This window comes from Ixodes scapularis, unplaced genomic scaffold (genome assembly GCF_016920785.2).
Source record: "Ixodes scapularis isolate PalLabHiFi unplaced genomic scaffold, ASM1692078v2 PGA_scaffold4__175_contigs__length_147842914, whole genome shotgun sequence".
Classification (NCBI taxonomy): domain Eukaryota; kingdom Metazoa; phylum Arthropoda; class Arachnida; order Ixodida; family Ixodidae; genus Ixodes; species Ixodes scapularis.
Genome location: NW_024609879.1, coordinates 73,441,116 through 73,512,033, shown reverse-complemented (window position 1 = coordinate 73,512,033; position 70,918 = coordinate 73,441,116). Strand labels below are relative to the sequence as shown.

Sequence of the window (70,918 nt, the reverse complement as noted above, 5' to 3'; positions counted from 1 at the left end):
CTCGCATGCTATGAATTTTCCTTGTGTCGAAGCGATACAAGGAAAATTGATAGCATGCGAGTAGGATTTCGTGCCACCGACTGACGTAAAGCCACCGACTGACGTAGATGTGGTTTATGTTCAGATTTATGTAAATTCATTTCAATTCAGCTTCTAGCGGTGTAACATTTACAGAACACCTTTTCTGTCAAAGTCGCCCATGTCATCTGAAATCGTTTATGTCACGGCCGTTATTTAGCCAGGATGTTTTTCCTCATTAAGAGAATAACGATGTATACCTCACCATAGGCAGCAGTAACGAAAAAAACCTGCGACTTTTCCACAAATAAAAGCGTCCAAGCAATGTTTGTTAAACACAATAACCAGGGTTCTCTGTTTTCGTAGTTAACATTGCTTAAAAATCAAGGTTTCTTTTTTTTAAGGGGGGGGGGGGGGTATTTTTTTATAGATGCGGCGTTTGTCGATGTCAGTTCTTGTTAACGCACAAAAAAAATTGGTGTTTGGTGGGACATACAATTTAATAAATCTGGGCAAGGGCTTCTATGTTAGATAAAACGACAATTATAGCACACATTGCCGCCCTCTCACCTAAACTATTGCCTAGTGATCTGGGGTGCAACAATGACAACGAATCTTAAGAGACTACTTATCCTACAAAAGAAAGCGATCCGATGCATAGACAACTTAGATTTTTGCGCTCGCACCGCTCTTTCTTTTCCTAAACACAAAATCCTTAATATTCAGGAACATTATAAATTTAAATTAGCCTTATTAATTTACACAAAGATGAAAACCAGCGCTCAAATATACCCAAGGAAAAATACCACGTATAATTTTCCGCATGAGACATACATTAAGGAGAGCATTCGCACCAATTACGGGTCACGGAAGATGAGCTTTTTGATTGCGGAATTTTTAAAGAAGTTATCAGAAGTTTCACGTTATATAAACTGGTATACTTCTTAGCAGAGTTTTAGAAAGAAAATGAGAAAGTACAATTGAATGCTCGAAGGTTAAATATTTAGGCCACCATTCATTCTTGGCAGACTCTCGGTGATTGACATTTTATGCACCTATTAATCTATGGCGAATCATCCCACTTTATGTTTCATTTCGGCCTAATCTGACTTTATAAAAATATTTCCAACTTGAGTAAAAAAAAGAAAAATCTTGTGTATTCAGGTGCATGATGTATGTACGTTTTGATCTATGTATGATTTCAATACTGCTACTGTGACTGCTGTTAGGCTGTTAAGGGGACTGGAGCCTCGTCAGGTAGCTTCGGCAACCTTTTACTCTTTCCTCCCCGACATTTTTGTATGCCAAATCAACTTCATTCATTTATTCGTTCTTTATTCCTAACATTAAATGCCTGCAAGCAGCCAGAAAGGAGAAAACTCTTTCATAACTCCCCCTTTCCATACGTGAAAGAAGCCGGCTGGTCGACACTCCTCCTCCTTGTAGAGGAGAGTAGCTCAGAGAGCCGCTCAGCCGCTCCTGTGTGAAGAGGAGGAGAGAAGAGTGCAAGGGGGAATGGAGAGAAGGAAACATGGAACCGGTTTTCTGCCCGACAGAAGACGATTTTGTAGGTCGGCCTTAAAGGGAGCCGGCTGTGATCTAATTACTTGGAAAACTTTCTCGTACCGATAAGAGAGGGAAACATGGTAACAGATATGATTCTAGAAGAAAGAAGCAGTCTTCGGGATAGCTCTGTGCGGGCTGTGTGCCAGGTCAGCAATAAATAAAAGCTGTTGATAAATTTCTTATCAACAGCTATTGGGGTTTTGCGGTTTACCTGGTTTTGATAACACCAGCTCGGAGGGGATTTTTCAGGGTTTATCGGTATATAACGATAACATGAAACGGTGATAATCTGGTGTTACGCTTAAAATTACTCAAGACTGTGGTAAAAAATGAAAACATTCATACTTAGTTCCCATCTTTTACCCCAATCTCCGGAAAATTTCGACATAATCAACATCTACCAGTTTTCCTGCACACGCGCTGTAATTTTTTAATAACGTATATTTTAAAATGTCGCACATGAATGACAGAACTACATGCTTTTATACAAATAAACGTGCCAAAGCAATTGCATCTACAAAAAGAAAACGAGCATATGATATATATAACACGAATTGTCGAGTGGTTCAGTAAGCTGCACACTCACCAACCTATTTTTGCAGGTTCGTACACAGTAAGAAACTCTTCAGTTTTGTCGTGGTGGTCAGACGAAGCTGCCGAAGCCTACGACGCCGCCGCTCAGTGCAGCCTCAAAAACAAAATGGACATATTTCTGGATCCTTACAATTTCTCTGTAAGTTTCGCCGGTGTGCTTTCTTCTCTTCAACGCAAACTGACTGCGCTTCGCCACTGAAAGTACAAATATTTCGTCAGCTGTTTCAACGATTTCACTTGAGCCACCAAATAAATATCGGCACCGCGTTTTCTGATTCTCCTGTGGGCGCCGCCATTTTAGTGATTAGGGCAAAGAGCGGGCGCAAGTTGCGATCGTTAATTTTCTGAAAATGCTACTTTTAGGGCTTTAGATACGCTATCAACAAGCTCGGACAATATCGTCCTGATTTGTCGCGGTCTGCTTTCAAATTGCTGGAATACGGTAAGGCTTTTTTTCGATTTCAGTTAAAGCTTTAGATAACTCGCAACAATGATTTTAAGCACAAAGATGACCAAAGTTTCACTACTCTGCTACGTTAGCGTATATAGTCTTCTGAAACATCGCATTAGAGTATTGTTTTTTTTTATCGTTGGATAATGTTTTTCATCTTTGGCGCTTCGAAATCTACCCGCGTTCAGCTTTGCCCGTGTGTTCTACTTGACATAGACAAGCAGAATAAATCCAATTTTTTCCGGGTGACGTTTAAATGTAGCCAAGTATAAAGCAGGTATAATGGCTTAGCGGAGCCTGAGAACGAAAGGATGCTATGCAAGCCTCTTCCAAACACAGAACAATTTCGCACGAAATTGTTCGAATTACTTCAAAACACTTATCGCTGAAATCTAGCTAAGAGAAAACACGCGTTCAGGCATTTGACACTCAAGTAGCTGAACAATGTTTGTTGTACTACACTCATAACGAGCTTGTTGCTATTCTTCGATGACGATCCGTGATCACTGCACACGTGCAGGGCATTCAAAAATATTTACATGTTTTGTTTGTTTTTCACAGCAAAAATAAACTATGCATCGCCGAATGCTCATTCCCAACCCGAATGTAGCGCTCGAGGTCACAACCAGGTGCCAAAGTTTCAGCCCAATCCGATACCTTATTCAAAAGTTACAAGTTATTTTCTGAAAATTTTAATGGAAAAATTGAAGGCTAACTCAGGCTCTCGAATACATGGAGCTCTATGGTGCCAGAAACAGAAAACGGGCAGAAACGGGCCACATTTTTTATTAAACATTTCAGAACATCATTCATAATTTTTTAATAAGATATTGGTTCGGGTTGATACTTTTTCATCTGGTTCAGACATCTAGCGCTAACGTTGGATGGAGAATGAGCGTTCGGTGACGCGTAGCTTATTTTGTGCGGTGGAAAAAAACCCTGTACTTTTTTTCGTCGTGGGGGGGGGGGGGGGGGGGGGGGAGACATTTTGTATTAAGGGTAAAGCGTTACACATTTAGGTACCATACATTCCGCGGCACTGTTAGCGTGGACAAGTCATCGCCGATTTTCTCTGCCTTTCTTTCAGTATCGAAGGACTGCCAAGCTATTATATTGGCGGAAAGTCTTTAGTTGAAGTACTAACCTGTGTGGCAAACTTCAATGCCCGCCACCACCTTTCGAAGTGAAATCCGAAAAAGCACCGAAGTCGGGTTCGCGCTAACAGTGTCGCGTAGTGTAGTAACTCAATTATTCAAAATTTAAAAGTCTGACGTGTAGCAGAGCTGGGTAACCGGATTTGTGTAATGCTGCCGCTTACGTTATTTGTTGCTCACATTCTTATTATTATTAACTCAGTTGAGTTTATCAGTAGTGAAGTTTAAAGGCTGAATGTCGAAACCAACTTCTTAGTTTTACCACTAAGATTGCATGAACACAGAAGGTTCAGCATTGCTTGCCCACCTGATTATTGAAGATGGATACTGAGGCTGCACCTGAACCACTCAAGAAGTTTTCAGTGTTGTAGCTCGCTGACGTAAAAACGCGTAAACACTGTGCAAGGTCGAACCACTGAGTTTTCATATTTTCAAGAAAATTACGTTTTTTGAGACTATTTTTTTCTTCTACCACGTTGCTTTTTCCTTTGTCGACTATTTTTTGGCTTCGACCCTGCATGTGCTGTTAATTTAAACGATCATCTTCTGAATGCAGATGATCGAGGAAAATTTTTCATGGATTCTGACGGATGCCATGGCAAGTCGGTTGTCCTTGGACCTTTATGTACAGGTACTGTTATCTCAATTACGCTGATTTTAAGATGGATCAGTGCGTTTTTATGTGACATGCATATCTCTCCAGAACTCTAGTAACTTAAATTTCTGAGATCAAATGAAAAATAAAAATCAGCATTCACATTTAAAATTTCTTGCTGTAATAATTACTTAACTTGGCAGTCATTGGACATTTATGCAGGTTATTAAAAATTACACTGTACAAGGAAATTCGTAAATTACATGTAAAAGCAATGTCAATCCTGATAGGATGCAATAAGAACTATAATAAATGAAAAAATATACCTTGCTAGTTATCTACAATAACGTGTTTTTTTTTTCAGTCGGAAATTTGTGAATACGCGCGTTTACTAACATAAAAATACATCATCTCCAGATCTAGCTTCAAAATAAGAATGGAAAGCCGTTTGAAACTCAAATTGCTCACTATTTACACTAAATGTTAAAAGTCTCAAATTATTAAGAATAAATTAATTTCAGTTTTAGGCAAACATAAAAACCGAACACGCATTAAAAAATGTACAGTACTCACCATGACGTATGTACGCAGCCTTTGTCATTTACTGTAGGAGAGCTATCCTCTTTACAGCCCAGCAACGGTTTCGTGACGTAGCATTTAACAAACTCCCGAAGTGCTACGTCAAAGAGCCGCTGTTTACCTTCCTCTGGGATAGCTCTGCCATGACAAAACGCGAAGTTCCCATATTTTGTGCAAGTTTGGTGAGCAGTGCACATCTTTTCTGGTCTGGCCTTTATGTGCCCATCAACGCGAGATATAGTTTTTAATGCAGAATATTGTTTTTAATGCAGAAATGCATTCTTGGTGAAACTAACCCTGATGTAGCCTTTCTTAAAAGTGAAACGTGCTCCAATTGAAGAGAGTTGGCTGGCTGCGAAGCCCTTGCGCCGCGAGCATCGCCGGCCACACAGCTCCAATGAGAAAAAAAAATCATAAAACTGAAGAAACAGGAGAGAAGACTCCTGCCTCTTCAGAGATGCTTCGTGAGGACTTCGCCAGCGGCGAAAGCTTAACAAAGAAAATTTAAAAAAAGAAGCGGCGCAAAAGGTGGATTTCACGACGCCAGACACGGCATTGCGTGCCTGGAAGACTGAGACTGCCAGGACTGAACGTCTGCTGTTATCCTCATAAAACGTAATTCTGCATATGACAAATTGATCGGTATATCTAAACACAATTGCAATCTTTTTTTTGCTGTTTTTCATTTGACCAGCAAACACGATATCAATGTAGCGTCAGGAGTTCTACTGATTTGCCCGTTCTAGATGCCGTTTATTACCCCGACCACACGTTAAACAGAAGTGTTTAAGAGGCACAACTTAAAAATCAAGGGGTGTCTGGCCTCTATACCCTCTAAAAAGCCTACAAGTTCACTTTCCTCCTTAACACAAAGATAGACAATCACGGTGAGCAATACAAGAATCCTGGCGAATGCTAAAAATCAGATTACACCAAAAAAAACGCGATGTTCCCAGGTACAACGAGCTTTTTCATAGATCATGCGCCATGTCGCAGGGCACATCGCATACTTTTGGTTTAATCATTTCGAAGCAGTCAACCCCTGAAGAAGAAACCAAATAGGTTTTGAAACATCGGGACCCTGAATCGTTAGGGTGTGATTTGTGATTATACTTTTATTTTATGGCTTCAACCCAAGCAGGCGTACTTACGTCAAATATGTTTACGTGTCTATTCGTATTTTGATATCTTTGCCTTTCGCTGGGATCCTTCTTTTGTTCGCCGCCATTGGCTGTCTTTGTGTTTTTCGAAAAACTAAACTGGCAGACGTTTTTTAGAGTGTCTATATAATTGGACTGATTCCAGGGACAATATAAGTTTCGGTTTTAATTGACTCGAGAAAAAGGGAGGAGTACAAGTCTGGAGGAGTTGTTGGTGTGAAGTTCTCAAGGTCCTTGCAGCGGCGTACGTTTGTTTGTCTGTTTATGATCAAGGTTGTTTGTGCGGCGAAACAGCCCGGAATCTATTCAACGTCTGGGAGACTGGGAGCCTAGATTTGTTAAACACAGAATTGGGGCCGAAGTTTGCAAGTTGCTTTGAGTGGACTCTCGTGACAATGGCGCTGCGCTCTTGTCGGCGACGTTCAATCTGCGCGGTCCGCCAACTTTGGACTCTAATTGTACAGCACATTAGAAAATATGCGTGTCCTTGTGAGAGGGGTTGGTTGAATTACTTATACGTTCGGTCGAATTGATGATATACTTCAGCTGCGTTTAAGACGCCGCGTGTGTTTGTATCTTACTGCATGTGCTCTTTTGACTCAAAAGTGTACAATTATGAACCGTCACCAACTATCCTATTTTCTTTCAAAATCATCACAGGTATTAGGAAGTTTGTTACTTGTCTGGTACACCTTTATAACACGAATGAAGATCCTAATCTTGGATGCCATAAAAAATGCCCAGTTTTAGTGACTTTGCTGAAAACATATTTATTTCTAAATGCTTTAATGATATACGCAATTTTCGTTCATATAAAATTGTGTAAAAGGTTTCAGAACAGCTCTCAAGTTGGGTGCACCTTTTTATTTCGGGGCACGCTCCGCTTCTCGCCGTATCTCTAACCTATTTGGCGCTATCTTGTGGACGGTATTTATGGCTGCCGGCGTGTCTCTTGGATAAGCACTGATAGCTAGCAGTCAGACCAATAAACTGCACCTGAGGGCCTCTGCCCCCCCCCCCCCCCCCCCCACACACACATTCTGCCAAACATTCCAAGAAACAGCAAACTGGGTGAAGAAGGGTAATGTGAAGGCAAAAATGCAAGGTGTAATAGAATGATCAGTTGAGCAAGTTCGTATTGATTAAACATGGTTAAAGATGAGCACGTAAAGACAAGGACTGAAAAGAGAAACACATAGAAAAAAGACAACAAACAGTGTAACCTAAAGCTGATGAGAAAAAAATCGACGTCACGTGACCTACAAAACAATCCAGTTTCACCGCTAGATTCAGCGGGGAAATATATGTCACGTGACATACCAATTCTCTGACCCCCCCTCTCCTCCCTTCACCCTCCTTTCTTCTCCCCCTCCCCCCCCTAGCAATACCTCCTGATAACATTAGGTGATGTTGCTCGTAGGCTGTCCCCCCATCCCTCTCCCCCTCCCTCCCCATCTACTTACAATTCCTTACCTCTCCCTCCCTCCCCCTTCCCCTTATCCCTCTTCCCATCCCTACCCCATTCAGCTACGGAGACCCTCCTCCCTCCCCCTCTCCTTCATTATCATGTGACACACCAATTCAGTCCTTCCTTCCCCCAACGTAGAGGGGGAATACACCTCATATCCCTTAGCAAAAAGAGGCTGTACTTGAAACATAGCTGAAATATAGTAAATATGTGTATTAATTCTGTAATACTTGTCCGGGTTTGAAATACGCGCATAAGGTATTCAAAATATATAATAAATATTATTCAGGAAAGATTCTAGACATACCAGAAATATAATTCCTTCCCCCTCAAGATTCCATTTGTGTATTAAAAACCGGCTACACAATTTTTAATCTTTTTTTTTGAATTTTGTTAGTAAATGGTGTCCCATTTATATTTTAGTATTAATTTAAAAAAAAGAAGTGTATATTTTCAATATATTTTTTGTGTACTTACAATTATGAACTGTACTTGAAATACACTCAAATTAGAATGTGGTATATTTCAAACATCTTAGTTTTCGCTGAGACCGATATTCCTTCTCCCCACTACTCTCTCCTCCGATCTCTTTACCCCTGACTCAATCCCTCCCCTCACCCTCCTACAGTGTTCTTTCCCCTCCCATTCGCCTCCCTTCCCTTTCCACTATCCCACCTCCTTCCCTCTTCTCATTCCTTCCTTCTCCAACGGTGCTTTTCCTCGCCCTCCCTTCCCACTTGCCGTTCATCTGCTTCCACCCTCTCTGGTCACTTGGTGCACATATTCAGTTCCCTCAAGTTGATAAAAGTATGCGGCACGCAAGTCCGTCTGCTTCTTTTGTAGGGGTTGTGGTGACGTCATAACGCCGAGCTCTGATTGGTTTGAATGAAGGACAATGAGTAGATTTCGAGGCAGCTTGTTTCGAAGGTCTACCCACTATCCTTTAATAAGAGCCAATCAGAGCTTGGCGGCTTTCTGACGTCACCGTAACTCTTACGCAAGACCGTTCCATTAGGGTCATAGCAGAGAGGGTAAAAAGAGAAAAAATGCCCTCCCCCTCTCGCCCGCGTGTCGTCTGCTCCGCCGAGTGGGCATACCTAGCATCCGGCTGGCGTACAAACTCTGTTTAAAATCGCGTCATTTTGGAAATTTCAAACGCAGATGCGCAGATTTTGGTATGCCACTTATCGTGTAATGCTATGCTAGATAAAAAAGACTAACAGGGTCCAATTGCGCTGTCACCTGCGTGCAAATGAAAAAAAAATAGGGAAAACTGTGTCAAATTGGCCGGTCTCTTCGGCGAGAAGTAAATCCGATTGCTGCACCTTTTTTACCAAACAAAGTTTGTACTGGTGTAGGCCTTTAGCGACCATGAGTGGAAGTCTGAAATAATAAATAAAAACGTGCTCTCCTGCCGCAATACACGCAGTAGTTGAGGGTAGTACTGCCGGCTGACTCAACTGATATTTAAGTAACGGAAAAAAGATATGTCAGTTGATCATTCACCGAAGTAGAACAACAGAGAGCTCTAGGCTGATTTTGGAGTAGCCATAACCATTCTAAGAACGCGAACCACTTCACAACGGCAGTCCCGAGCGAGAGTTCGATGTTCTGTACAGCCCGCCGATACAGCCCAAAGATGGAGAATGGCAACCTCCCGTGTTGTCGTCTGCTAGCGGAGTCGGGCGCGTGCCCTCTCTCTCGTTTTACCCCCCTGAACCCGCTGAATTTCCCGGATATATGGAAAGGGCGCTGCTGTCGAACAAAATGGTGCCGCCCAGAAAGCGCTAAATGGAATGGTCTATAGTTCGTCACTACCGTAACGACTGCTTGATGTCCTACAAACAATTGAAACAATCCTACTTAAAGACTGCGTTTCATGCATTATATGCGCCCTTCAAGATACAAATCGCTGCCAATTTTTTTTTTGTTGCCTGCATCACGTGTTTTTTTTATTTTAGTAAGGTTTGCAGACCGGCAAAGTTATACCCTTTTACTCCAATAAAAACTTTCAAAAAACAACAGCCACGTTACTAGTAATCCCGTTACTGCTAACGTGTTATCGTCTATCAAATTACGTTACTTATAAATTTTCATTAATAATGTTGTTTTAGTACAAAAACAAATTAGCTCTCATTCTCTAAACTTAGCCTAAAAGGTGAAACACTCTATTTTTCTCTCCAATTCATAATTTCTTCGATCCTATTACGAAAAACTATATTCTGAAAACATTATTCAAAATGTAATACGCTCTATGAAATCACCCTGCAAAAATTTAATTGTCGTCGAGGTTTGTACACACAGCTTATCGCTGCCAAATAGTACTGGAATCCAAAGTAACGCAAAAGTAATGTTCGGTCGTTTTTGGAAGTAACGGTAACGGTATTTTGCCACAGTTCAGACGGTAACGAATCTCGAGCACTCTAATTTCTGACGAACTCACGAGTCACGCTATTTCTTCAGTTATTTTTGGTAACGGCCACAACACTGAAGGCAACTGTGGAAATTATTTTCTTTTTTACTAATTTTTTATGTAAAAAAAAGAGGTCGCCGCCCTTGTCATTGCATGAGATGGCGTCTTGCATTGCGCGAATTGCAATGAACGTAGGGAACTCAGTTTTTGGGTAAGAGTCATTGTTTGTGATATTGTTATTTCCTGCAGTTTTGGTGTTTTTAAAAGAAAAATTCGGCGGAAAACTGGAGTGTTCTGTGTTAAGGGGTGGGTCATCTTTCAGGATACTGTAAGTTATTATTCATGTTTAGACAGATTTCGCCGTTTAATAATGGAGTCGGGTAGCGCATGCAAACAACCTGTGGCTTTTGAGAACCTTTGGACCTTATATAGTTTCACGTCGGCACCCTTAGAAGACGGGACCGGAAATTTTTGAATCGTGTTTAAAAGGTTCACAACAAAAACTTTATGCATGGTATAGTTTTTAACGGTAACACTGCGCGCAAGAAGCAAACAATAAATAAAAGTATTTTCGAGTCAAAGCTACCAGTTTTTTGCGTACAAATTTAGACGGTCAGGACATAAGCGACATCTCTAGGCTTCCTCAATTTGAGTCTTTTGGATCACGTGACAAAACACCAAGAAACTCAATACAGTTTAAAGGTTATTAGGGCCGAGAAGGTTCGGTGGCACCCTCTTCTAGATCTTATACATAATATTACGACCAAGATTTGCCTCAACATAACGTCACGAGAGTGTGATTCTTGCCTGATATCATTAGTTGCGAACGGCAAGTTCGAAGGTGTGTGTAAAAGGTCGGTGGAAGCTTGGAATCATCGTTTCTGCCAACCAACACCGTCGAAGTTGGCAGCCCGACATTGCTTTTATTTCCATCGATGAAAGCAGAGCTAATAGACCTTTTGCTAAATTATCCACGCACCAAGGAGAATGCTGTGAGTGTAAAGCCCCTCTATCCGTGGAAGAGTGGCGCCATTCATTGTTGTGGAAATGCTCGAAATAAGTGCCGCGCGCAACTTCTGGAAAGAGCGCGGCGACTGAAATCTAGGTCAGTGCTGCGCTGTGCCGCCATGATCTTCCCAAGGGCTGCACGTTGCACGTGCCTCGTGCATCGACGCACATTGCGCTAGTTTTGAAACATAAAGGGGCTTTATGCGAGTGTAGTTATATGCGTTGCATGACTTGGTAGCAGGAGCAGAAAGCAAAATCCCCCCCCCCCCCCAAAAAAAAAAAAAAAAAAAAAATTGGATTTTGCACGCGCGTTTGTTGATGCTTTATTTTTGTTATTTACTTCGCATCTTTTAAACGGGTAAGGCAAGCGTGTGCGGGGCGTACAGAATTACATTCCCAGCATTTTCTTCGATGCTCGAGTAATTTAGCGAGAGGTCTATTGGGGGATCGCTGGTCGACTGTGTTAGCATCGTTGGTATTAGCGCACCGCAGCTCCGTGCACCTGGACCGAAAGCTCGTGCTGCAGATCCCAAGGATCCTGGGTTCAATCTCCACCGTTGCCGGCTTCGATCAGGGATCCTACTTTGGACACTTGGCGAAAAAAGTCAGTGAGAAGTCCGGCGGCTGCGATTGGCCGGCGCCAAGGTCGAGTGCGGCGTTGGCCGGTTACGGCCGACGGATTTCTTACCGACATTTTACAGAGGAGCTGTTAAGGGCTAGTTTCCCCAGTTTCGTGCCGGTCACCAAATAAATGTCGACACAAAACTCTGAACAGCTACCGCCATCTATGAGCGACGGCGGCAACCTTTCCAGCCTTTCCACTCTGGTTTACACCATTTTTAAAGGTTGACTTTCTCTAGGCGTCGTCCTAGAAGTCGCCCTTGAGGTCGTCCTAGATGCCGTCTTTGAGGTCGTCCGAGAGATTGTCCTCGAGGTCGTCCTAGAAGTCACCCTTGAGGTCGTCCTAGACGCCGTCTTTGAGGTCGTCCGAGATATTGTCCTCGAGGTCGTCCTAGAAGTCGCCCTTGAGGTCGTCCTAGACGCCGTCTTTGAGGTCGTCCGAGAGATTGTCCTCGAGGTCGTCCTAGAAGTCACCCTTGAGGTCGTCCTAGACGCCGTCTTTGAGGTCGTCCGAGAGATTGTCCTCGAGGTCGTCCTAGAAGTCACCCTTGAGGTCGTCCTAGACGCCGTTTTTGAGGTCGTCCGAGAGATTGTCCTCGAGGTCGTCCTAGAAGTCACCCTTGAGGTCGTCCTAGACGCCGTCTTTGAGGTCGTCCGAGATATTGTCCTCGAGGTCGTCCTAGAAGTCACCCTTGAGGTCGTCCTAGACGCCGTCTTTGAGGTCGTCCGAGAGATTGTCCTTGAGGTCGTCCTAGAAGTCGCCCTTGAGGTCGTCCTAGACGCCGTCTTTGAGGTCGTCCGAGAGATTGTCCTCGAGGTCGTCCTAGAAGTCACCCTTGAGGTCGTCCTAGACGCCGTCTTTGAGGTCGTCCGAGAGATTGTCCTCGAGGTCGTCCTAGAAGTCACCCTTGAGGTCGTCCTAGACGCCGTCTTTGAGGTCGTCCGAGAGATTGTCCTCGAGGTCGTCCTAGAAGTCACCCTTGAGGTCGTCCTAGACGCCGTCTTTGAGGTCGTCCGAGAGATTTCCTCGAGGTCGTCCTAGAAGTTACCCTTGAGGTCGTCCTAGACGCCGTCTTTGAGGTCGTCCGAGAGATTGTCCTCGAGGTCGTCCTAGAAGTCACCCTTGAGGTCGTCCTAGACGCCGTCTTTGAGGTCGTCCGAGAGATTGTCCTCGAAGTCGTCCTAGAAGTCGCCCTTGAGGTCGTCCTAGACGCCGTCTTCGAGGTCGTCCGAGAGATTGTCCTCGAGGTCGTCCTAGAAGTCACCCTTGAGGTCGTCCTAGACGCCGTCTTTGAGGTCGTCCGAGAGATTGTCCTCGAGGTCGTCCTAGAAGTCACCCTTGAGGTCGTCCTAGACGCCGTCTTTGAGGTCGTCCGAGAGATTGTCCTCGAGGTCGTCCTAGAAGTCACCCTTGAGGTCGTCCTAGACGCCGTCTTTGAGGTCGTCCGAGATATTGTCCTCGAGGTCGTCCTAGAAGTCGCCCTTGAGGTCGTCCTAGACGCCGTCTTTGAGGTCGTCCGAGACATTGTCCTCGAGGTCGTCCTAGAAGTCACCCTTGAGGTCATCCTAGACCTTGTCCTCGAGGTTGTTCTAGAAGTCGCCCATAATTGTGTCCTAGACATCGACCCTGAGGTCGTCCTAGGCATTATCCTCTAGGCGTCGTTCTCGAGGTTGTCCTAGAAGTCTTCCTTGAGGTCGTCCTAGACGTCGTTTTGGACGTCGTCCTCTAAGCGTCGTCCTTGAGGTCGTCCACGAAGTCGTCCTTGAGCTCGCCCCACCATCAAGCAGCTTCACTGGTCTTCCTTCTTCACCAGAGTGGAAAGGCTGAAAGTTTTTCGCCAAGTGTCCAGATAAGAGCCCCTGTGTGACCATCGTACCATCGTGCGATCGTGTGTCACTACTGCGTGGTGTACATTCAAGACCCCAGGCTGGCAGGGGTACTACGGAGTGGCTAAATTTCTCATCTACAGCTGAGACACCAAACGCCTGTTGGGGCTAACTTCCGGTTCTCTAAACATGCACACACCTTACCAAGACTTAATTCTACCACAGACGTCGTTCTGAGCGTTTGTCCAATCGTGGAAAGCTAGTGGCCGTGAGCCGTTCGAGACATTAATCCTTGCAATCCAATTTTATGATCACATCAAAACATCAAAATCACAGTAATAAAAAGTGACAAATTTTATAGCAACTGTCAGCTTACTAAGCGGAGGATGTGACGAGAAGGAGCACCTTTTCGTTTCGCAGCGAATTAGATTGTGATTGTGAAATTAGTCAATAGTCAAATTAGTCAAATTAGATTGTGATTGTGAGATTAGTCAATAACAATGAAAAGAAAAGTCACGATGCACGCAGTTTGATTAGAGAGTTTTAGTAGATCGTTCCCATGACTCCGATAACGATACCCGATACTCCGCCACCGCCTCCCTTGCGCATGCATAGTATCGTTATCGGGGCTATCGGAGGTATCGGAACGATCTACTAAAACTCTCTATTATGGCAAGTCGGGCTCTAAATGTTTTAAGCTATCACTGACTGTAGCTGAAGGCATTGTTGCGTGGAATGAAGTAACCTCAGTGACATTCGGAATCCTTTTTTTTTTTAATTTGACTCTGTTTTTCCTCGCAAAATACGGAATTCTGCGCCTAAATGTTCTGCATTTTAAGTAAAAAAAATATTTAGAGCGAAAGGAGGAGTGTTTTATATATATTTTTAATGAAATGATCTTTCTCCATATTTAACCAGATTCGGATTGCCTACCTCTGCATTTTCTTTTCAGTTGTACGATCGGCTCCGAAATCGCTGCAATCCGAACGATGCGGGCGTCTTCGAAAGAGGTTTCAGTCCATATGGGGCACAACAAATGGCCTATATATTTTTTGCGGAGGTAGGACATCTTGCTGTTGAAAAGCACCATTGCACGTTTCGAGATACCTGCTCAATATATGTATAGAGTTTGCGTTTAATAGCTTCAAGTTCATCGGGTCACCCTGTCATTGTCCTCGGTGATGCTTTAGTAATATAAGCACAAACAAATTTTTAGACCCTCGACGGCGTAGAAAGCTTCTTCTATAGACTTACGCCCATAGCAATAACCTTTCAGCACCTTCATTTTGAGTGATGCACCCATCTTCATAGTAATTTTGCTCTTGCTTAAAACACTTTTCCTATTTTTTCCGGTGCGGAAGTGTGCTACAGCAAAGTGAGGCGAACGCCCTTTTTGAAGCGTGCTCGCCCTTGAAAAGAGCTTCAGCAGGAGATGTTACTACGTCGATTAATTGTTGCTGGTTTGAATTATTTTTACTTGGAGATACAATTTTGAGAACTAGACATGTTAATCTTTACGTGAAATATTCCCGAGAACAAAGCACTATAGTTGTAATTGTGACTTTTGTAATTGCAAAGGTGATGACCTGCGATTAAGTGTCTGAATTATCGAGTATATATGATGGTGGAGTAGTCAACAGCGTCATGATTCCTCGCTTATGCGCAATTTACTGCGACTGTATTGGCCGGTTTTGGGCATGGGAGAACTGCAGATGGTGCTTGTTATATATATATATATATATATATATAGGGGGCTGCTAAGGTTGCCACTATTCTATTTCTTGTTGTTAACCAGTCATCTAAAAGTGTTCCTCTAACACCCTAAGGGTGTTTTCCATGGGGCAAGCTTATGTACACCCTTAAGTGTGTAAAGCATTTCGCGTGCGGCTCTGCTTCATAAACGGCGTGAGTTCTCACTTGTGTGGTGTCTGACTATTTGCGTCCTTCGATGCGGTTTAACCTGTCCCACTTTATTTTTTATTTAAATAACTTTTTTTTTTATATTTACATATATCTTCTAATGATACGGGGAACCGTGGCGATATTGACTAACTCATAACAATAATAGCCCAAACATACCCCCCCCCCCCCCAAGAGCCTTTACCTGAACACTTAACGAAAAAGTCTTGCAAAATATTCGGCGGCTATGATTGGCCGGCGCAAAGCTCAAGTGCGGCGTGGGCCAATCACTGCTGCCGGATTTCTCGTCCACCTTTTCGACAAGTGTATAGATTAGCGCTCCAACACTGCTCGCAACCACTCCAAGACCATCTTGTTAAGAATTGCCTTACACTTATGCGTCTCTAACAGTATCCAAAAGAACTTGTGGTCGGCAGTTCTAACTTCGCTCCGACGGCCTGCCGCTTCATCGGGGGAGTCTTAGCAAGCAACTTTTTTCTGTGTGGAATTTGTAGGCTCATCGTTAAGGGCGTAGTTCAGCGGCAACGAGAATCACGTGATAGCAGGTAACTCCCAACGGCTGCCTCATGTTCAGATACGTTTTAGGATGACAGCCACCGTTAGCCAATCTGTGGGATCGGCTTCACTCGAATTTGTCCAACCAAGACTAGCCGCTCTTAGATTGTGGTGACGGGTATCGTGATATTGCTGCAAACGGACATTTTTCTTGGTCCTTCATCGTCTTTACATTAACAAATTTCATTTTATAAAGGTTCCTCTAGAGGACCAGAGAGGTTATTTTCTTGAGTGTTCCGCAGAAACTATTTTTTTTCTGTTCGGTAAGGGTTTTATTGCGGTAATGTTACTGTCGTGAAGTCACGATCGAAGACACACTTTTGCGTTGCCCGTTACCCTCGCCGCTCTGGCTTGTTTTCCGCCAGTTTCCGTCCGCTATCCACCAAGCTCGGTATCACTTGTCGCGGCAGCTTTGAAAAATTTCGCTCTCACAAAGAAAAAAATTAATGCAACAAACCGTTTCAACAGTGCAAGCAAAAAATCTAATAATTCGGTTGTAGTTCAACAAGTGGCATTCTTCGGTTCACGCAAACATTTATTACGTTTTCGAGCAAAGCAGTTTCTTTTTTTCGTGCAGAGTCATTATACGCTTAAGTAACGCATGGAATGAAGAGTTCCAATCACCTTATTGGTCACTCTACAGCCAAAGAAAGTTGGGCGTTAGCTGATAAGAATTCCGGAGAACAAATCACCAAGCAACAGGTGTAAACCATAGAGTTATTATATTGTACGCTAGAGGTTCAACTGGCACTGGTGTGCTGTTGCAAATTGAAGCAGACAGCAAGCAGTCCGAAACTGACTTCCGGTAATGTATTTCTATGGAAAAAAGCGAGTGAATTTCCTCTCTGCGCTCGATTATAAGAGCAAATATCACGAACAATTCGTACCTATAGGCACATGAGAACATTTTCCAGTCACGCAGATAAAATAATTGGTCAGTTACGGCGTTTTATTTTAAAATCGTGGCATGAAAAACGGTGCTAAAACTGTTTGGTACATGTATTTATGTGCACTGTCGGACACTGTTAGCGCGAACACGGCGTCGGCGCTTTCCAGCATGCCAAATGAACGAAGGACATCTGGAAAACCAAGAGAGACGGCAAGAACTACGCAGTAACACTGGATAAGTAACTCCTTGTGCTTGCAGACGATAAAAATAAATTGAAAGTCACGTAATATAGTCCGATTTGCAATAAATAAATACTGCTTTATTCTTTCTGCTCATGAATATGTGCGAAGATGCTTGTTCTGTGCTCAAATCATTACCCACACGCTCCAAATCTTTGCAAGTAGGGGGAAGCCAGAGAACAGGTGCGCGATAAAAACTGCCCGACATAGAAAATAATAAGAAAACACACCTTTCGTAGCCCACGTACTTTGTTCTTTACGTTTCGAACGTTTTTTTAGCCACTCGTAAAGATGCACGGCGGGGTCATTTTCTTATAGTGAAAGGACAGGCATATTAGAAATATATAAGCACCAACGGAATGCTGGCGGACGTTTAACACACTCTACATTCCTTTCAATCGTTATTTTGCTTAGAATCGTCGGTCGTTTCTACATACCAGCCATGGAACGGAGCTTTGGGCCTAAAATATAGCGAAGTTTAACATCGTTCAGTGGTAAAAGAAAAATGCTGTAACTAAAGCAATTACACTTTCACAATAGTAATAAAGGTGCATACTATCCGGTACAACCGAAATAACAAGCGTTATTCATGTTATTTTCCGGCGACGAGGCAAAATTCACACGCGTTTCCCCATTGGAATACACAGGAAGACTGGAAAAGTAGACTGCATGCTGTCTGCTTCAATTTGCAACCGGAAGTTCCGTAGACACTAGCGCCAGCTGAGCCTCTGGCGTTTATTATAATAACTCTATGGTGTAAACAAAGAATCTACACATTGGCTTTCTTTAGTTCTCAAGGAGCAGAAAGGAATACACCCTGAAACAGAATATCTGCTGGAAAGGCAACAATAATATAAAAAAACATCAAAGCTCCGCTCGAAGTTCAATGCGTTAAGGCGCAGGGTGAATTAAGCGGGGCTGCACGTTCTATCAACTGCCCATCTTAGAATATGGTGGTCACGAATGCTCGTCCCTTTCCGGGACTTAAAAAAAAAAATGGTGCGTTCGTACTAAATGGTTTAGTAACACCACCTTTTCTTTAGAAGCCTGGGGAGAGGAGTCTTTCTCTTAACCTACTATAGAAGAGATCGTGAAAGGCATCCGCTGTTTTTAATTCTGTAGTTTCGTGTCTCACTAGAATGTACACCCCATGCAGGCATCCATAACGCTATTGCGTAATTATGTGTGCGTTCATGCGTCTTTCTGTGTGGTGGCGTGTGCCTTTCAGCGCGTGTATTTATATAGACGCTTTCAGCGCGCGCCAAATTGAGCCGCCATAGCCGACCTTCTCTTGTCTTACCGAGATGTCGAGCGACTGAAGCGGGCGTTGACGAGTCTCCACAAGGGCCTATGCTGGGGAGAAGGACACGGTAGAACCTGAAATGGCAATTACCTGTCCTGCTGTGGTAATAATGAAGTGAATCGAACGGAATAAGAGGAAACAAAAACTGAAGGTCGGTTATGGCGGCGCCCATGCACAGCTGCCTGAAAGCGTCTAAAGCTGTTTTTTGGGAACTCCTTTCGCGCGTGAATTTCCTCGCGCATTTCTTAATATATGTCTGTATGTGTACGCGCGCGCCCGTGTCTGTGCTTGTAGGTTTTTGGGGTTGTGTGTGCACGTTTGTGTGTTTGCAGGCAGGTGCTCGTGCGCCCGTGTACGTGAATCAAGCTCCGCGTGTGCGAGTTTTTGTTTTCAATGCACCTTCGCTTCCGTGCACGCGTGTGGGCCTGTATCACCTCGCGAACGCCCGTGTATTATGCAAAATGGACACGCGCCAGGGGTCCATGCCTCTTTTGAGCACAATGGAGCCAGTCCAATTGAAACATTTTTCGAGTGGCGACTCCCGGTTCTCTCTTCGAAAACCCTCTTTGCAGACCATGTGCGAAGCCCCGCAGCCGGACAACAGCACGTATCACTTCTTCACGCACGGCATATCTGCGGCCAATAGGTAACGCGCTCTCCCCGTTTTCATTCGCGGCGTCTCGGCTCTAAAGTGGCACATTTGAAGCTTGCGAACCAACGGCGCGCCAGATCTGCCAACACCACCTAGAATAATCGCGGCCTGCGAACGTCCTTTTCTTCCCTTATACAAGATGTCGTAAATAGCGGCCAGGCTCTTTAAATCAACCGCGAAAATCGTTTTTTTAGCCTTTCCCGCTATGATTTTATGCAGCTTTTCCCACAGGTGGTGCATTTTTTTTAAATATAAATTGCAAAGAGAGAATTTACCCGAGGAAAAAGTTAAGAAAGAAAAAGGCTTAACGCCTATGGAAACGCAGTGAAGCCACCGTCTTCAAACAATAGGGCGCCCTATGGTTTGAAGAACGGTGGCTTCGCTGAGTTTAGAGAGGAGTCAAGCCTTTTTCTTTTTTTTTAATTTTTCCTGAGGTAAATTCGCTCTTTGCTAAATTTGTAGAACGAAATGCACCGCATGTGGACAACGCTACACGAAATCGTAGCGCGATAGGTCGAGAAGCCGATTTTTAGCGTCAATTTAAGGAGCCTGGCAGCTATTCGAGACACCCTGTAGAACTGCATTACAGTCGGATGGCGTCAACTCAGCAATTGTACACGAGCCCAATGCCGAGCTTCCTTCGACGCGTTCACTGAACGGGAGGTCTGGCCGAACACTGACGCAGCATTCGTGTTCAATCTGTGTCTTCTCTCGATCTCACTGTGATAATGTCAAACTTCTAATGCGCAGGATTTAATCATTCTAGGTTGCGTCAGATCATAGCCCGGTTTCAGGACGATGAGTAGCCCGCTGCAAAGACAAGAACGTTGTTGATTTCTTTCATTGTTGGTTCTTGATAGAGCGAAACACCCCAGAATAGAGAGTTTTAGTAGATCGTTCCCATGACTCCGATAACGATACCCGATACTCCGCCACCGCCTCCCTTGCGCATGCATAGTATCGTTATCGGGGCTATCGGGGGTATCGGAACGATCTACTAAAACTCTCTCTTGTTTCGTATGGTTCCGATAAGTTCAGAACCTTTTTGCAACAAAACTTTGGCGCTTTCGCCGTTTTGGAAGGGATCGCCGTGACGTAACCCCGGCGTTTTTTGTTCTTACTCTGGCTGCAATGAACTTGCGTGATTGCGAGGCAAACATGATATTATCGAGGAATTGGAAGTTTTTTTTTTAATCGTAGCGCTACTAGAAAAACGCGCGTGGAGCTTCGAAACAGGAAATTGCGAGCGGGGTTTATATTCGTCCTGACGTCGAGTGTGGCTGATTGCATTCCCTATTATTGTTGTTGTGTAAGTGGCTACCAACACGTTGAACTCGCTTGTCTTCCTGCATCCAAGCGGGATGTATTTATGAAAATTAAACTCTCTATTCTTTCGTTTCTTCCTTTGGGAAACAAATTTGAAAAAACTTGAGGCGATTGATGCTTGTCTCCTCCATCGAAACGTTACGCTTTTGTTGTTGTGGGACAAGATATATAAAACTTTGCATAACATATTTTTAAGAACCTTCATAAAACATGGCAGAAAAAACGTCGTGGACCTTGCGCGCTGCATTTATTTAAAGGGGCCGTGCAATGAAATCGAATTTGCATGTTTCTAACTCTACACCACCTTAACGGGACTAGTTGGGACCCAAGTTTCTCCGCACACGACGCCACTAACCAAGAAGCTTCTGTGCTCCTTTGTAATCTCGAAGATGAAAGCAAATATTTTTCTTTAAATTTTTCCTTCGCAGAAGATGATGACGTAGCCATCGCAATTGTAGTTTTGGCGTAGTCATGGGGAGTCCCTGTAGTGACAATATCCAAATGCGGCTCTGTATTGGACCCGAGCACTGCGTGAGCACTCGACGTGGGTTCATGACAATCAGAGCCCTGACGAGCATTCGGGTATCGTGTCCAATCGCTGCGGTGACGGGAATAGCTAAACCCTGACAGTCTCTTGGGCTTAGTGCCTGCTCTCTGTTTTGCGAAGGTCACTGGATTCTGGTAAAGTACCGCCATTGCCTTCCCTGCCTTCTAGCTGGACATAAAGATATACAACTTACACACGACCCAGCCTTGCCAGGTTATTGGCGGATCGGTGTCAGTTGCCATGGCAACCGAAATTTTGGTCTATTCAAATCTTCAAGCTTCGAAGGGGTCGTTTTCTAAACGAGTCACACCAAGATTGCCATGGAGCATCATCGCAATGAAACCGTTCCTCGTCAGTATGAGTCATTGACGCTGCGCATGCAATACCCTTATCAATAATGCTTATCTTCACATATCTCTCAGAATGGTATTGTTGTTGTTGCGTATTGCACTTATGCGCCAGAAGTTGTTTACGAAAAATACGTGATTGTCATACATTCTTCTTTTGCCTCACCTATATTTTCTGGCATATTACACTTTGAAATGTTTTATTATTTTTAGTGTCGGATACCAGATACTGAGCTCACGTGACTGAGAAGGGCAGGAAACCAAAAACGTCTATAAAACTACCCGTGACCAGGGAATTTAGATCCGCTCACCAATAATGGAGAGGTCGGAGAAGAACTGCTTATTGATTGAACCAAGATGCCGACCATGTAGGGATCTTGGCGCTACTTGACCAGGATCCAGTGACTTATGCTTTGCCATGCTTCGCCAACCTCCCGCGCGTGATCCATGTAAACTCTGGCGGCTTATGATCGGTACCAGATCACGTGGTCACTTTTTCTGACTGTGGCCGTGTTCCAAAATTTACTCGATCTTGCTCCAGGGTTAGAGGTTTGTACCTTGGCGTTCCAAAACCCACCCGCGGCGAGCAGTTTTCAATCTGTGTTGTCAAATGACACGACCCACCGGAGTAACTCAGATTCGTTTAGGTAAGATTTGGAACATAGCCTGGCAGTTCAACGACGGAGCCATAAAGTGTCCGGTCGCAGATTTGAAGCGCTATGACCTGGTAGCACAGAGCATCAAAGAGTCATTTCTCGGGGAACCTGGACGTCAGCGCACAGCTTTTGCAGCGGCGAGGACCCGAAACACAATAATAAGGTGGTGAACTGGGCCGGTTGGTTGACGTTATACATGATGGGGAAAACAGCTCAGAAAACACGGACTACGAACAGGAACAAACTCCCTGTCGTCTTCGTAGTCCGTGTTTTCTGAGCTGCTTTCGCCATCATGTACCCGAAACACACTTGTTCGCTCAGGAGAAGTGTGTTTCGGCGTCTCGCCGCAGCGAAGCGCCAGCAACGTGGCTCTCCTCTCATCCGTTGTCTGCCGCTCCACCTTTTCCGTTTCGGCGGCCGCTTCTCGTGGCGATCTGCCAGGCTTTGTCAGTATAGAGGCGGCTATCCTCGGATTCATTTGGAACACAGCCTGTGAGTCGAGAGGGTGAACTCCGCGCTTTTTTTTTATTTCTTTCTCCGACTGCCATAGCATGCAGAAAAAAAAAAAATCTAGCAGGTGTTTTGTAGGCCACAAACGTCACGGATTAATTCTACCTGGTATTCACGGAAAGCACAAACATTGTTGCGCTGTCCCTTTAATTAGAATGCACTGATAACGTATCGCAGATTGCGGTTCGGTCTTTACGGAACGACCCGGGGTGCTTCCTCGCTTCCTTCCTCATTTGCTTCTGTAGTGTCGTCCCTGGCGTTGGAATACAATGTATACTTCCCCGCGTGCCCTGGGAGGAAATAGACTATTTCGGTGTATGTATAGGCGTAAGTGACCTCGACTCGTGCGCGTCTCTTCTCCGCCATGAATATTCCCAGGGTGCGGCTGTCGCTGGCAAGCTTTCCGGAATTTTCGGCGAGCTTCCGCTGCACCTCTGGCATGGCCATGCATTCCGACGACGGTGCCTGTGCTATCTGGGACGACCGCGACGCACAACTCTCCCTCTGACAGCTTCAGAACAACGAAGACTGCCGGTCGAGCCTCTCTGCATTTGCAAATCAAGGATTAGGAATTATTATTTTCTCCTTTTGGTGGCGAATAAATGTTTTAAAAGGACAAATTGTTCCCGAATACAAATTTTTGTTGTAAAACCTTTTAGCGTATAGAGTTTACAGCCCGATAACAGAGTTGACAATGACTTGTTTCTTGCTGCGTTTTTGAGGTTGTAGCCTATTTACTGTGGCGTATTTACTGCATTTCATTATAACTGAGTTGTTATTATTCTTTGTGAATTAGAATGTACTGACCCCTAATGCAACAACCCGTAAATTGTAATTAGCAGTATTTATAAGTAATTTGATAGATAAATAAATACGCATTTTTGATAAGGTTATATGAATAGATTATCATAACTCAAATGTAATTTTAATACCGGCTTTCATCACAATAACAAAACTAGTAAAGAAAGCTCCTAGTGAATCATTCTTTGTGTGGTGTTCCCTTTTTATGCGGTGAATAGGTTATCATATCTACATTTAGGATAAGATATTTGTTAATTTATCAAAACGCGCAATTCGAAAAGCAAAAAGCGTATCTGTTTTTTTGTTTTGTTTTCGGAGAACCAAATCTAAGAGCCGCGTAGTAGAGCGTATGATCAATGCCCAATATTAATTTTTTTTTTCTTAATACAAGCACACGTGTAGACGTATGCGGCTGGCATAGAACATTGCCTATGCCTGCCTGGCTATGCTTTAAACCAGTCTTACTTCGTAAAAAAAAAAGTTACTTTTTTATTTATCTAACGAATTTTGAGCTCTGATAAACGATATGATAAGCGCTATCGGAATGCATGTTAACGCCATTTTCTCTCGTTGGGTTTAAAACCTCAAGCCCGCGTCGGAAATCGCCTGAAAATAAACGCCGTTGGTGTTTAACCTTTCGGGTACTCAGATGTAATAGAATTGATTAGAACGATTCAGAATCCACTCTTAGGGATGGGACATTTTCTACGCCCGTCAAGAGATACATCAAGTGCAGATATGCCTATAATATACTCTTCGGAATAACGAAACTTGAGACATCATCAGGGATGGGCAAAATACATGCGAATATGTATCGAAATACAAATACAAAATGTATTTGTCAAAAATGTATTTAATTACAAATCTAATTACATTTCCAAAAAAGCATTTAAATACAAGATACAAATACAACCAAATGTATTTGGTCTCCTCCAAATACTTTTCCAAATACATTCCTCAAAATTTGCGTCAGCGACTTCAGGGCGCCTGCAACAGGTTTCTGGGTATCTCATTTTAATTTTGCATCGCACACTCGGGAGTTAGTGTGCGAGGCTCTAGTAACGTAATAGAAATATAATCACCAAAAAAAAATGCAATCAGCTTGGACGTAATAGGTGAAAAAAGAACAGAGCTTCAAGCAGCTTTTTTTGTCGATTACATTTTGGCATTAGATCAACAAAGAACCGAGACGACCAAGACGCGCAGCGCTAGCTAGAGAATTTTTTATTGTTCCAACTCGCAGCAGTTACGAAAATCTGGATGACCCGCACATTTAGAATGTTCCAGGCAAAAATATGGATGAAAATCAGGCTGGAAAGCATCACAAGTTGTCACAGGCACTTATTTAGCCAGTCTGCCTGTGAACGTCGATTTCGTCACTATTGCCCTGGACTAGCACCGTAATCACAAAGTCACTAAACGCTTGTGCTCGATTGAGAGAAACTGCATTCGGTGCAGAACGTAGTTTTCTTCCTGCTCTGGACAGTGACAATAAATTGGAGGGATGTATTTTCGCCCACAAAATTGTATTTAATTACAATTGTATTTGAAATACCCCCGTTTTAGTATTTAAATACACACGTCAAATACATTACCCAATTTGTAATTAAATACAAATGCGAAATACACAAAGTATTTGAAATACGTATTTCAAATACTTGTATTTGAAATACTGCCCATCCCTGGACATCATGTTGCTCAAAATCATTGTAAAGGCCGTATCTTAGATTTCAGGAAACGTGTTTTCGACCTCCGAAATATTACAACAGTCTGCGGCAGAGCAAAACGACATCGCCTGAGCTTTTTGACTGCGTATATGAAGTCGTAATTGCCGACAATTGCGCCCGCTATATATATAAAAAAATGCAACAGAAGGCGGAGCCTTTTTCGGGACAATAGTGTCCGTATGCCCTAAGCTGCCTTATTTATATAGTCACCGATTCCCTAAGAAACGCAGGACGGGGCGAGTTTCGAACATGCTATATCGCTCGGCACTCAATGAGATTCATTGATTCAACACGTGTAGATTTATTTACGAAAAGCTTCGCCTGCCTGTGGCTTACTTGTTCCGAGGGAGAAGGGGTTGGATTTATGAGCTTTGTGGAGGAGGGAGGGGGGGGGGGGGGGGTGCGCGACAGTTATGTTTATAATGGCGTCTTGTGAAATGATGAATCCCGGAGTAGCCTTTGTAACTCATCAGTGAATCCAGGACTTGCTTCCTGCGCTGCGCCTGTCCGTTGGGGGCGGCCCCAGTCTTCCATCTCTTTTGGTCTTGACTCGCTCGATAGCAAGTCCCACATATCTTGTCGAAGGCCCCCTATGCCCTTGCAGTTCCAGAGCATGTGTGACAATAACACTCCCGCGGTGCAAGCCTTGCACACAGGATCAATGTCCTTCTGTACGTCTTACATTTCCCCAAAGCTTGAAACATAATAAGCGACGCCTGCGTTTATTAAGCCGACAATTACTATAGTGTCTATAGTCACCGATAGTTTAAGAAACACAGTGGTGGGTCCCCAACATCTCATTATCACTCTACTATCAATGAGTTTGCAGAATTAATAGAAGGCCGGACACGTGCACGTGATAACACACACCCTGCACTCCTTAATCTGTCAGTGACTGTAGGCAAACCTTAGTTCCGAGCACAGTTCGAAAAGAACCGTCATCTTTATTCAACAGCCACAGAGTACAGAATCGAGACGCGTTAGTCGAGCGACAAAGGCTGGTACGCCGGTTTAGAGAACTGGCACGGGCTGCCCGTCAGCAACGCCGCTCTCGACGTGGACGGGCCAGGTTCACCGTAGTTGTGCTCGCTGAGGGCGGGTTCCCACGAGTGCTCGTCAAAGTAGAACTCAGGGATATGGTCTTCCCAGTTGTGAGCGTTGTTCGGGACCTGGTGTGCGTGGCGGCTGCCGCTGCTGCCGTGGCGCTCGTGGCGGCGGTGATGGTGCTTCTTGGTGCCGCCTGGGGTGCGCGGCGGTCGCCGAGGCGGACAGTCTGACGACGCCCCGTTCAAGCTTAAGAGGGAGGTGATGGCACGGTAGCGCCGGATGATGGTCGAGATTGAAGCGGTGTCTGCGTAGTGCGGGAAGAGTAGTCAATCAAAGTTTTTAAGCAGGATTTGACGTGGCGCTGCGGTTCACCTTTCACACCCTGCACCCTGTCTGTCTGGGGCCAGCACTAGACTTCGTTCGCCCCCCGAGCTGACATCGCGGTGGATGCTGTGCGTGGTCGTTGGACCTGACATGCGCCCATCTTTCGCCGCGTGATCAAGAATTCTGCCCAGCCCACGACCAGAGAGCGGAATCAGTTAATGAGAAGGGTGATTACAGATAGAGTGAGCACACGGGCGAGCTGGTTTATGTTACACATTTTTCAGAAACCGGAGACGACGAATGAAAAAGAAGACAGACACAAAACGTCTCATGTTTTGTTTTTGACCCATTGTTTGGCCGTTGTTTTCAGTTTTTTTTTTTTTTTTTTAGAGTGAAAAGGAAGCGGCTGATTTGGTTCGACGATGAAGTGTGCCTCCACCGCATGTCAGCTTAGGTATGAACGGAGTGACGTCATTGCACCATGCTGATTGTCATTTTTGGTAGTTTTTGATGAAATGAATGTCATATTAAATAGTGAAAAATGTATAATGCAGAAAGTACTCGCACAGCAGTAAGGCGTCAAATATGTGTCGTAAAAAGATATTGGCCACCTGCGCGACAAAATGCGTTACTGTGTTTCGCTTTCTTATATCAACCAGGCCCCAACCCTGCCCGTTTCAATCTGGATGAGCATCGTACCGGCGTGCGGTCGTGTATCACTACTGCGTGATGCACGTTAAAGACCCCAGGCTAGCGGCTGTACTGCACTGGCTAAATTTCTCACCTACAGCTGGGACACTCGTCGCCCCTGTGAGGCAGACCAGGTTCTAGGCTGTATAAACACACACACAACCCAATTTTTTTTATATCAACCAGACGAAGGCTTTCATCAATGGGGATAAGATGTCAGACTGTCAACGTCGACAGTGTTGGTTTATAACTTATAAGTGCGAAAACGGCAAGGCTCTACCGTGACTTTTTCCATAAACCCTCAATATCGTCGTTCGAAGCTGACAATAAGGTAGCCAAGACCCCAGTTCGTGGCGTAACGGTGAGGCTAATCCCGGTAGTGGTGTCGCATAGGGGTCCGACCATTAAACGGCGTCAATGCAACATCTCGGCACTAATCCTCGAGGACAACTGTTACGCTTAATGAGAAGTATAAAAAGTGCGCCTGCGCGCAGGTGCCCATAGCTTTGACTCGAGATGCCCGCAAGTAGGGGCGCGAGGAGATTCAACCGTCGCACCCCTAGCGGCTAAGTTGAGAACTATACCCACGAGGAAAGCAACAACTAGTATTATTTGTTTCGGTTTCTAAAAATGTTACACTCATAATTACCACTTGCAGCTTGAGAAAGGTAAATATTTGGCATTATCTTATTGTTCCGTTTTCAATGAAAATGCAGCATCAGTCGATAAGAACGTCGAAAAACAACGAATCACGAAGCATGAAGGGTGTACAAAATAGTCTAATTCCTGCATTTATTGAGCTGCCAGGGACTGCAGCAACATTGATCTTAGACAGCACGATGGTCCAAATGACGTCCCCTCTGGATCGTAGGTTACTGAGTTGCTGAAAGGCTAACCCTGCCGCGCAATCTGTCTCCCTCGTTACTCTGGTACGTCGCTGTAGTTCTCCCAAATTCCAAAACGGAACGTCGAGCGGGGCGAGCTCACGGAAATCTCCGGCGGACGCCTCTTCGTCCACGTCGTCCAGGTCCAGGAGGTCGTTCTCGTTGGTGCAGTTGAGCTTCCAGGGTAGGATGAGGGGGAGCAGGCTACGGTGAGGGTCCTGCTCCGGGTCCTGGTGCGGGCAGCGGTAGCGGCCGCAGCGTCGTGGAGGAGTCACGTCTCTCGGCAGGGATGCCGGGTCAGCTTGACTCCAGGCTCTGCTCACCTGAGCCAAATGAGCGCGGGAAAGCACGATTGTGGTATTTAGTAGGTATACTGTAAACAAAATGGAATGCTGAGCGAGTTGGTTATATATACATAATGAACACTGAAGTACCAGGAACGAGGACAGTGAAAGACGTAGACAGGACAAGCGCTAACTCACAACCGATGTTTAATGAAATGTTTGTCCAAGGAAAATAAGATGTCAAAGACATTTTACATTTGAAGCTGTAGGCGCCGAGCGCCAAGAAGAAAAAAAGAGTAGCGCAAGGCCGGGTAGCGCGACACTCGGCTGTTCGTGCTGCACGGCCGACGATCTGGGTGGGTACCGAAGATATTTCTCATAGCGTTAATGAAAGGAAGGAACACGTAGAAGGAAGACGTAGGTAATTCAGGGACTCCAATTCTACCTCTTTCGCTGACAAGGCTATCGATGCCGAACTTATGCAAGCATACCCTTTCGATGCTACTGGCCTCTCATAAACTGCTTGAGTACATTTCTGTCAGGAAGTATTGTGGTACATGTACTGCTGGATGGCCCGCTGGCAATGAATTAAGGGACACTGCATGCTCCCTCAGTCTCAAATTAACACACCTCCAAGATTGTCCCGCATACACTTTTTTCACAGAAACACGAGATATCTTATATGATGCCACTGCGACAGTCACCGAAATTTCATGTATGGCTGATCTTACACTGACTTTGACAGCTAATGGATCTTTGGACACATTCGTTTAAGTTTGCTAGGTGCTTTAAGGAGGATTGGGACCTAAACTGTCACGGCTACTCTTTTTATGTTGTGGGTCACTCGGTGGATGTCGGGCATTACACCGGTTCTGATCCTTATTTAGTTCCTATTTTCGCTTTTATATTGTTTAAACGTGCTTTCAATGACGTTGGACATAAGTAAAGTCGGGTATCTTGAAGCTCTAAGTCTCTGCTCTCGGTTGTTGAAACTCTCCCCTGCTGTATTCACAAGACTTTCTTAGTGCTGCGCCTAAGGCACTGGTAATAATTCCTCTCTTGACGAATTCGCTGTGCTGATTCATATCGAAATAGACTTTCGTTCGAACGTGCGGAATACATCCAGCACACATTTTCTTTGCGGAATGTTATTGTCAGATCAAAGAAATGCCGTGTTAGGTTTTCCGGTTATTTGTGTGCGTAGCCAAGTCCCCCCGCGTGTTCAACAAAGATAGCTTGATTTCATTTCATTCAACGCCAGGCGTAAGTTAGCACTCGTCGTGTGTACGTCCTTCACTTGTCCTTGTTCTTGGCACTTCAGTGTATAATAGTGTAAGCACCCAATAGAATAGGCTACGAACTGCACCTAGGCGTCAGGGTGCCCATAGCACAACACCAGAGCTACAGAAAACACGAATGTGGTGGAAGCCGAAAAGAGCTACATAAAATATTATTAAGCCGTTTATGCCCAATGTTGTACAGGAGCAAGAACTGAAGAATGATTTATTTTCTCCCGCGCCTTGTACGCCTCAATAAATATAGCACCCCTATTGCCAGGGCAAGGACACCCATGCTTAGCATTAGAAGAGTGACATGTATTTTCAAAAAAATCACTCGTCCTTTAAAACCAAAGCCGCTGGTGAATGCGAGACATAATAACGTGCACGACTGCCCTCAAAAGTGCGAGAAGAGAGACAGACGCAAATATTTTGAATCCGGTTACACCTTTCCCTACTAAGCGAAATTCGAATTGAACGTGATGCATTGTCCCAGATCCTAACCGCTTTCAGTCATTCGATGTGAAATAGTGCTGAAAATGTCCAATGCTGCTCATGAGCAACATTTCATAAACATGTTGGCGAAAAATTAGACTCTAGCTGTTATATAAGATTTTTGTTTTTCGGAGTGTTTTAAAACCACATCAGCGTTTTAGGTCTCCAGTATTCCAAGTAAAGTTTTTAGGCTGCTTAATACGCCGGCAGACGTTGTGCAGGCGCTTCCTTCTAAAACATTAGAGGTTCCTGGCCCTGTCCTGCAAACGAACTGCGGCGATAGCCGAGGCGCTGCGCATTGTCATGTGCGCAGTTACACTACAGTGTACTAGAATACTTGGGTAGTGTTGGGACCGAAGGGGCTCGCGTGAAGCGCGTGGTATTGATCGCGACAGGTGTCGACACCGGCGCGTTATACGGAAGGTGTGCGCGTGCGCGGCTGCACGCGCGAAAATATGAATCTTTGTTGCCGCTTTGGTGGAGTGCACGTAGGATTTCTGATACAGCTACGACCTGCCAGCGGTCGTACCGAGGCATCAATTACGCTGCGGCACGATCGTTAGCAACATGATGCTTCAATGTATTGGACGGTACAAGCTACATTACCCTTCCTTTACATAAAAACAATTGCGACTTTAAAGAAGCGGTTTCGGTTTGTCGGATGGTGAGCATTTTAAATGAAATGCCCATTTCCTTGGTCGCAAATGCCGAACATTAGATATTTGAAAAGGATATCTAAAACTCGGAAGCGTTTTTTTTTTTTTTTTCCTATCTTATTTTATAACGGAACGAAACAGCACATACTAAAGTTCGAGATTGTTTTAGTATGTTTTTAATACCCTAGGTTAACTTCTCTGTCTTCTTTTCTGCCCGTCTTCTTTTTCTTGACCTTAATCAGCTCGCTTCACTTGTCACTCATTCTTGTGTCCATTTATGCGACGAACCACCCAAGCGACGGTCGCAAAGGGGTGAGAATCTTCTATTTCTTCGTGGCTGCCACGACCATCCGAGAATCACCCGACGTTCACTTGTAAAAAATGGCTTATAAGCCGTGACAATTTTTATCACGCGTTTTAACATTTAACTTAAGTCCAAAAACTGAGACAATGTGGGCTGAACAAGTAATACTTTATAAGATTCAAAGAAAACAAGAAACTATTTCACATCATTTTGAGCAGAAAACATGAGCACACGTAGATCAAGCAAGGAAAAAGTTGTAATAGTTTACAGCACGGCATTGAAATAATGGCTACAATGTGCAGCGCATACATGGTTACAATATGCAGCGCATTATCCTCTTGAGGGTAAACCATCTGAAAACTACACGCTCACAACAATACATTTAACCGACAGCTGCTTTCTGACAACCAGGTAAGTCTCGCCTGAGCTGGTATTCGAAGGGAAGCACCCATGGTTCCACAGGGGGCGTATCTGGTTCACGCAGACATTCAGGGTGTTTTTGTTTTATTATTTACAGAACTTCACATATTTTACAAAAAAAGAATGTGGCAGATATGTGGATGCCGTCTTTCGTTATATCTGTAGGGTTCGGTGTACAATAAATGGGTGAATAATAACCGTTGCAATGTTTAATAATGAACCAAGATCTGTTAGTTAACTTGTTTATTAACGGCTTAATTGGCCATGGTGCAATTGCAGTTTTAAAAGGAGTCATTATTAAAGGCAAATACAATTTCGACAATTCGCGAAAAGGCAACGAGGTTCGCAAAATTACTCGTAAAAGTTTGCCTTTCTTCGCTTGATTCAGAAACCGCGTTATGAAAATAATACGTAGAATAGTAACTTAGTCGTCTTGATCTGTGGCGCCGGCGAGTCCACCGAAGAAACGCTGTCGAGTTAGTGACGAGGGGACAGAAACAACCTGCGTCATTCTTCTACGCATCAATATCAGCACAACCTCATTCGCGCTTTCAGCGCGCAGTTTTTTTTAATTAAGTGAAGAAAGGCAAAATTTTAGCGATGAATATCTCAGGACAGAACGAGCGGGTTGGTAGAGATAATTAAGCTTGAGGAAGAAACGAAAATGGACGGAAAAACACAACAAAAACGAACGCCTTGTTACTTTCGCTCAAAGCTCGTTGTTTGTTCGCGAACTTTTTAAATTAAGTTGACCTTTAATGATGACTCCCTTTAAAGCTGCAATTGCAACATGGCCCATCAAACATTTCATTAACCCTTTGCCTACCGCAAAACGTAAAAAAAAAAGATTTGAAAATACCGATTTTTTTTTACGTGCCCTATACTCTGTTTCACCTTGTGTTGTACCGCAGGAAAGGCTACAAGCGCGAGCTGCTTGCTCTAGGGCACATCTCGGCGGCACGAGCTCCCGTGCACCAAGGGCAGCTGCCAACGCTATGAGCTCGCGCTCCTAGCTTTCGCTACATGCACCGCTCAAAGAGAAAAAAGAAAAACAGAAAAAAAAAAGGCGGGCTGCGCGAGCCGGATAACTCGACTACAACGCCGCCACGAACTGTCAATACACGCGTCCTCACGAGCTCCCGTTGCCGAGCCGCTACGGTCCCAACACTACCCAAGTATTCTAGTACACTGTAGTTACACTGCCATGTTCAGTTTTAGCAGACGGTCTTGATATAGTACTCTGACGTCACGTAACACTCTAACGTCACACGGCGTGGTCAAGTGTCACGGTGATGTCAACTGACTCCTTAACGCCACATGAAAATGTCATTTCGCGCTAAATTTAGCCGATAAGTTTCCCTGCTAAATTTAGCGGAGAAATTTGCACGCTAATTTAGCGGGCTGCAAGGACACCCTACACTCTCTGAGAACTGCTGCGTAAACTCGGCAAAAGTACTGTCGCCGTAAAAGGAACGAAAATAAATCCTGGCGTAAAAGGCAGAAAAGAAGGAATCATATCGAGGAGGAGAGCCAGAAGAAACGTGGGCAAAACCTACAAACCTTTTTGCGTTCCCTGTTGAGCGCCATCTGAAGATGAAGATTCTCGTCTTGGAGGGTGAGCAGTTCGTTCTTCAGGTTCCTGCGCTCCGTGGTGAGGTCGTCCATGTACTTCTCCAACAGGGACAACCGGCTGAACATGGACGAGAGCCGTTCGGCCATCGGCCGATCCTGTTCGACGGCGACCTTCTGCAGCGCATGGCTTAGGACGCTCATGTCCAAGGCGCCCTGGGTTGAATCGGCGTCCTCCAAAGTTCCGTCGCCGTGGCTGGTCGGCTCCCGTTTCGGTGATGCAACAGACTTCGCCTAGTGAATACGAAGTCGTTCCTTGATGGCACTAGAGCTACTGAGAAGGCTACACTTAAAATACCGGCACTCCATCCCCCAACTTTCTTGTGCGCGCCACATCGTGCTAAGCGCTCGCGAGTGGCGATTTTCACGATTATTAATCCATCTTCCTTAAGTTTAGATGTGGCGTACAGGAAGCTTAGTGGCATTGTTTTGCTCTGTCGAGGACTGTTGTAACTTTTCTGGAGAACAAACCACAGTTTCCTGCGATTTTGGGTGAAGCTTCGAATAACTGGCAACAATAACTTTAAGTACAATTATGTGCCAACTGAGCCGACGACAGTTAGGCATTGTGATACTCACTGCGCCTGCAAGGCAGCATAAATCACGTAACGCAGTCTAGAGGGCTGGTGAGGAAAAACTGCGAAGAGTAAGGTGTGCCACAGCAATAGTGCTTAAAATTTTATTATTTTTTATTGTTAAATCTACTTTTTTATTCTGTGATCACCCGATAAAAAAAGTTCAGCCCCCATAATTCAACCCAATCCAGTTCGATGACATTAGTGTCGTTTCCACCCTGAAGCTTTGCTTAAATGGAGAATGAAACGATTTTATAGGGAATTTTACTGACTATATATCGATTTTGGGATCAAAAGCAAACTAGTACGCGAGATTAGAAAGGAAAAATCCTAATTTTTGGCATGAAATTTCGGAAAATAAAAGTGGACGACATCTTACAGTCTCTCCCTCGAACGCTAGCGACGAAGCTGGGTGTATGAGTTGGTGGATTAATAAATGAGTTGTTGCAAAACGTTCTGTAATGGGCGGTAGCTTGCGCCACTTAGCAAGGTAACCGCAACATCCGCAGTGTTAGAGCTTTTTTTTTTTTTCACCCTTTGTTTTCCGAGCACGTAAGTTGGATTTAGCTTCCGTATTGGCGACGGTATGTTCTGGTGGTGTCTCATCTCGGGCACCCTCCTGTGACGGATCTGGTAGGATGCGAGCAGACGACGCGCTATGTCAAAGCACGGAATGGCTATGCTAGTTCGCATCTATGCGATTAAAGACAGATTTTTTATTACAGACACGTGTATGACATTTTTGCGCGTGATCTTTCTAATGAATAACAAGGCCTCGAAGTTGCTTTTTATTTTTAAAAATACTTGAAAATATACAAAACAACCCTGGAGCTTCACATTCAGCTTGCGCGTCGTCCGCCAGGGCTATTCACAATTTCTCTGGGTATTTCTTTTCGTACCTGTGAAGGCTGTTTAAAAAAAAGAAAAAAAAAAGGTTCTGCATTCACCAGAGTAAATTACGTGCTACCTTTTTGGCTGTGCATGTGCACACAGTTCTGTTGCAAAGCGCCGCACACTTGTTTAGCTACATTGAGCTTGCCGATACCGACGCTTCTATCTAATACCCAATTCACACGGCAGCGTGAAGGTACCTTTAGCTTAGGTCCCTTAGCTGAAGTTACCTGTAGTAACGGCGTTCTTGATCACACGATAAATAAACCGAGCACTTTAGGTTGATGTCGATTGCATCACAGCTTAACCGCGAGAGGAGCACGTGATAAATAAGTCTTCCTCGAAATTGGTTTGACGCGCAGTTTTTTTTTTATTATTATTGGATGTGAAATGTCCTATTTTAAACCGGAATATTATATCTGTCTGCTTTTGCGGAATTTTACTTTTTTCTCTAAGTCTAAGGGCGCACCTAAATGAGTCTTGCTTTAAAACGTTCGATCCGTCTGGCCACACTGGCCCTAATTCATCTGCGTTTGCGAGTTTTCATTGCGAGGTGGGCGACCTTTTTATGTTTAGCAGCTCCATTTTCTTGCAAAGTTCTCACTGAAGTAGCTAAATAGTGGCCGGCAGAAACGAACCACGACGGAGTCTCAGGGTTACGCCAGTCACGCGATCGAAAGAGATGGACGACGACGAAGATAAAGGGTCCTGGGCGGGAGAGTCGGACGACTCGTCTGCAACCTCGAAAAAAAGCTTGCAGTGGTCCATCGCGTTCGGGTTCGTAGCAGGCTAGTTTTCCACATGCCGCCGCTGCTACCTGCTAGCTAGAGTATGCGTTCATCATTATTGCATCATTCCATCACATTTGTGTTGAAAATCATTTCATAATTTGATACTTATATATATTCACTTTGTTATAATGCATATACTTGTGATATTATTTTGAGTTCGTGGGTCCGAGGCTACTCCCTGTAGCTGTTAAGGCAGCTCGGCGAGATCCGTTTAACACAGGACCTCCCTTAGCGAAAGGGAGCTCTATGCGCCGTGTGATCACGATCTCCAGCTCCCTTTACGACAGGTACCTGCGCTAAAGGTACCTATACGCTGCCGTCTGATTTGGATATAAGTATCACTCGACAGTCGGTAATGAGCAAATGCGTGATTTCGCAGGCGATCGAGAGAAAAGCCCTGGACACTTTCTCCCCAGCACCCGTGTGTTTCCTGCGGTATGTAGATGACTGCTTTTGTGTTGTAAAGACCAGTGAAATCGACCGTCTCCACACACGTCTCAACTCCATCGAGCCAGCGATTCAATTCACGATTGAGCACGAATCAGATGGCTGTCTCCCTTTCCTAGACGTCTGTGCAGTGAGAAAGTCCGGCCACCTGGACTTCCGTGTGTATAGGAAGCCGACACACACAGGCCGATACCTGGACTTTTCCTCAAGCCACCCTAGGACACATAAGTCTTCCGTGGCTTCGGCACTCGTCAGACGGGCGATCACGGTCTGCACATCAGAGGAGACCCTTCGAAAAGAGATCGAAACGATAAAACAAGACCTGCGGAAGAATGGCTACCCAGCTGGATTTGTAAAAAGCACGATCAAAAAAATTCGACGCACCCCTTCAACCCAAGACGCCCCCCCTCCCTCCACCCGCGTGTGTGTACCCTACATCAAGGGCACAAGCGAGGTTCTCGCCCGAGTACTGCGACAGTACGGCATAGCGGTATCATACAAGCCAGTCTCGACCATCGGCGGCCTTCTCCCCCTGCCAAAGGATCGCCCCCCGAGGGAGAGGGCACAGGGACTGGTTTATAAAATTCCCTGCGGTGACTGCCCCGCGTCGTACGTTGGGGAAACGAAAAACTATCCAGAGCGCCTGCGGCGCCACCGCTACGACATCGCGAAGAAAAATGTGGAGGGAAGCGCGCTGGCCGAACACGTCGAGAAGACGAACCACTCCATCGACCTTGACAACAGCTCCATCCTCGGAACGGAGAAAAACTGGCGGAGGCGCCTCCTGTTGGAGTCGTGGCACATTCAATGCACACGTGGCAACATAAACCGGTCGACGGGGACCCTTCCCAGCAGCTACGTTTCGGGGTTAAGAGGGATAATCCGGAAAACACCCGGGGGTGTTCGGGTTCGTGGGCAGGCCGTTCCGCGGGACAAAAACAGTCACCCGTGATCAAGGGACCGAGTTGGTTCCGAAACGTCGGGATTTTTGCTTTTTAATAAAGCTTGGTTAGAGTTTCTAAGTTGAAGATTTATTAAATTAACCCGATACAGAGATAAGCAAAAGTAAAATTTCAAAAAGAAAAAAACGCTAAAAAAAAAAGAACGGTACTAGGTTGTTCGTTCGTCTGTCACTCATATTTTTGTTAATCTTTTTTAAGAAGCGTGGCGCGGAAACGAAAATGTAATTCCTTTCTCCCTGCTTGCGTTCAGTCCAACACGGTCATTACAAACAAGAAAAAATAATGGGTGAACAGATTTCCAATATTGGCTCAGAGTTCGGATGACCCAAAATTCGAAACAGATCGGTTCAGATTATTGAATTTTCACCAGATATGTATACAGGCTTTCAAATTGTGCGAATGCAGTAAGGTGCCATGCAATATACTACGGTCCTTGGTGCGATGCTGGTCGGTCGAAATCTAAACAAGTCTACAGCCAGCTAGACAAAAACAAGTTAGTGAAGACGGCAGAATAGACAGGAGATTTACCTTTCTGGGGCAGAGTTTCTTGCGACAGTGCATTCCTTCTTGATCAAGGATCCCCTTGCGCGACGCTCTTGCAACGGAACATGGCGAACGGCAGAAAGGCCAGACTGTGTCATCCCTCGAGCCATAGCCTATGCTCGAGCTTCATGCTGATGAAAACGACACGAGCTATGCTCGCTATTTTTGTTTTTTGTTTTTATAAAAGCTCTTTTTATGTAGATTAATAAATGTTACGGCAAAATTTTATGAAAACTAGTTTTGCACCCAAACAACTCCGCCTTTATGAATTCGTCAACCGTACAAGTCATAATAGTATTTTCCACAATGCGGAGAGCGAGTCGTCTGCTTCTCGCGCAGGAGTTGCGATGACGTCAGAAAGACGCCGGGCTCTGATTGGCTCTGATTGGAGGATGTTGAGATCTACCCACTATTTTCATTTAGAACCGAACAGAGATCGGCGTTCTGACGTCCCCACAACCCCTGCAAAAGGAGCAGACGAACTTGCGGTCCGCATAAGCGCATTTTTTATTCTTTTTTCTCTCGGAAAATTTTTAAGGAAGGATTTTAGCGAGCTTCAAAGCCGTTGCTGTACTTTCTGCGTCTTGTGATTTTCATTGGGCTGCTGAGGCGATGAAGAATCGGAAAACAAAATGCCTGAGCGACAGCATACCCGTGGTGCTAACGTAAAGCCTGGTTCGGACAGTTGCGTTTGACTGCGTTTGACTGCGTTGCAGCTGCGAGAAACCAGGACATCCCTGCTGCTTATATCGCGTGCCGAGATGATTCCTTGAATTGGAATCCACGCTTCATACGAAGCACAGATGTGCCGGTGAGTCGCTTTCGGTTCTCGCAAGTGTCTGAACTGGCCTTAAGACAGAAACCTCTTGTTTGACAATAGTGCTGGAGTAAAACAATAATAATAAAAGTAAACATAGAGTGTTTAATGTTTAATGTTTAATGTTTTATTTGCTCAGGAGAGCGCGGCACCGCAGAAAGGCAAAAGCCCGTACCAAGGAGGCCCGCGGTGCCGTGTCTAGTGATGGTGATTATGTGATGATGTAATGTACAGATGAAAGTGATGGTGATTATGATATGTTGTGTTAGGCCTAGCAGCAATCTTCGCGGTGATGGTCTTCGCGGTGCTGCCATGAGTGATTGGCATATGTCTACATTCGTTCATAATGGTCTACTAAATCCCCCGAAATAAGATATTGAGAAATATTTTCACCTTTCGTCTTGACGCTGAAAAAACTTTAGAAAATGCAATTGCATTCTAATGTTAGATTATCGGAAATCAATGTCTGAATCCGTTTTTTTACAGTTGCAGTCGTGATTTCTCTCGCGAAGTGTTTAGGTAATACAGACTTAAAATAATATTTCAAAAAATACATCGAAGGAAAACGATGGTCCAGGAATATGGTGTAACAATGTTGTTTCAAATGCACGGAGAATCATTCCCTGAAGTGCAGCAAAGATTTCACAACTGCGCCGGGATCATAAAACGAGGAACCCAAGATAAAGGTGCAATTTCTTCTTCGGGTGGTACTACTTCCACCGTTATCGTCATCGACTAGGATTCTTTTGAGCGCGATCCAATGCGAGTCAAGCCGACGGCTCAAAAGCACGGCGCGTTCCGATGGTCGGCGGCCGCTGACACGACCGGTCCAGACGTGGCTCCGAAGCGCCGTCGTCGCCGATCCCCGCGGGCGACGGCCGCGTCGACCGCAGGGTCCGCGACCAACGTCCGCGCCATGGACGCGCCAAGCACCAGCGGCCAAGCGAACAGGGCCAGCCTTTTCGCCGCCCTCCAGGAGAAAATCACGGTACTCAAGCAGCAAATTATCGCCGCCGAACAGAGCCTAGACCAGGTTCAGCCTGAAGACATCCCTCAACTCAAGACCGCCCTCCTCCAGGTAATATCTCTGCTGACTGCCATTTGTACGCGGATAAAATGAATTTATAGGCAATTTTTACTTTGGATTGTCAGAATTATTACATAATTATTGTGCGGAAAAAAATATCCGGAATAGTTATTTTCGCGCAATACGAAACGTAATTGTATAGATACACATCGCATGACACACCAGTGTCTATATAAAAGAATGCAACCGGCGACGTCTTATACTTGCATCGTAAAGTCCGTGCGATTTATATTCTCAGTCATCAAGCTCGTTACCAATTAGAAGCACGGAGCTCAAGTAGAATTCGCAAAAATGCGTCCTATGCTTGCCATATGAATGCCACGTGAATATTATAAGAGTATGTACTGCTTTAGTAAGTTCAAAACACGGTTAACACATGGGAGTTTTTCTACGCTGCGTTAGATTACGACCACTTACGTTGCGAGAAACCGGGACATCCGTTCTTCGAATGAAGTGTGGCGACCGGTTCAACGAGGAGCTTTGCACGCGACATACGAAACACCAATGTCTGACTCCTCACGTGACGTAAAAAATCGTAAGCAAACGTCCTCGTGTAAGCCCACCTTAACGTGAGGAACACTGAAAAGACCGCGCACATAATTTTATAACGTTGGTATGTGCTAATTTTGCGAAGTACCTCGTGCAGTGAAATCTGTAAAAATAAGAGCTGGTCTCTCTAGCCTTACCAATCCTGTGTATCAATAGCAGGGCCTGGCCGTTATGTATCTGGCTGTCTCTGGACGAGCAAACTGATTCATGACCGTGAAAAACACGAGAAAAGTTGAATAAAATATTCGCGTTTACACCGCTGTTTCCAAATCAAAGCCATGTCAAGTAGGTTATGTAGTTTGTTTTACTCTGAAATATGAGCATTAAAGGTTCTCTACCTTGGAATGGACACAACTGCGTGACTTCTGTAGTTGCCTTGATTTGCCATGTTTCTTTTCGATAACTTTATTTTGTAAGTTTCGTTTATATGGGTTTCTTATCTCAAATTGCCCATAAAAATAACAAAACACAAAATTTGAGGGCGCAAGTGAGCTGATGAAAGTTCATCATTGTATAAATTGTCCGCGACTGCGGTGACGCCGGAAAAACGACAGAAAGAAGGAAAGAGGCCTCAAACACGGGAACCGACCGACTCGTGACAATCCCACCCGTCACAGGACAACTGGACCCAGCCGCTTTCTGGATCTAGGTAATTTCGTCATAGGAACACGCTGTGTGACGAGTATTCCGGCATGACTATAGAACGTCAGCCCTGTGACAGGCAGAGTCGCGCACTTAATCGATCAACCTACCCTATTGAAAAAACCAGCACAAGCTGGTCCCAGCATCCCAGCTTTACGCTGGGTTATTGCCCCAGCATGCCCAGCTTGTCGTGCTGGTCCCAGCACAAGCTGGTCCCAGCATCCCAGCCTCACGCAGGTCCCAGCATCCCAGCTTCATGCTGGGTTTTTGCCCCAGCATGCCCAGCTCGTCGTGCTGGTCCCAGCACAAGCTGGTCCCAGCATCCCAGCCTCATGCTGGTACCAGCATCCCAGCTTCATGCTGGGTTATTGCTTCAGCATGCCCAGCTTGCCGTGCTGGTCAAGCTGGTTGGATGCTGTGTCGTGCTGGGTGAATGCTGGGCAAATGCTGAGTCATGCTGGGTGAACAGCCCATGCTGGTTTGGCTGGCGTACTTCCCCACCATTTTAACCAGTTTAAATGAATACACTCGATAAGCAAGCCAAACTCTTCAGAAAAACCAGCTCGGCATCGAATTTATTATTTTCGTATTTACGGTCTGCACACGAGCTCAGATGCTATACATCCACTGCGCTGACGCAGTACTAACCTCCGCACAGATAGCGGTTCTCGGTGCAAAACAAACAATTCTATTAAAACTAGATTGCTTATCTCTCAACACGAAAAATACTAGACACACACCAAAACAGGCAATAACAATAAAAAAATACTACGCGGATGAGAAAAGCGAACCTGGGTCCCGCCCGTAATGGGGGCGAAGCGTCCTCCTGCGTAGTCGGCAGAGGCGAGGAAATCCGTGTGGCTTGGATGGCATTGGCGAAACTCCTCGGCACCACCATATTCACGAGCACCCGGATGTTCGAAGACACGAAACGACGCCTCCGTCGGGGCATCCGATTTCTTCCCGTGCTGAGCGGACTGCCGCTCGCCGCCTCCATAAACCCCGCTTCGCTTGCGCCGCCGTTCAAGTAGTTGCCAAACAACGCGCTCACAGCCGTCCCTTCGAAAATCTGTCCAAGATAGCCAAACGTGTCTCAAATACTCCGTTCCTATCACTCACTCTCTCTCTCTTTTCTCGCACACAAAGGAAGCTCGCAGCGTGCCGGAAGCGCCCGGTCGTCTACCAAAAACGAGAGGACAAAGAACAGAACGTGGCATCGTCCCCACCCCTGTCGACCTTGGCGCGCGCGCTCCCGGCAATGCCAGTTCGACAAGCTCTCGCCGACCTTGGCGTGCGCGCTCCCAGCAAGACCGGCTTGAACCAGCTTGGGCCAGACTCAGAACCAGCTTGAACCTGCATGACAAGCTTGAACCAGCTCAAGTACCAGCTCGCCCGTCCGTGGTGTCAGCTGGAACCAGCTTAAACCAGCTTGACAAGCTTGAACCACCTTCAGTACCAGCTCAAACCAGCTTGCCCTAGCTCATACAACTGGTTGTATGAGCTAGGGCAAACTCCTAGCTCATACAACTGGTTTCGGATTCCACGTTTTTTGTGTTGCATTCACCTATTCAAGAAGCATGATGTTTTTTTTAGCAAGAAGCAGTTCGTCGTCCTTCGCATCTAACTGCGCTGCCGCAGTCATCGCGTATCGCCGTTTCTGGTACGCCTCGATTTTTCCACTTACATCAGCGCAAACTGAGCCCTGCTGTCGAGAGTGCGACCGCTAAATGCGTCTAATAACACTGTGATTCCTCTCGGCTCCCCGCCGTTCATGTAAATGTTTAAGTGTGGGAGGGAGTTCCGCTAGTTCCGCCGATCACTGACGTTACGCACATCCGTCCTCGAAAGCATCCCCCGTGTGATTACCCCCCTAGACGTCAGGAAATCTCTTTTCCACTCGGCCTTTAAACACATAAAGTGCTTATTACCTACGTTTCCATACTTTTCGATGAAACTCGACTCTTTCCAGTTCTCTTAGGCGCCCGTCTTCGTGTATGGCGGCGTCGACGTCGCCATCTGCGTAACCGCCCCGCTAAATTTAGAGGGAAATTGAATTGGTGTTGAGGTAACGTCACGTCAATTTTCTTGGTGAATCTAGAGGAGAAACTGAATTTGTTCATGGGTGACGTGACACGAAGACATGTGACGTCATTGTCCCCGCTAAACTTAGCGGGAAATTGAATTGGTGTTGAGGTCGAGCGATGTCAATTTTCCCGCTAAATCTAGCGGAGAAACTGAATTTGTTCATTGGTGAGGTGACTCAAAGTCATGTGACGTCATTTTCCCCGCTAAATTTAGCGGGGAAACTGAATTAGTCTTGAGGTCACGTGGCGTCAATTTTCCAGCTAAATTTAGCTGGGACGCTGTGGGAGTAGAGGAGAGTATGGAGGAGGAGGGGGCTACAGAGGAGGAGGATGGCAGCGCACGGAGAAGGGGTATACCAACACCCTCTAGAAACGTATAAGGCCTTAGCTCTCTTCCCGTGACGTCACACGATAGGGCGGATTGGTAAAAGTGCGGAGCGCTGTTCAAGAAAGGTTGTCGCAACGATTTACCGCGCGGGCACTTTTTTTTCTTGCAAGAACGAGCATGCATGTGCTGTAAAAGAAATTTCACTGAACGAAAATTATGGGAGCGAAACATTTATTTACACAATCCAGTTTCGTTTGTGCTTGCGCTTCATCAGGAGCAATACACCTATTTCTTCTGGAGAGTTGCGGCTTTCCGTTTTTTTTTACTTGTCAGCAGCGTCGAGAAGCTTGTCGTTTAGCTTTCCACAGAAGTTCTTCAGTAAAACGTTCGTGCTGCACCGAAGGATGTCTTTCAGCACAGATTCACTCGTGTGGCCGTTCTCGCAGGCGTCGACGTCAGATGGCTCTTCGTTGGCCAGCAAATGCAACGTCAGCTTCGTGATGACCTGGCGCTGTTCGGGCATTAGTAGCAGTTCTGGTTGCGTAGCGAGCTGCTCTACGACAACGTAGTTGTGAGCAACAGCATTAAGCGCAAACATCGATGGGTACACTAGACCTCCTCGGTCTAACTGCTTCACGAGATCATAGTGTTCATGGGCGGCAAACACCGTGATTGTCCTATCCACGGTCAACGGGTCCTTACATTTTGCGCAATTCAACTTTGGGAGGGTCACGTACACGGCATATCCTGCAACGTAGACCAGGATCGGAAGGATGTCCTGTATTTTCGAAAGAGTCTCGCTGCTTACAACTACGTTGCAGCTGGGATGCAATGCCTGTACCTGCTTCCGTACACATTCCCAATGCTGGTCAGTGGAAATAGTCGGCAAGGTGCTCTGCAGGCGCAGCTTGTTTTCGACTTCATAAATCTGCCTGACAGAAACATGATACTGCGCACCTGTCAGTTGTCTATACTTTCCAAACCGGTCCTCTAGGCAGTCTGTTTGTATCTTACCAAAATGAACATAGGCCGTTTTAAGCTCTTCGATGCTGTGCCTAGCGAGCTCCACAAGCGCATAGGTTGTGTGCTCGAGCGCAGCGTGAGTCTCCTTTGTCAGAGTACCTTTGTCAAGGCCTTTGTTTTTCCACTCATCAAGCCATTTCAAAAGCAAGCACAAGAAGTCAATCTTTGGATCGTTGTCCACGGAGAACACTGGTTGTTGGAACTGGTCCCTCAGCCTCTTTCCCTTCCACGGAGTTTTCACATTCACAATTTTCCACCATTTGAGTATGGTTCGATGAAAGTAGTAGTAGCCTCAAATGAGAACAGGTTGTGCTTCGCTCCAAGAGTACGCAACGCCACAGGCAAAGAATCATCGAAGATTTGCAAGGCAAGCTTTACGTTCTGCCTTTCAATATTTGACGGGTAGCCCATAGCCATATTTCAACAGCTGGTCACATTCTTTGCTGTGAAGGTCCCTGATTGTCGAAAATGACGCTGTTTGCATGCGCTCTGACTGTGCCGCATTTGTTTGCATCTCAGGGAAGTAGAAGCAAATTTGGTCATTCTTCTAGTTGATCCAGTTGTTTCGTATGCATTTTAGTATCTGTACCGGGTCTGTAACGAAAAACAGCAGCCTTGCAGGGTCTGATGGGTGTTGATACACAATTCTGTTAGAAGCGGGCGATTCGAAGTGGGACATTGCTTTTCTGTTCACAAAGTTGTTGTCACTCACGACGGACACAACGTGGTACCCGATCTTTTCCAGCCCGCAAATCACATCTTTCAGCATCTTGTGCAGGAATTCCGCGTCTGGTCTCTGCACTGGCACGATGTGCGCAACTTCTTTGAATTTGCACTTCAGGCTGCGTACCATGAAAACGAGCGCACAGTTTGCAGCTTCATTTGAGTTAAGCGCAGCTCCGGTAATATTGCCCCCTTTGTATTCAAAGTAAGGTTTGATGTGTATTTCGTCTACCATTACGGTGACGAAGCGCTGGTCATCTTTGAGGGCAGAAATTCTTCTCGCCATGTACTTGAAGAATGCTTCGCTCTGATGCTCTTGTTGAAAACTCATGCCATAAGAGGAGCATACCGATCTGATCGTCATGGTATGCGGCAAAGTGACGCTTCTATGGCTGCGTATATAAACGTACGCATGGGGCGGTATGGTGAAAAGAATGCAACAAAACACCATAAAATCTGCAGAGTAGCGTCTGCGCTGTTTTTTCGCTTGGAACAAGCTTACTTGATCTCGCAGAAATCTCATGGAGTCGGCGTCGTCTTCTGCGTGGGACGTGGACAACTGATCCAGCAGTAGGTAAATAGCCTCGCAAATTTCCTCGACTGAGTTGGAAATCAGGTCCCCGTCCCACTTCTCGATGCCTTCGAGGAGTTCTACTATACCCTTCTTACTGTCAGCAATTTCTGGAACGACCAGATTTGCCACTAACTTTTTTGACGCCGTTTTTATGACATGTAGCGTCACGCTCATGTCTCCTTTTACGCAGACACAGAGTACTTCAGCCACGGGGCCTCTTCGTCGACGATGTGGATAATAACAAGCCTTTCGTTCTTTTCCATTATGTTCCAAAACTTCATCTCCTTGCTCCGCAAGTGTCCGATTAGTTCTCCTAAAGAATGGACTTTGTCCTCTTCATGTGCCCTGTTAAACATCTCCTCGGACATTCATTGATAGCTTTTTGCATAGCAGCATGCTCCATGCGCGCTCGCTTGGAGTCGGGATCTTCTCTTCTTGTGGCTCCCCTAGGCAGGTAGGTCGGGCAGCTAGGGAACTTTGACGGTACAGCGTCAGGGCGAAGACGGACATGGGATAAGAGCACTGTTATGGTGCGGCCAGTACTTTCATCAGTATGCGATGCTTCTCGGGTGATGTCCTCATGTCCGAAGGGAAGTTCGCATACCTAGAAAGGAATTTTGCGTCCAATGAACATACCAATGGGTATTTGACATAAAAGTTCGGATTGCGAGCCACATTTATACGAATGTATACATATATTGAATTTCCATTTGCAATGAAACAATTAATTCTCTACCAAAAAGAAAGCTTACCCTTGCATTCTCGGTGACGGAGAGGTCTTCCCGCGGCACAGCGCGTATCCATGCGTCCCTCAGTGTTTGATCTCTTGGGAACTTGAACACCTGCACTTTGGTGTCCACGGTGTAGTTTCCGCGGCATCGCGGCACATAGCACTTGCACGGCATCTCACCGTCGCTCTTTTCACATGTCTCAAGCTTGCAGAGACACGAAAAAACTCACAGCGACGCGCAAAACACGAGAAATTCGACAGAACAGATATGCACGTCGAAAAAGACACTCGGAAGCTGGCCGATTCTGCGGGGGACTGGTAGAGCTCACTGTTCAGCCGCACCTGCAATGGGGCGACATGCCTGGACAGGTCCGGACTCGTCGAGCCGCCTCTCGCAGCCGCCTTATTAGCTGACGTAATAAGAGTGGAAAGGAGCAGAACCGAGGCTTTCTCCCTTTCAAGTTGGTGTTGGGTATACCCTCCGTACAGTCCTCTCCTCTTTCTCAAGAGCTGCGCTCTAATTTCGAATTACAGATATTTGTAAACGTCTTTCATTTTTTTTGTTGATATTAGAAAGGTCAAATTACACCGAGAAATGCAATTACTGCATTTTTTTTAAAGTGCCTTGCAAGTTTGAGTACGGTTTCTTATTTTGTACATATCGCCTATGTTCGGTGAAACTGTCCATGATAGAGCTTTGTTTGACCAATATAACATAACCAACAGTCCAAAGGAATTTTAAGACAACTCCTGAAACACATGCGACACTTCTCTCTCTGTTTTGTAGGCAACGTTTGGAACGGGAATAAATAAGGTCAAACTTTACGCTCTATAGTCTGTGCAAAACGCCACATAAAAAACAAACCTATAAGCCAGACTCTTGAGGTTATGGAATATTAGAGAACGAGCCGGACGACAACATACTCTCCCTGCTCGGGACTTTTTTTAGCTTTTTGGTCGGAGGATACAACGTAAGAAAGCTGCTTGTTCCGAAACTCCTGAGCGTATTTTGCATGATTGAAATGGCTAAACGGATTTTGAGTGTAGACCGTTATTAGTTGAGTGCACAATTTTTGGACTGCGTTACTTATCAGATTCAGAATCAGACCCGACTTAACATTTTTCGAATGGCAGCTAGTGAAGAAAAGAACTGATTTTGCCGCCGCTTGGCCGTACAACCAGCACAATCCCGAATGTCGTCTCAAGTGAATGTATAACTACTGAAGAGAGTTTTTCTCCCACCTCTCTATAGAAAATCGCAACCCCGAGGCCTCCTTTTACACAGTTTTCAATTGAGTTTGCTAGTGTTGAATTCAGGGCACACACCAAAACATTGTCCATGTATCTTCAGTGACAACAGAACCAGGTTTACAAGCCTCGATCAAATCATATACATTGATATCAAGGAATCGGAGGTAGATTTCTGAGAGATCAGGAGCCACCACCGAACCTATGCATATTCCTGCCGCTGAATAAACTTTTGACCACCACGAGCCACTACCGTGAACCGAAGGTACAAGTCAGGAATTCTAAGAAAGTCAGACACTTGCATTCTTGGCTGAAACTTGAAGCTAACTAAATTTTCCTCTCAAAACTGACCAACACAAAATGCTTGGCATATGAGAATAAAATGAATCATTGATGTCTAAAGAAAACAGCGTGAATTCCCACGAAATGGCTGTAAGTCTGCAATCAAATAATTTGAAGATCTTAATGACAACGGGCTTTTGAATTCCAGACATGAGAATGCTTTGTAGGAATTCAGAAACAATCTTCTGCCACGTGCCTTCCTCGTTGACAACAACTCTGACGAAACAATTAACCTTGTGATCCTTCAAGAAGAATTTTATGTAGGCTTTTGGTTGTTCAGTTTGGTCGCCAAGAGCGTCAAATCACCATCTTTAAACGTCTTCTCAACCTCTTTTTGAGACGTCTTAAACTCTTCACCGGAAGACTCAAAATAATATTAATACCGCAATGTCACATTTCTGGTAAAAACTATTGGAGGGCAGTACAGCAAAAAGTCCTGATTTGTCTGTTTCGACGCAGCATTCATGTCTAGTCGTTCGGTCGCACGTCTTCCCCAAAGCTGCCGGCCTTTTAATGTGATAGCCTTAACTATCCCATGGAGCTGAGCCGACGGCGTCTGTAACCGCAAAAAAACACGAAAGAAATGCCCATTCTCCCATTGGCTGAGCAAACCGTTCCCTGGATAGCCATTGGCAGCCGCTTCACGAGAGCGCGCGCTCGGCCGCCGCTCTCGCGTTAGCCGTTGCCGGAGGGAGGTGGGGGCAGATCCTTTTATACTATAAAGAAGGCTCTGGGTGTGGGGCTGCAGCCGCTTCTGCTCTTCTCGGCGCCGAGGAACATGACGGCGCCTTAGGCATCTATGTCGTCAGCGGCTGCTACCTCGGTAGTAGCGAAACGTGGCCGTCCACGCCAGCACTCCGCAGACGAAGTAAGGGAGCGGAAGAATGACATTCAGGCTTTCGCATTCACAACTCATACAAAGTGCGTAAATGTCCTCGAATTTTTTTTTTTTTTTTTTTTTGCTACGAACGGCACAAGCGGCTCGGTGGCCGAGTGTGTTAGCCCGCCGCAATTCGGAGCAAGTGGAGTGAAAGCTTGAGCTGCAGAACCCAGGGACTCTGCGGTTTAGTTCACACCGCTGCCTGTTTCGATCTCGATGAGCACCGTACCGGCGTGCGGTAGGTCGTTTACAGCTGAGGGACAAATCGCCCATTGAGACAAACTCCCGGCTTTCTAAATATGCTATACGAGCCGCGCTGAGTATATCAGCCGGCAGTAGCACCTCCCTTTCACCGCACCGGGACTACACAGCCGAACGTTCCAAGCTCTTGGAGCACATTGACACCATACGCGCGCTGTTAGTAGTCTACTCGACTTCGCAGGTGAGCAAGATGATTTCCCAGATGGAGGCAACGGCGGACTACCTGAACGTGCAGCGGCTCAACATGAAGAACGAGATCCGAACGTACCAGGACGAGAACATCCACCTTCAGGGTGCGCTGATTCGGGAGCGACGCAAGTCCCAGGGCAAGGACAGGGGCTCGGCGTTCAGTCCCCGCTGGGGCAGGGGCATCCCGCCACCACTACCGCCGCCGCCCAAACGAGAGAATGTTGTCTACAACTCTATGAGGTCCTACATCTTCCCGCCCACCGTCACAAGGTGCGCAATCGTCGACAGTCTAAAGACGCATAACACTGTTTCTGGTGAGCGGTCCAAGCTTATGCCAAAAGTAAGCTTAGCACTTGTACCAGTTGAGTAGGACTGTAACTTAACAGAATGTATAATTGGGCGAGTTGGTACGGACTACGTATTTAAATTGGAACAGCGCGTTTGGGCACGATCATAGCGAGAAACTTGACGGAACAAGTACACTAACAACTTAATTTTTAACGTGAAACGTACTTTGGCTAGGTGTTTGGCATTTCGTGAAGCCCTAAGTTGAAGACTGGATAAATGCGTGGCCGCGAGGCGCGGCACTGATTGGTTGGCGGGTGGGAGAGAAGGAATGAGGTGTTCTACACTGATTGGTTAACAGGGAGGTCATGTGACCAGTGGTGGAGTGAGGAGGAGATCAGACTTGTACGTAATCCATTACAAGTAACGAAATTACTTGTAATCCTTTACAATTATCAGTAATTTAGTAACGGAATAATTACATATTTTCTAGAGTAATTTTAAAGTAATTCCCTTACATTTTTGACGTAACGGATTCCTTGTAATCCGTTACATTTTTTTCTCAGAACCCCCCCCCCCCCCCTTTCTTCTAAATGAAGTTTTTTGTTTTTTTTTCACTTTTGTGAAGTTGAGCGCAGGGACACTGTCACGCGAATTGACTAGCGCAAAGGGAGGCTTGGCACTCTTCAGTTCCGCAAAGCCTTTTTTCTGCAACACCAAGCCCCTTAATCTATTTTTTTTAGACCCTAACAACAATGTACAAAATCCAAATGAACATTTCTACAAAAAAAAAAAAAGAGGGGTTGGGGTGGAGGGGGCAAGTTATTTCCGGTTTTTTATAGTCCCTTTGTTTTTTTCTTTTCCATCGAAGACGAGGAGAGGAGGACACCAAGTGATTGTGTGCCTTTTTCGGGAAGGTCGAGGCGGTAATTTCATTGAAAAGAATTAACAATGTCCTTCCCGGTTATGGTGACTACGACCATTTTCATAATGTTCCAACACGAGACAACGCTCCGTCTACCCTACCCTTTTTGTGAGTCAGCTTTTTGCGAGCACTTAGAAAATGGTAATAATCTTCCTCTCTTCTTCTTGTTTTTCCCCAGCAGGACGCATCTTATCTCAAGCAGATATTTTTACAAATAAAACATTGTCACAAACTCTGGCGCCGGCCGTCTCTCCCGCGAACTTTTGTCTTTGTGTTTTTGTGCTGCTCGCCGTGCCCGTTCGCCAATTTGCCTTTTCGGTGAGCCGCCTCGCGTGGCGGCGACACAAACGGGAAGACGAAAGCCAGTTTTGTTTGTTTCTTTTTTTTTTTTTTTTTTCCGGGGGGTACCCTCGGCGCCGACAAAGGCGGGAATGGCGCCTTTGACGCCGCCGTGGAGAGGGACGGTTCGGGACGGTCTTCGTGGGGAGCCGGGGTAGTTTTTCGGGGGGGGGGGGGGGGGGGGGGGGGGGGGGGGGGAGCTTTTTGGATTGTCAAGGGGACAGGACGTTCGTGGTTGCGGGGTTAAAGGGATACTGAACTGATATCTGAACTTTTCAAAATAAGCCCCGGACGAGCTGCCCGGGACGTTACTATACCTAAAAATCAAGACCATACCAAGGGATGGTGATCGGATTATTATATTTCCTTTGATTGAAGAGCCGCGTTCGAGCAATCCGTCGGCCGGAAGCCGCCGGTGCGATTGACGCCACCGCGGAGGAGCCCTAGCGGAACTGACGTCACAGACCTCTCGCTCCTTGGCAGACTCGGTTGTCCCGCTGCAGTCCTAATGGAGAACCGCGCCGAGTGTTCCTCATTCTGATCCAGTTTCTTCAATAATTATGCCGCGGTACTGCGCTGCACAAGACTGCTTCGAACAGCGTATGTTACAGCGGCAGGCCTGCGCACAAGTTTCCGAGTGAGCCCACGTTGCGGAAGCTGTGGATTCGCGCGGCCCGTCCTTCCCAGCCAACATGGAAGCCCGCCAAAGGCGATTGTCTTTGCACGGAGCACTTCGAAGACGAGGACTACAAGACGAGCCCGAAGTTACTGCAAAGTCTGGGCTTGCCTGTAAAACAGGCCTATTTGAAGCCTGACGTGGTGCCATCGCTCTTCACGCGAAAACGCAAGCGAGAGCGGCACAGCGGCGCCGTGGAAAAACGGCGACGGAAAGAGGTGAGCGCAGTTACTAAAATATTTTTCTGCTTGTTTCTGAGAGGAAAGCACGAATGCGAGTGGTCGTGAGATTAGCGTAGTACATTGCGCGACGCTGTTAGCGCAAGCCTGCTAACTCGCCTTTGAGGACGAGCGCGGAGAAACGCCGAGATCGCGTTTTCGCTAGCAGCGTCGCGCAGGGTAAGTGTGTACTATATCCGTGTTCGCTATCGTGCCCTTAGCCGGACGAAAGGTTGCCGCCAATCGCAGGTGCTCCACTGTCGGTATCGTGTACATGGCGAGACTGCAGCTATACTCTGTTTCACCTTATGATGTACCGCAGGAAAGGCTACAAGCTCGAGCTTGTAGCCTTTCCTGCGAGCTCACAGCGTAGGCAGCTGCCTACGCTGTGAGCTCGCGATTCTTGCCTTCGTTGCGGTACAACATAAGGTGAAACGGAGTATAGTAGCTGCGGCGACGGCACTCGGTTTTCGGGCTCATTTGCTAGAAACTTGCTTTGAAGCTACGAGCTTGCGCCGGCACCTTTGGCTCAGTTGTGAAGGCTGGTATTTATCTTTATTACTACTGATAAATGCCAGCTAATTTTAATTTGAGAAATTTGGCATAAACCAATAAATATCGAATTTTGATTTGGGCTACCTGAAAATGGTACATAGGACCGAGCTGAACCATTCCTGGGAGAATGTGGTTAATTGATGATCTACGTACTTCCTTTTGGTTTGCAGCGGGTATATTCCGAGCTTGAGCAGGATGTGCAAACTCCGCGGCATCTTGAGCATGTGCTATTCTTCATTGTGGCGCATAAGGAGATGCTGTTGAATTTCGGAATAGGGTACTCACAGTATGAGTGCCACGCCATTTAGAAAAGTGTGCCTGTATACATCATTCTGTTTTGGAAAACTCATTTTCCTCTCTGGTCTGCTCTCCCTGATGAGGTGGTCAAGCTGCTGTCGCTTCATCTGTTCAGTGTTAACCTGGAAGGCAGTTTCTCTCAACTGCGGAAAATAAATGAAAAAGAGCGCTGCAGTTTTTTTTAATGAGAACCTTGTTATGGTACATATTTCCACCCCTTGTTTATATTTGTGATTACTATGACGATATCTTAGTTATAGACCAACACGCGGCCCTGACGTCACGCAGCTGTGGTGGCACTCTTGACGGCACTGCGCAGGCGCAGAGGCTTCACTTCACGTGAATTCGGTTTCTGCGTTCGCACAGTCCCCACACCTGGTGTGGGCAAATGCAGGCTTTTTTGTAAACAGTGTGCCGGTTTATAATATCTTGTTTCGTCTATGTTCTTCCCATACATTGAATACATGCTCGCAGTAATGCTTCACGTCGACAAGTGCCGAGAATGCCTAAAAACCTGGTGGTGTATGGAATTAAATTGCAGCAAAAATAAATTCTAGTGCCAAAAATAGATGCTGCTAAACGCGTGCCAATTTAGAACAAAAATAAACACTGCGAAATCTTTTGCTGAGTTACTCTGTCTTAATCTCGCGGAATGTGGTGTTTATTTATAAAGTTCACTAAGAACACCAGCTGGCCATTTATGACAATTGCACCCCAATCAAGAGGTTATTACAAGTGTTGTTCAATTTCTCGACTCGAGGCAAGGCCACTAATTAACCTCGGTCGTCATTCGACCGTTTCATCTTAGTGTTCATGACTGTGCACTTGACGGTGTGATTTGCTTACCAGTTCAAGCAAAGTCAAGATGAGGAGGGTACACAGAGTGACATGAGCCTAACGAAGATAAGGGCTTGGGCCAGTCACCCTCATTTGAGCAGAACCTGGGTGTTAGCAGCATATTGACAGTGTGTTTGTTTGCATGTTGTAAGTTTTTATGCCTATCATTTATAGATAATTGCTGAATTGCTGGAGGCACCGGCACAAGCAAAGGCCACACTCATCGCTGAAGAAGTCAGCACATCGTCAACCCCTTCTGGTGACGACACTGAGCAAGGTCCTGACTCTGGACATGAACCAATGCATGATGCAAATGCTGGCATCGAAGAACCTTGTTCGAGTTCAGGTATGTGCGCCAATTGAAACTACTCGGCTGACATATTTTAGTACTGAATTCTGCCAAATTAGGGTAATCTAGCCTATTGCTGATTACATGAGCCAAGGATGATTTTGTTTTGAAAGACACTTTATTTCCTCTGCTGTGAACAGCCCCCTCCATCAGTAATGCCAAACAGGCTCAACCTGACCTTCGGAACGCTGCTACGCAGACCTCGGGCATCTACAGAAATCGAGGTATGTATCTGCAAGAAGAAATTTCACAGAAGGCAGCATTGTTCAGATCGTTGTAACACGTTATGATGGCACAGGCATACAAGTCACCTTGAAGACTTCATCACGAAAGTCCCAAACGAATCCTGTCCTCGTGACACCACGATGCTCCTCACCAAATCATGTCCCCCAGGCTCCATTGGATTGGATGTTGCCTGAAGGGCTGACTCTGTCGCCGCAGCCGCCAGTGCGCAGACAACCAGCTCCACCACCGGACCCACCACAGCTGCCAACAATAAACAATGAGCTGCCCAGTGCAGGCCAGGAAGAGTCTGTTGAAGAGTGTCCCACGGAGCTGCCAGAGCCACACGTGGAAGCAGACAGCCTATACCTCCCCTCTGACGCTAGCTTCCTCATGATGATGTCCGACACCGGCTTTCTGAGGTTGGTATCAGTCGGATATATGTCATCTTTAGTGACGAGTATGAGAGGGTGTGTAAGAGGTTGCTTTTTTCTTTTCTTTTTTTATTCCAGGGATGCACAGCAGAACACTGCATCTGACAGCGCACTCAGTCAGCATGAGAGCAGCAAAAGCATTGACTACGTCTCGGAACGAAAGTTTATTGTTTTCGAGTCTTGTTTGGACGAGCTACTAGGTAATTGTCCCGAGTGCACTGCACTGTGCCGCATCACAGAGAAGAAGATCAGAGGGACATGTCTCCGGGTGCACAGAATGTGCAACAATGGCCACCAACACACCTGGACCAGCCAACCATCAGTGAATAGGAGGGCCCTGGGCGATGTGCTCCTAGCTGCAGCAACGCTCTTCTCTGGGAGCATCGTCAAAAAAGTGCTGAGGCTCCTCCACCAGATGGGCGTGCCCTGTTTATCGTACGAGACATACTTTAAGATTCAGGGTGCCTTCCTTCTACCAGCGATCAGACAGGTATGGCACGTTTTCAAGCCTTTCCTTTCCTGTGAGAGGTTTATTTTAGGTGCCAATATTTCAGGCTCGGCACTCCTATGGGATCCTGAATGGTGTAGTGCGTAGGAAGCACCATATGTTTCTGTCTACAAGTCACACACTCCTATAAACGGCTGTTTTTACAAAAAGCTTGATATATACATGTTTGCAAGTGCGTCTTCAGGGTGCCTCCATCTTGCCGAGTTGGGTTGTGCTTGGGCGCGGCCATAGTCTGATTACGACACCTTAGTGAGGCATCGTAATCGAATTTAATGCGCCCAAGTGCACTCCAACTGGGCAAGGTGGCGGCGCACCGAGGCCGTACTTGCAAACGTCTATAGGTGGCACATCTTTATACGGGCCGCAAGGCAAAACTGCATTGATAAGCTGTCATAAGTATATTGTAATATAAGCACAAGTAAGAGCCAGCTTCAATGTTCTTGCGAACTACCTTGGGAAATTTGTTCTGATATGGCCGGCTGTAAGCTCTGCTGGAAGCCGGCATATTGCCAAGGTTCCAATTGTAAGGAAAAGCTGATCCGCCGACCCGAAGGCCACATCTAATGGATCTAGGTCTGTACGATTCAATACACTGCAGCACCCGAGGCTACATCTAATGGATCTAGGTCTGTGCGATGCCATACAAACTACAGGCTCTGCCGATTCTCCTTTGTTGTAACTTTGATACGGCCTTGCACAGCTATGGCTTATACTTGCAAAAAAAGCGGTGTAAGTCGCACCTCTGTGTAAGATGCAGCGACAGGAATTTGAGGAAAGAAACAACTTATGTGCTGGAAAATATTGTAAATAGGGAGAGCTGAGATGTCCTCTGTTCCTCTGCACCTATTTTTACCACACTCCTGGGGTGGAAAGGTACCAACTGTGTGGGCAAAGCAAGTATATACAGGAACGTTCATGGCACATACTTCAAGCTCGAAGACTCGCCGCATTCCATGTGGGTGAATTGTCGCCCTATGTGTTTCTAAACGTGGAGGCAACGTTTTTAATTAGTTCTTATTCTCCTGCTTCGTGACTGATTGCACCTACTGGATAAGTGTACAGTGTAAAGGGCAGATTTTGATTTGGGGAATAAGTAAAAGAATCAAAAATAAATGTTTCCCAGGCCGATCGTAAAGATTAATCGGCGAGTACTCTATTTTTTATACGGGGTGGCATTTCTTCAAGGTTAAAAAAACGAGCCCGCTCTTGAGAAGGCGGCTCCTCGGCAGCCAAACTGTCCTTGTTGATTGCTACGAGGGGAACAAGACCTGAACAGGCAGGGGTGTATGCGACCTAAATAAGTGCAAAACTATGCTTCTTGAGTTTCAATACGGAACATGTCAAAAGCTATTCATCAACTAGCCCTTGCATAGATAATAGAAAGTAAAAAAGTGTTTTGCCAATCTACCTAGTAGTGCATATGTGCCTTCAATATTTATACTCACGACTCGGAGCATTTCATCCCCTCATTTTGAAAAGAAAGAAAGACGAATTACAATTTGTCAATGCTTTGATCGCATTTACTGGGATTCAAACTTAAATGCTGAACTTCCATGGACGTTCACATAAAGAAAAGAAGCTTGCAGTATACTTATAGGTGAAATGAAAAGCATGTTCAGGATTTATGTTTGTTTACAAAAGTCTTTGCAAATAAACTTCCAGGTGTGGAACAGGAAACAAAACGAGCTCTTCGAGCAAGCAAGTGGACGAGAACTGGTCCTCGCTGGTGATGGGCGGTCAGACTCCCCCGGGCACTCAGCAAAATATGGAACATACACCGTCGTCGACGTGTCAACGAAGAAGGTTCTCCATGTGGAAACAGTGCAGGTAAATTTCCCCTGCTATAAATGTTCTGATGCTTCTGTTCTTCTGGAATGAAACGTTTCTGTAATTAATTGAAAATGAATGGCGAAAACAACTTGTTTCAGACATGGGTTGTCTCATTCAACAGCTCTAGTTGACTTCGTTCTGGATACTTCATGTTCGGTGTGATAATGCAATGTTTTATTTGTCACTTCAGTCCAACGAAACGAAGGGCAGCTGGGCAATGGAGCTCGAGGGCCTGAAAAGGACTCTACTGATTTGTGAAGCCAATGGATTGACTGTGGGAGGAATCATCACTGATCGCCACTCCATGATCAAGTCATTCCTTGCCAAGTGGTACCCCCAGATTCGGCACATGTTCGACTGCTGGCACGTTGCAAAAGGTGAGCCATAAGTAATCGGGGTTCCAGGTTATGCAAAAACAAAAAAAAAACATTTAATTGTAGAACACTCCTACCCTTGCCTGTCACTATACTTTGTTTCTGCGCATGTTGTACTGCAGGAAAGGCTACAAGCGGGAGCTCCTTGCTGTATGGCAACTGCTCGGCGGCACAAGCTCTCGTGCAGCAGGAGCAGCTGCCAAGGCCATGAGCTTGCGCTTCTAGTTTTCGCTGCAGTACAATATAAGCTGAAACATAAGCCGTGTTTACATGAATGCGGCTTAGTCGCATCGAATCCAGTTGTCGCATTCAATGCGGTGATGTAAACAAACAATACAGTAGGAGAGCGCATCGCATTCAAGTCGCTAGACAGAGATGGCGAATGCACATTTATTCAAAACATGTAAATGGAGGTTGCATCGCAATTTGGATCGGGGAGGATTATGGGAAGGCACCCGCTCTGGGAGCAAGCGAACAGCTGAGAACATGGCGGCAGCCACCCTCGGCGGCGGCGGAGAGCAGTCCGTGTGGTCGCCCGCAATATTTTCTTCAGAGAAGAACCGCAAGCTTTTATTGTCAAACTATGTGAGCGACATATAGCAAATCTGCTCGGTAAAGCGGCCCTTGTCCAGGCCTCGCGAAATAGGACCTTCGTGTCCGAAGGAGTCCCTAGAGCCTTCAGTGCAAGGACAGACGCCGATAGCTCTGAGCACTGCATGCTAGGCAGAAAGAGGAGCTCCAACCTCGGTGCCGTTCCTGGCTGTGCCAGAGCCTTTCGGCCTCAGGGTCCGGTCGCGGTTGGCAAGGTTGGGCGAGGTGGCGTCCCCAGAGCGGTTGGGAACGATCTCGCTCACCAGGCCATGCGCATGCCGACTTGGAGCCCAAACTGCTTGGGTTTTGATGTTTCTTCCGTCCCGTAACTATTTGCGCAGCATCGAAGACAGCAGGCACAAACTTTACACTCGACGAAAGCGTCTAAAAAGTAAAGTGTCCTAGAGTGAGGTATCGCCATGTTTTTTTTTATACTTGAGAAAATGGGGCAGGATTGGGTTTTTCTTGTTTTTGGTGTTCATAATTATGAACTCTTTATTTTGTCAAGCTGTTGTTTCTGGCAATGTAAGCTTGGTGCTTAGCAGAATGAATACAATGCTTCATTTTTCAGGCATCAAGAAACGCATGGTCTCAGCTGGGAAACTCAAATCCCTTGTGGGACTCCAAGACTGGGTGCAGGCAACTGTCAAGCACCTCTATTGGTGTGCGGAATCCAGCGATGGAGCGCCAGAGGAGATCCTTCCTAAGTGGACTTCCCTGGTGGGACACGTGGCTGACTTGCACGAACATGCCGACCCCCTGTATCCAAGGTGCCAGCACGGAGACCTGGGGAAGAAAAAGTGGCTTCCTGAGGGCAAGTAGACCACAGCATATTAACAGTGTTGACATGTTAGTGTTTCATACCAAGTGATGCTGTGAAGTATACACCAACTCATGTTTGCAAACAAACAGGTCCGGCCGATAGCAGTGCCACACATTGCGCAATGAGATGTGGGCAGACATGCTGGTCTGCCCACAAAACAAATTTTGCCTTGCACGCATGCTTGTCAAAGCCTTATGATTATTTACTTTGAATCGTTTATAAGAGGAAGACCAGCGCTCGTGGACCATAGAATTACACTTTCAGCGTTCTCCTCAATGCTTGGGTATTTAGAAAAAGGTCTGCTGCGACGCTGTCTGCTTTTGTGTGGTATGAATACCCGGCCGATTCAGTCAAGGCAATCCGTTTTCCAAAGACGTTGCCATGCTGACAATTATCGCATTCATTTAGGCTTAGAAATGGCCAGAATGGAAAGACTAAAAAATGTGGCAAGGTCATTGCTCATGCTTTGCGATTTAAGTGAGGTAAGGCAAAGTGAAGGCTCCTGCACCATTCGTTGCTGATTATCGCACCCGATACTGCAGCTACAACGACATATTAGTTCCAAAGCGAGCAGCGCTAACTCACCGGGGCACTGCCATGTTTCCCCGCATCTCTACCGAGCCAGTCGCGTGATTTCAAAATCCCTCGCCTAGGTACTGCAGTCAACTTGTAGCCATAGTTAGCGCTTCAAGCAAACGGGCCCTGGTGTGCCTTTTCTAGTGGAACCGCAATTTGCTCACACATAAAACTTTTGAATTGGCCTCAGGTTGAATTCTTTAACAATTTCAACCAAGTTGTTGTACTGGTTCTTAGTTTCAAGGTGTCTGATTATGAATGTGGCAAGTTTACTGGCTCTCTATACTGGTTAGTCCTTGTGGCAGCCAGGGAAGAACCTATGACTGCTGGTAGAGGGGAGTGAGCCGATAGGTGGTAGCTTCAGCTTTCTTCCGCGTGCATCGTTACCGCGCGGTGTTTATACGGACCGCTGGGACCTGTGCTTACATGTTCGGGCACACGAGTCAACCAAGCATGACGATTTGGTGCATCATGCCTTTGCAAAATTAAAATCGGCATCGCTTGGTCTATTCGATAAAAAAATCTAGGCATCATAAACACGGGCAGTAAGCAGGACTGGTAGCAGCCTATTAAACTTACCCAATTTAATCTGTTCTCATCAGCTCTAACCCTTTTATTAACCTCTGGATATCATATATTTTTAATTTAATTACACAAAACTACTACTTTTTCTTATGAGCCTTAGTGTTATTGTTGTAATAGCAGATTTGAAACCACACAGTCTGTAATACAAGTGTCCTACTTTATCCAGGACTTCAGGCACACGACAAGCTAAAGAGCATCGTGCTGTCAAAGCCACTGCTGAAGGACATCCCGCAGCTCTCAACCTCAGCGCAAACCTACGCAACTGAGTGCTTTCACAGCACTGTGAACCAGTTCGCACCGAAGTCGACACACTTCGGTTACGACAGCATGCAGGCAAGGTATGCAAGCTAACCAATTGTTTGCATGTGCCCGCTAAAGTCTTAACTTTTCAGAGTCTTTGTGGCAGCGCTGCATTTCAACGAAAACAGCGACAGGCCACAGGCGACTACTAAGGAAGGCAAAAAAAGGTTCCTGGTCAAGCGGCCTAAACAAACAAAGAGGCCAATTGCATCTCCCATGAAAGGGCCCTGCACATACGGTAAGATGTCAAAACGAGTACAACTACCAGCTTCTAACATCTAGTCTTAATTTCAGCCTATGTACAAGAGCTCATGAAGGAAACCCTCGCCCTCAATTGCCACTACCCGTCGTACCGAGCTGCACGAAAGGCCAACTGTGTCGAGGCTCCCCCAACTCTGTCCAGTGGATATGAACGCCCCAACAAGGACCTGCTCATCTCTAACCACCGTTCCCGGTTCAACTGCTAAGCTGAAGCTGAAGGAACATGTACTGTCGGGGAAAAATCAAATGCGAACAGAAGAACGCGTGGCTTGCGGTACAAGCTGCGCCGCCTGGAAGCGAGCCTAGGGGCGAGGGTGCATGGCCTACCCGATGAGTTTACGCCCTTCGCTCGGCACTCCCCAAGCTTCAGCAGTGCGCCTCTTAGTGCACTGAAAGCTATCACCACTATCTTTGCTCACTCGGCGCATGCGGCACAAGGAAGCTTGCTGCTTGTAGCAGCTAAAGCGCGCACTCTCTCGGAGCGAGCAAAGATAGAGGTGGTAGCTTTCAGTGCACTAAGAGACGCACTGATGAAGCTTAGGGAGCGCCAAGCGGAGAGCATAAACATATCGGAGTAGGCCACGCACCTTCGCCCCTAGGCTCACTTCCAGGCAGCGCAACCTGTACCGCAAGCCACGCGCTCCTCTGTTTGCATATCATTTTTCCCTGACAGTACATTGTGCAGGAACTTGAAACATTTATTTACACTATGCACAAGCAGCAAAGCAGTTCGATCTGACGTGTCAATCGCATCTGTTCCGAGCACGAGCCCCTGGCCGCCAGCCCCTTGCCACGAGCTCCTTTTCAAAACGTCTGTGGCCCATTTTCTCGTCTTAGGTCTCCGATTGTTGGTACAGACTCCCCACCGAATGGGTGTTACCTCATTTTAAATTTGTTATCTCTAGCGGATAGAGAAGTTGGTCTTTTCAGAAGACTGCCCCTGGCCGGGCGCACTATACATGCACAAATCCTGCCGTCTCGCCCACAGAAAACCTTTTCAACTCTTCCTATCTTCCGGAGTAAACGTGGGAGCTGTTCCTTCAGAAGGACGAGCCCGCCCACCTCCAGACGTGGCGATTGCTGGCCTTTTGTTTCAAGGGCAGATCGAAGTTCTCTCGGGTAGTCTGACCTCCCGTTACCCAGAGCCTGTTAAAGAATGCTTTCCCTTGTTTCCATATTTCTCGGAGCATCTCTGGAGACGACACAAAGTCTTCTCTTTCAGCCACTGGAAGTGCTGTCAGTCGTCCTCCCCTGAAAAAGCTAGTCGGTGTGAGCGGCTGGCCTTCGTCAAGCTCATTGTAAACGAATGTTGGGGGACAAGAATTTAGCATCGCCTCAATTTCGCATAGGACTGTGGACAACTCTTCTGCTGCGTTCATAGTTTTTCTCCCGATCACTTTTCTTAGTCCCACCTTCACGTATAAAACCAGTCGCTCGTAGAATCCTCCCCACCAAGGAGCACGCTCAACAATAAAACTCCCCTCGATGGTTGCATTGGCGAAGTGATTCACCACTTCTGAGTGTCGTAGGATCTTCCGAAGTTCTGCCAGGTCTCTGGAGGCTCGCTTGAAGGTTAGCGCATTGTTTGAGTAGATGATGTGGCAAAGTCCCCTCTATGACACAAACTTGCGGGCAGCTACAAGAAAACTTCTCGTTGAAACGTCTGGTACGAGCTCCAAGTGGACCACCCGCGCCACTGGACAAGTGAACAGCGTGATGTACGACGTCCTTTGCCTGTATGTACAGCAGTCCTGCAAAATCTACACCAACTACCTCGAAAGGTTCAGCCTGCATCGTTCTCGTACGCAGCAGAGGTCCCGCTGGAGCACTGGAGCACTCGCCGGAATAGCACTAAATCGCTGGCACGTTACACACAGCGCAGCATCTTCTTCACCAGCTCTCGTACCCCGAAGGATCCAATACCTCTCGCGGAGCTGGACTGGAGTGTGTCTTACTCCTGCGTGTAACACCATCCTGTGAGCGTCGATCACAAGTACCGTGGAATATCGATGCTCTTTCAGTAGTACGATAGGGTTTCGTTCATCGTATGTCATGTTGTTCGATCGGAGTCGCCCTCTTATGCGAAGCACTACCTCTTGGTTGATGAAACTACTGAAGTCTCGAAGAGAAGTGGATGGGGTCTCGGTTCTGCTGGTCGCACGTCGAAGCTTGGCGGCAAACGCCGATATTAGCTTTTAGCCAATATGTCCGCGCTCCTTGGATTTCCTCTGCAGTCAGAGGCCCCGATTGTTTTCCCTTTGACCTAACGTTGTGAAGGAATCGAAACATCCACACTCTTGTTCTGTTGAGTTTTGAAGCTGAGCTGAATGCGGTGACATCAAGCAACGTTGCAGATGGTGTTGAAATGTCCAATATGTCAGCTCTCGGTCCCCTCTCCTCGAGCTTATATCGAGGTGGTTCCTCGCGCTTCTCCTTGGGCCATTCTTTAGCTGGCAGCGGCAACCAACTGGTCCCCGAACAACAGAGTGGAGTGGAGACCAATCCAAGGTGGTCAGACCTCGTGACATGAGGTCGGCGGGGTTCTCCTTTCCCGGCAGGTGGTGCCATGTCACACATTGCAGTTCTTCTGTGGCATTCCAGCAACCTTGTCATTTGCCAACCTGATGTCTGCCCTCTATGGAAGGCCGACTTCGCACCTCCCATTGGTCTTGGCGATCATAGTTTCGGAGTCTCGCATGACATCGTTGTCCGAAGGATCGTCCACCGATGCGTCGATGACACCCATCCTCTGAAGTTCCCAGAATTGCTTGAGGCTTGGCATGGGTTCGGGCTCTTGGACCGCCGTTCTCCGCATGACCACCCTGGAGCAACTAATAACCGGGGAGCTTGACCCTTTTCGTCCCTGAACCGCCCATCCGAATACGGGCTGCACTGCAGTCAAGCTTCCTCTGTCGGTGAATCTTTCCAATGATGTACTCCCAGTAGTGATCCGGGCCAAGCAGGATATCGATGCCCCGATGTTCCAGTCCGGTCATGGCATCTCCTACTAAGCAACCGAGCTCCTTTAATGTCGCGACGATGGATTAATCTGGGCTCGGGAGATTTTGTTCGCAGATGGTAGGTGTTTCTAGCATGTCGATTTCATATTTTTTGTAGTACCGTTGGTCCCGCAAAGTAAGCTGCACCCTGCGAAACATACGTTCGGCGCTTTCGCCTCTGAACACGCCGAACGTGAGGATCTCCATCCCGAGTTGTTTGCAACCGAGTCTCTGGGACAGCTCCTCCGTAATGAAGGAACGTTGACTGCTGCTGTCAAAAAGAATTCGGGATAGTCTTCTTTTGTTTTTGTTCTCGGCCCATGCGGTCACCGTCTGCAAGAACACTGCTGGCTTGCAGTTCTTTTCATTGATCTGAAGACTGACCGGTGTTTTATCTTCGCTTTCCGTTTTATTCACCGCGAAAAGTCGTTCCAGTACGTAATCCGGGTCACACATAGTAGGCGCATGCCATCCTTGACACCTGGTGCAACACGGTGTGCTTCGGCACATTCTCGCCATGTGGTTTGCTTTTGTGCAACGAAAGCATCTGTTGCCAGCCTGTAATCTTTGCTTTTTTTTCTCAGTGAGCTCAATATTGGCGTTGCAGTCAGGTGTGGCGTGTTCTTCGGATTTGCAGAACTAACACTCTAAGCCTTCAGTCTTGCCATACAAGGCCGCTGCGGTAGAGTTTCGAAGGTTTGTGTAGTTTGAAAGTTTCTTCGGCAGTTCTTGTTTAGGGAAACGAATTGCAGGCTTACCGCCAAAGTCGTCCTCTTGTTCCTCTGACGTCCTTTCCCAGCTCTCGACTTCAACTCGAATAAATTTGAGTAGAGTCTGTAGAGCTCTTAGATGAACATTCTCTGTTGGAGACTCGGGACTGGTGCCCGTCACTGCGGTGGCGTTCTTGGTGTCCTCCAACGACATCTTCCGGTTGTAATCCAGGGACATGTCCTTCGGTAGTGCTCGCAGTAGGAGCGAGTAGAGCATGGCGCAGTAGGATTCCTCGCCCACACCCAGTGCTCCAAGTCCCCAGATGTGCGCCTGAAGACTGACGTACAAACGACGCAGGGTTCGGGCATTGCCCTGTAGTGGTACCTTCTGGATGTCCATCAGACTTTCCATGTGGTTGTGTACCAGAGTCTCTTGCTTGCCGAACCGCTGCTGTTGAAGGTCGATCGCGTCCGCATAGCATTGAGCGGTTGGCTGTAGTTTCGGATGGCAGCTGATCCATCTCCGGTAAGCGCTGATCTCAGGTAATTGAACTTTTTCGATGGAGTCAGTTCCGGATTCTCGTGGATTGTGGTTTCACTCCCAGAATGCTTGCCAATTCTTCCGGTTGCCGTTGAACTTGATAAATTCTAATTTTGGAAGCTTGACTTTCTACGGCTGTTGCTCTCCAATCGTTCGAGGGACCACTTGCTCGTTGGCTGTTCTCCACGCCCTTCGCCTTCTTTCTGAGCTTCGTGAGGCATGTGACAATCTTGTCAGTATAATCTATGATTGGCGTGAACTCCATTTTCACGTCTCTTTCGGTAATCAAAGGGTCGATCGCGGCATCTACGTGGCCGAGTTGATCCCGAGAGAGGCTTATGCACTCAATCAAAATCTCTAGGTCATCGATGACTGCTGGAGTCAGCTGAAATAATTCTTTTGCCTCGCTGAGGAGTTTAGTTACTTGTGTTTGCAGAGTCTTCGGTTTCTTCTTGAGGATGTCCATGATCTTTCAGTCTTGTCTCGATGGAACGTTGCTTCTGTCGTTCGATAGGTATTGCTTCGGTCTACCAGATTCCCTTCGTCGAATCGTTACGTAGCGGGTTTCCGCACAAAATGCATGAACTTCTGGTGGTCATTGTTGGTTACGTTGATGCAAACATTTATTTACACTATGCACAAGCAACAAAGCAGTTCGATCTGACGTGTCAATCTCATGTGTTCCGAGCACAAGCCCTGGGCCATGCGCTCCCAGGCCACTAGCTCCTTGCCATGAGCTCCTTTTCAAAACGTCTCTGGCCCATTTCCTCGTCTCCAGTCTGTGATCGTTGTTACACATTGTTTGTAAAGTAAAAAATTGTTTAGTTTGCAATAAACAGTGAGTTTCTTATATGTCAAATATTGATCTCTTCATTCTAACATTAATTATGTACTGCTCGTGCAAGCTGTTGCTCCCAAGTGCTTGGTAGGAAAAGATACATAATTAGGAGGTTTGAAGGTAGATAGCATGCAAACTTACTCAGCACTTTGACTGCTTGAAGCCCGTGTAGTCTGCAGGGTTCGGGGCGGGGAACTCTTTGCGGACCCTGGTCACCACGCAGCTGGGCAAGGTGACCCGGTTCTCCTTTCCGAGCCTTCCGTGTATCCACCAAACAAATTGGCAGTATGCCGTGTACCTGTACTTACTGCAATGATAACATAATAAAGTTATTTAGTTACACTGCCAGGTATCCACTTGGAACTAGAAGGCATTCATTGTTTTTAGTTCGATAGCCAGCAGCAAGACGCCACAAGCTGTAGTTTCATTAAAACATGCATATTCGAGCGAGCAAGCATGTAATGAATGGTTTGCTTCTAAATTTTGGGTATGTTTTTCAGGCCACCAATAAAAACCTGCCTGTGTCGGAAACTTCAATTGCCAACATTGAGGCACTGCCTTTTCTGGTTCATCTAATGCAAATCTCGCTTTGCATCCTCCCTTTATTTACAAAGCGGTGCACATGATAGTAAAAAAGTATAGTAATTTAGTTTCACTGTACGTACGCATTTATCTCCTTTATGTTTCTTGTGCTGAGAGGCCGGCAGACTCTCAGCTTCCTGTACTCTAGGTCCAGGATATCCCTGTCCAGGCAGTACAGCTCGAAGAGCCTGTGTGCCGTGATGCAGGGAAGGCTCCCAGCCTTCTCCTTGACCTTGCACTGCTCCTTGCAGCACACACTTTCCACTGGTGTGGACATGGTGCCACACCGGGATTCACAGCAGCACCTGTTTCCCAAAGGTAGAAACATGAATTAGTGCATATGTCAACATTTCTGTAATGTTGTGTGGGCACTGGTGTGGCTACACACTTTGCCTCTTTCTTTTCTCAATCCAATTGTGTCACCCAAACACTGCTCAAGCCTCAGATGCCTTTTGGGAGTATCCACAACCACGATGCAGTCACTATACAGCAGCTACATTTTTGCGTATAATAATATAGTAATACTTTATTCATATTCCGGAATCTTTGACCCAGGCATAGAGGGCCGCAAAAAAGCAGTGCTGCCCATGCCACAAAGGCCTGAGTGCCCAACCTGGGGCCCAGCATTGCGCAAACACGTGCATAATAAAAAAAAAAACAAAAAAAAAAAAACGTACAGCGCGCACGTGAGTACTTCGACGGTGTATCGGCACTACGTGCAGGTTCAAGCCCGCACGCAGCTGATGCATCTTCAATTTCTAACGCGCCTTCGCGGGACAGGTGCACGGGTAGCCCCTGCCTTAGCACTGACAGTTTCTAGCAAAAGGAGGCGCATCTTTCTGTAGCCCAAACGATGGAGCCGATAAGTTCAGGTTGGAGCTTACTCGCCGCCGCTCGGCGATACCAAGAGCATGTCAGTCACTAGTACACCTGATAACATAATATATAAAACCCCATTTATCATCGGTTCTTCGAGGCTACAAGTCAACTTCGCGCAACCCCAAAACAATCGGTTCTTCGAGGCTGCAAGTCAACTTCGCGCAACCCCAAAACAATCGCTCTCCCGGGCCTATGCAAGACATACGCTGCGCCATGTGCGCGTGTTCTTACCAGCGTGTGTTGAGTAGCCGCCGCCTGTCACTTCGCGGCAGAGCGTCTGGCGAGGACTCCGCTGCTGGCTCCGTTGAAGTTTCATTACTGTCCGACGTCGCGGACGGGTCGCAGGCGTAAGGCAGCACCTTACGCCTCTTCGCTGGCAGGTGCTCGCGCTCCTCATCCGACGGTACTGCGTCGCTCCCGCTGCAGCTACTGCTGCTGCTGCTGCCGCTCTTGGCGCACGCACGTGTCGCCATAACCACGCCACCGAGCTCGAGGTAAACGCGGCAGGTCACAGGTGACAGCAGACCAACAAAGTTGTGATTTTTCGCGTCTCCTGAGGCAGCTGCGCGAGGTCTCTGAGGTCTTTGACGTCACGAAGCGAGGTTCCGGAGACGCTCACCAGGGGCACCTTAAAATGCTTATTTTCCGGTTTATTAAAATTTACGTGGTATTTTCGCTTTACCAGCGCCAGTAAAAATTAAATGACGTGCCATTCTTGCGATTAAGACCAAAAACGTCGACCCGATTTCACAGTTCAGTATCCCTTTAAGTCGGCGGGAATGGCGGTCCGGCAACGCGATTTCTTCTGAGGCTTCTTCATCGTCACCGCCGCCGTCCTCCTGCCAGCTCACCACCGCCGAGAGCCCGACGATGCCCCTCCGACACCAAATTTGAGTGAGACCCGTCCGTACACTTCGGACTTCACTCTTCCGGACGTTTTACTTTCACTTGCTCTCCGTCCGTGGCTTGGGTCCTTTGTTTCATTGTCTTTATTTTGTATTGCTGTAGCGCGCCAACCGTTTCTCTATTGTTTCATTTGGTTTTAATACTGATTGAAGTTCCGTGCTATGAGGTTTTCTTTTTGTTGTGTATCGTTTGCCTTTGTGCCAACCTTGAATTTATATTTCTTTTTTCTTTCAAGTAAATATATTGTTCATTGTTCAGTCTATGTGTCCGCCTAAACTCATTCCGTTCTTCCCCAACTTGAGCACACGCGCCAACCGCGCGGGCTGACCGGCCTCAACAAAAATAAATATTGTACTCAGTCGTTGTAGAGGGCCGGCGGGCGAACCGTCAAGGGGGAATCGCGCCTCTAACCTCCAGGCGGGGGCGACTGCGACAAACATAATGGTGGCTGACGTAGACTTGATATTCTGGGCTTGAGGGGAGAGTGAAATTCGTGAGTGGGGCCATAGCGCGGCTCAGGGCCGTAACCAGGGGGGGGGGGGGGGGGGGGGGATAGGGGGTTCTGACCCCCCCCCACCCCCCCCCCGAAATTTTTTTCTGGGTACGGCCCTGGTCGGTGCACTTGCAGCCAGCCGATTTTAATCTCCACCTCTGCGCACGCGCAGTGGCGCCGGTCGGCTACCGGATACCAAACCGGGACCGGTTCTCCGGTTTGCTGCAACTCTCCATTATATACCACCGGTGCACATGATTCATAGGCGAAAATAAGACAATAGACACTTTCAAAATGGCCGCCGTTGTCCCCGAAACCCCCCCCCCCCCCCCCCCCCCGAATTTTTTTTCTGGGTACGGCCCTGGCGCGGCTTACTCAGTACTCTACCCTTTGCTGCCCGTGGCATCAGCAGATGTCTATCTGGAGTACACCGGAGTAAACTGCAGTAGGTTCGTGCTCCGAGCGTTTTTGAACGGCACCAAGAAAGGTACACACGGCAAACGCGCGTTTACATTTACTTGTTTTAACCGACGTTCTAATTAATTGTTGTTATGAGCGCCCTTTTTATTTTATTACTTATATTTATACACTGGAAACTTTTTTTTTATTCACCAACGTCTCAAGTGAGGGTCGAACTGTTCAGAAAGAAAGGAAGAAGAATATCGAGCCAAACCTTATTTATTATTTAATTATCACCTTACTGTTACAACTATGTTTTGTTATTGATGACTTCCACATCTTCGCGATTTAGACAATGGAGAATTTTACCAGATCGGTCCGATGACTCCGATAACGATATCCGATACTTGGCCGCCATCTTTGCGCATGCATCATGTCGTTATCGGGTACCGTTATCGCGGGCATCGGAGGTATGGGAAGGATCTAATAAATCTCTCGATCAGCAGGCAACGGCTGCAACGACGAAGCTTTGCTCTACATTCGAGGGAAATAGCACTTCCCTTGCTTCGCTGAAAAAGCTCAATGCAGAGCATGAAGCATTCGCGAGGAACGATATGGCACTCCCATCCAGTGCCTCAGCTCAAAGGGTGTTCAGCGTAGCAGTCGACATATTGAGTAAGAAATAACGCAAAATGTCTGACGAGACTTTCGAGAGCCAGCTGTTGCTCAAAATACTCAAGGTCATTAAATGGAACAGGTGGCAACAATAAGAACTTGAATAACCCTCTTCCCATTGTTTCTTACTTGAGGACAATCATGTTAAAAGTAACGCCACGACAGTAACGGATTACTTTTTGGGGTAACGGTCAGTTACTTTCATGGGAGGGTAATTGTAATTGTAATAAATTACAATTTAGCCTTGAGTAATTGTTAATGTAATTCCTTACTATTTTTCAGTGACGTGTACAAGTCTGGAGGAGATAGAGGCGAAGAGGCGAGGTGGAGTGGGTTAGAGGGTTCTGGAAGATCACCAGGCTTATCATTTCAAGTGCAACCGTGCCACGCGCTAAACTATCCGATGAACAGCGCCATGAACGTAGGCGTCTGCCTGAACAGGCTAGACGCACTGCTAAGCGATAATATGAAGTCTTCTGATGCTAGAACGTTTCACGAACGGAACACATTTGCCTAGCAATTTACTACACTTTTTGTCAAGAAAACAAGAAAAAATGAAAGACGTTTACAAAACTCTGTAACGCGAAATTAGAGAGCAGCTTCTTAGGAGGAGGGGGAGAGTACGGAGGGGAGGGTATGCCCTCCTCCCCCTTCTCCTCTCCTCCTGCGGAGAAGCTGAATTAGTTCATAGTTGACGTGACAGCAAGTCATGTGACGTGATTTTTTCTGCTAAATTTAGCGGGGAATTGAATTGATGTTAAGGTCACGTGACGTCAATTTTCCCGTTCAATTTAGCGCGGTTACGCCGACGCCGACGCCGACGCCGCGAAACCCGGAAACGAGCGCCTAAGGGCTGCTCTCTCAAACTATACACGACGCTCTTCTAAGGATAAGATTGCACCTGCGGAACAAATAACTTTGTGCTGTATACACTACCAAGGCGTCATCTCCCGATCCTGGAATTCATCCTCACTATCTAACAATGTCAAGAAAGCCTGGCTCACGCAGCCTGGTTCCTTCGTTGTTGTTTTTTTAATTATGTGAATTTTGACTATTTTTCGAGTTTGTTTGCCGCCTGTTTATGCAAAGCGACAGCCTTCTCTAGTAGCAGCTTACAGACCCAGTCTCGCTCTTGACGATGGATAGGGATCGTGTGTTCTAACTTGGCATTACATTGCCCCGACTGCGTCTGTAAAGGCCGGTTCTCACCACTGATCTCTACTATAGGGGGCTGGATGGCGCTTAGCTGCTCTCCGAGCCAGGCGCAAGTGAAGCCACCGGAAGTTCGATGCTTGTCCCGGAAGTCGGGCGTGCGCTGGGCTTCCTAGTGCATTCAGTCGATATTTTGGACCATGCTTTTTTGTGTCTTTGATTGGGTTTTAATACTCCCGTTCTGGATTAAATCCCGAGAATGAGGCATTTGAACTTGGGACATATTCACAACTTGATTAACTAGAATCTCAATATGTTTACATTGAATGGCTTCCCATGATATTTCTCGGGTCCGCATGCGCTCTTGCTGCGCAACAAGCAGGCTCTCTTGAGGGAACAAGCGAAAATCCAGCGCCCTGGACTTTTTCGAACCAGCCCTTGGAAGGGTTACAAAGCCTGCCAAGCGCTCACTTCCGGGACAAGCCGCTTGCTTCCGGTGGCTTCATACCTGTTTGCTCAATGCGCCATCCAGCCCCCTCTAGTGGAGATCAGTGGTTCTCACATGCAGCGAAGCGCTGATGTAGCGCTGCTCACGTGCCGTCAGCTGCTTATCGTCTTCCATGAGCAACAGTTTTGATGGTGCGATACAAAGCTGGTGAACGCTCCCGTCGTCACGTGCTTAGCGCGAGGTCAGCGCTTTGCTTGTAGCGCTCCGCTGCATGTGTGAACAGGCCTTAAGCAGCTACTAGAGAAGGCTGTCGTGTTGTCAAGCACGTTCCTGAGATAGTCGAGGCACTCAACATAAAAAAGAAGGGACCAACCTACGTAGATCAGTCTTCCTTGACATTACAAGATGGTCGAATACTTAGATCGGGGAACGCCGCTTTGGCAGTGCATACTAACTGACAGCCCCAAGGTATTTGCTGCGCAGGCGCAATCCCAATTTTAAATAAAGGGGCGTGTATGTTTTATATTGTTTCGTTTCTTTGAAAAATAAACTTAGTCGGATGTTCTCCAGTGCTTTTGTCCAGCTTCTCGCTTTGTTCGTGTCCAGCCTCGCTGTTTAAATATGAGTATGACTGCAACTCTATGTGACCACACTCTTCACTGCCGCACTCAAACGGAGTAATCGGTGCT

General features: G+C 46.4%; 3 protein-coding genes and 1 pseudogene across 3 annotated transcripts; 1 reads left to right on the top strand and 3 right to left on the bottom strand.

Moving 5' to 3' along the window:
• Nucleotides 1-25,906: 25,906 nt before the first annotated feature.
• Nucleotides 25,907-45,327, bottom strand: LOC121048462 (annotated as a pseudogene).
• Nucleotides 45,328-45,340: 13 nt separating this feature from the next.
• On the bottom strand, nt 45,341-45,877 carry LOC121048463. The gene is made up of 3 exons (XM_040504824.1): nt 45,725-45,877; nt 45,386-45,576; nt 45,341-45,350 (listed from the first exon to the last, which is right to left on the bottom strand). The coding sequence occupies exons 1-3, from the start codon at nt 45,875-45,877 to the stop codon at nt 45,341-45,343; spliced, it is 354 nt and encodes a 117-aa protein (XP_040360758.1).
• A 2,746-nt stretch (nt 45,878-48,623) lies between these two features.
• Nucleotides 48,624-59,853, top strand: LOC115323297. Its single transcript, XM_040221096.2, has 12 exons — nt 48,624-48,892; nt 50,771-51,065; nt 52,929-53,100; nt 53,244-53,327; nt 53,402-53,747; nt 53,838-54,249; nt 55,930-56,094; nt 56,288-56,474; nt 57,634-57,876; nt 59,213-59,384; nt 59,439-59,584; nt 59,641-59,853. Exons 1-12 carry the CDS (start codon nt 48,624-48,626, stop codon nt 59,811-59,813), a joined length of 2,664 nt encoding a protein of 887 aa, XP_040077030.2. The 3' UTR covers nt 59,814-59,853.
• On the bottom strand, nt 57,754-66,906 carry LOC115313593 (P2X purinoceptor 7-like). Its single transcript, XM_040221095.3, has 4 exons — nt 66,388-66,906; nt 65,361-65,582; nt 64,837-65,002; nt 57,754-57,848 (listed from the first exon to the last, which is right to left on the bottom strand). The coding sequence occupies exons 1-3, from the start codon at nt 66,627-66,629 to the stop codon at nt 64,837-64,839; spliced, it is 630 nt and encodes a 209-aa protein (XP_040077029.1). The 5' UTR covers nt 66,630-66,906; the 3' UTR covers nt 57,754-57,848.
• Nucleotides 66,907-70,918: the final 4,012 nt, after the last annotated feature.

Excerpts from the sequence above, each read along its gene's own strand:
- LOC121048463 (XM_040504824.1), bottom strand. The coding sequence starts at position 45,877 with ATGCCGTGCAAGTGCTATGTGCCGCGATGCCGCGGAAACTACACCGTG. Across the intron at positions 45,577-45,724 it reads CCGTCACCGAGAATGCAAGG|GTATGCGAACTTCCCTTCGG; the intron begins GTAAGCTTTCTT and ends ATTCCTTTCTAG.
- LOC115323297 (XM_040221096.2), top strand. The coding sequence starts at position 48,624 with ATGATTTCCCAGATGGAGGCAACGGCGGACTACCTGAACGTGCAGCGG. Across the intron at positions 56,095-56,287 it reads TCCATGTGGAAACAGTGCAG|TCCAACGAAACGAAGGGCAG; the intron begins GTAAATTTCCCC and ends TTGTCACTTCAG. Across the intron at positions 57,877-59,212 it reads GAAAAAGTGGCTTCCTGAGG|GACTTCAGGCACACGACAAG; the intron begins GCAAGTAGACCA and ends TACTTTATCCAG.
- LOC115313593 (XM_040221095.3), bottom strand. The coding sequence starts at position 66,629 with ATGGCGACACGTGCGTGCGCCAAGAGCGGCAGCAGCAGCAGCAGTAGC. Across the intron at positions 65,583-66,387 it reads CGGCTACTCAACACACGCTG|GTGCTGCTGTGAATCCCGGT; the intron begins GTAAGAACACGC and ends TTTGGGAAACAG. Across the intron at positions 65,003-65,360 it reads AACATAAAGGAGATAAATGC|TAAGTACAGGTACACGGCAT; the intron begins GTACGTACAGTG and ends TTATCATTGCAG.